At 38.7% G+C, this 72089-nt stretch overlaps 1 protein-coding gene across 1 annotated transcript; it reads left to right on the plus strand.

Annotated features, from left to right (window-relative positions):
* Positions 1–24805: 24805 nt before the first annotated feature.
* SEMA4D (semaphorin 4D) lies at positions 24806–59770 on the plus strand. The gene is made up of 14 exons (XM_077817428.1): positions 24806–25156; positions 32373–32518; positions 35059–35121; positions 36823–36921; positions 38208–38301; positions 39395–39508; positions 40622–40773; positions 42738–42913; positions 43011–43167; positions 44281–44503; positions 47515–47630; positions 55161–55333; positions 55685–55728; positions 57165–59770. Exons 1-14 carry the CDS (start codon positions 25063–25065, stop codon positions 58085–58087), a joined length of 2574 nt encoding a protein of 857 aa, XP_077673554.1. The 5' UTR covers positions 24806–25062; the 3' UTR covers positions 58088–59770.
* Positions 59771–72089: the final 12319 nt, after the last annotated feature.

Raw genomic sequence — 72089 nt, forward strand, 5'->3', positions numbered from 1 at the left:
TCTATGAAAAAACAGATCTTTGGTGTCTCAAATTGGGCGTCCAAAATTAGTGGATACTTTTGACCTGTAGTAACTCTGTGTCTCCACTCCCTATCTGTAAAATGCGGATAGTACCTCCACCTCACCTCACAAGGGTTTTTTGAAGATAAATTAATATTTGTGAAATATTCAGATACTCTAGAGATGAGCACCATAGAAAAGTCCACAGGGAAATGAGTAATTCTGTCTTTGTAGCAGGGTTGTAATTGTGTCCAGTAAATAAACAAGGCATGGGGTCACACACTGAACAAGAAAGATAAAACAAAATATTGAATAGTTGCTCATTAGATGAGCATCATCCATTCCGTGCAATGCATGAGACTAGGGTCCTGTGGGGAAAAGAGTATGTGATCATATTTTAAAGACTGTATCAGTGCATATGTACAAGTGGGCCAAATTAAGCTTGTACAGGCCAGTCTTTAATTCTGGCATTTTCCTGACTTAGATGTGCTTTACTTTGTTCTTTTAACATTTTGTGTGTTTGTGAATATCTATTGAGAGAGAGCGCGAGTTGAGGCTGAAAAGAAAGGAGAAATTAAAAATATAGAGGAGATAGCACAATGTAGGGTGGGGAGAGAGAAAGTAGAGAGGAAACAAACTGACAATAATGTAGGAGAGGACAAACTATGATCTATTTTCCAGGAAGGGAAAGAATGTATGAGAACAGCAAAAGGAGATTGTTACACTGAAAAAAAAAAATTAAATAGAAGTTTGACTGGCAATATGTTACAATTAAATACATGTACAGAAGAATCAGTATACAATTACTTTATTCCTATAACTGGTAGGAGGCATGGCATTCAGGGACTTTGTCTCACAGGTATTTTTCTTTCACAGGTATTAAGCTGATAGGCTTAGCGTTTGGGTTAGTAGATGTTTGAGTAAATTTTCCAAGCCTGCTCAGTATACCTACACAGAAATTCAGAATAAATGCACTGAATTGTATGTCTCCTTTGTCCTAGTATTCAAACAGTGGGTGTGTTTTCATTGGTTTGTTGTTTTCTTTTCCCTTTTTTTAAATTCTAGAACATGCTATGCTGATAAAATAATGATTTATGGTGTTTTAAAGAGCTATGTGTGTGTGCTTGATACTGCTTAGTGATTGAAGAAGAGCGTCCCTTATTTTAATTTAGTTTCAGAGTGAATGAAGATCTTTTGGCAGAGGATAGCAAGCTCTCCTAGGAGGAGGTGGCCAGAACATAGTGAGGCCTGGCTGGGAATGAATACACCTCTTACCCATTCCTTCACCAATTTGTTGCCATGATAAAGAAGGAAAATAGAAGTAACTAAAGATCGATACTATTCTTCCCATAGCGATGGTAGTTTGGAGTATAAAGTGTTTGCCACCCGACTCAATAAGCCACTGTTGCTGTATTTTAATATTGCAATGCTCTTTTTGGTGCTGAAAACTACCACTTCTCCAATCTCAACTCAGGTTTCAGAGTAGCAGCTGTGTTAGTCTGTATCTGCAAAAAGAAAAGGAATACTTGTGGCACCTTAGAGACTAACCAATTTATTTGAGCATAAGCTTTCGTGAGCTACAGCTCACTTCATCGGATGCATGTAGTGGAAAATACAATGGGGAGATTTTTTCTCAACTCAGTTTCTTCTGCTAGAGATACACCTACTTGTCTTATGGCTACAACCTTAACTGGGAGGTTTTGTAAAAGATATGCCACTTCTGTTAATCTAGCACAATAAAATAACCATCATGAGTAATACTTAGATCATTCAAAACTGCCTATTTGCAAGGCAGTGAAAATAAAGTATTTGCAAACTCCCCAAATAGCTCAGTAATGATTTTGTATTCAATTTAAATGGAATAATTTAAGAGAAGAAATAACCCATTGCTCTGCTTTTACTTTAGGGTCTTGGGCATCAGTGAGGAGAAATTTTAAAGACAGCTTCTCTCTGCATTGCGGATTAACAATATAACTTCTCTGTTCAGGAATAATAACCAAGTTCTGTAAACTCCCAGGATTTAAGTTGTTCTGATAATACATTGAAATATTCATGCAGTCTTCCCCAATGGATCACTTTAATGGTTCATGATCTGGTTATTTAGCTCTGTTTAGAAGGTCAGTGTGGCACTAATTGAAGGACAATGAGATTTTTATTGTGTAAGGCTGTATTCAGAGTAAGATGGCCTGCCCCTTGTTTTTTGGAATGCATGTCTGACTTTGTACATGTGTACACACATCTGGGTGGTCTGAACAGTCATATGACCATTCTGTGTTATTTTGGAACCCGTGTCTCTTCGCCTGATGATAGCATACAGGAGGATTGAATAGGCTGTAGTTGAATAGGCTGGCATGAGTGGGCAGCAGTGGCTGCTGCTGTTGCTGCTTGTCAGTAGCTCTGCAATTTATCATCAAAACAGGAGTCAAAACTTGGAAATGAGATGCTGAACAGCAGTGGGAGATGGCTGGTTACCTGGCATTAGTCAGCCTTTGGATCTGAGTGAGTGAAAGGAGTGAGTGGCGCACCTGTGTCACTCATTTATCTAAACTGCGTGGAGACGTTTTATTTGCAGCAGTGTGATTTAGTTATTTCTGTTTTGAACTATAGCCTTTTGGGAAGTGGATAACCTGTCATTTTAGCTGCGCTCTTTAGATGTGTATGTTGTACAGATCAACTGAGGAGAAAATAAATGAGACCCCCACTCAAGGTGTTCAGGCATAATTTCATCTCATGCTACTAAGGTATATTTTTGAACCATATTATGCTGCACATAGTTTGATTTGTGTCTATAAGTAGTTAAGGGTCTGATACAACAATGAATATTACTAAAATATGAATGTTGCAATTTTGAAGATGGGGTGTGTATAAGACCATCATCCCTAAAATTTTACTGTTTTCTAGCCTTTTTGTAAAATGTTTAAAGTCCAGTGCTGATGTTCTAAAGAGGACTTTTTCTATGAATTGAAAATATATTGATCATACCCTAAGCGCAGTATGTAACTCTTCATTTTTATTTTTGAAACTGTGCAAAAAACATAAAATATCTAGAAAGAAAGTTTAACAAATCAGTACATACACACAAACGCTCCTTTCAGTAAACAAACACATAAGCAGATCTATTAGTTTTTCCATCTCTTGTTGGTTCTATGTAGTAAATTGGTGTAAATTTATTTAGCTGGTTAATATTACAACATAGAATGCACACATCACCTGCATTGTTCCTAAAAATGACCAAAAAAACTGTAGTGGAAAACAGAAATAATTTAATTTAATTTAATTTAAATGTGTAAGGGACTAAGATAAAATCATGAGATTTACAGCAGGAAAAAAAAGACTGGTGGAGCCAGAATTTTTCAAGCGTATATTCACTGTAGAAATATTAATGTAATGTGTTCATTAAAATTTGATCTGGTTGAATAAGATGGAAGCACAACTTAAACTCTAACCATCAAAAGTAAGCAGTTTAGTCTCACTGTTACTAAAGTTTAATTATGGCTGCTATATGTCATGTCCTAATTTTTCATATTGTGCTATGCTATATCCACTTACTATGACTGCTAAGCGCCAGTATATAGATTTCCACATAAACTTTTTTCCCTAGGCCCAACTGCTAATCTTTTGTTTTGGACTTTTAATGAGAAGATGATAGACATGCTGGCCTTCTCTGCCTTCTCTACAAGCCAAATAAAAATGTGCTAGGTGTTAGACAGAATCAGGAATTAAAAGGCAAGCAGCCGAGATCACAAGGTGACCAGTAATGTTTATTACTTGTACTGGATCCAACACGTTAAAGTAGAGTTCCTGTCTGAGCTGTGTCCAGAAGTCCAGGAAGCTAGGAAGGGAGATTTAAAAGGGGACACAGCACTTCAAAGCTATCTTCAATTATATGTTGTGTGTTATGTTATGCATTTTCAGTGGTATATTAATATTTTTGTGTGGCTTTAGGCTTCTCCTGTGTCATTCTGTGTTAAAAAATTATTTTAGTAGTAGAGCATTTTCTGGTTGTTGACACAACTTTTGTGTGTTGATTATGTTGTCTTTATTTGAGGATGTTAATTGTGGATGGGTTGAAAGGAGGGTTTAGCAATTTTTATAAGATTGCAATAGGTGTTAACACTGTGATATAACTACAAATTAAAGCCTTCTCTCACTCTCTCTGACACCCAAATTCTTGAAATTAGCAATGATTTTAACCTTATTAAAAAATTTCATATTCTGGAATTGTTAGTAGAACACTCTATTTAGGCAATGCATTTACTAAAGTTCTAGAAATTGTTTAAGATGTGTGGAAAACTTGTTCTCAATGGAATTATCCAGTGTATCTCAATTGAAGCAACAAGAATTGAAGTGTCCTCCTAGGCAAAATGTAGAGTAGTTTATTTAGATTTTGGTGGAAACTTCAAATTTCTTTTTTCTCCTCCAGTATTGGCCATCTTATGTAAGACTTTTTTTATATTCTTTTATTTTTAACTATTTTAATTATTTTTTTTCATTATGAGAATAACATAGAAACCAGATAGAACAGCTTATACCTGATTAGGCTGAAGCACTGTAAATCACCTTGTTAGCTCCTCTAATCTGTTTTGTACATTGATAATATTTAGTTTAAAAAATAAATACTGAAATGTTGTGGATAGTTGAATTCCTCTCTATAAGCTTGCTAAGAATATTTAAGCAAAGAATTTTTATTTATGTATTTATTGCTTCCAACAAGTTGATGTCAAGTGACATGATCAGATATACATCTATCTGACAGTAGAGTTGCTAGAAGTCTTGAGAGTAGGGTCTGTTTAAGTGCACTTGCATAATAGTTGTCAATTTAATGTGTATGGTTTTTAGGATGGACTTGCAAGTCTTTCAAAGCATATTATATAGTAAAAAATTATAGTCAGTTTTGATGTTTTTAAAGTGTCCTTGCTCAGAAGAGCTGGTGGTAAAACACATAGTTCTGGCATGGAAAAGTGTTGAGTACATGGACAATCAACTTTCCTGTTGAACAGATATTTATTTGATTTTGGGTCTGATCCTGGAGAATCTGAGAGCCTTCTACACCTTCCAGGATTGGGCTCATTAGGAGCAGCTTGCTTCATGCGTTACGATACTTAGGACCCACTGTCCTTGCTACTAGGCTATTCAGTCTCTTACATGCATACTGTAATATAAATGTTTTTCTGACTTAAAGGTGAACCAAAGATGATAAACAGCTTTTCCCAGTGGAAAGAACAAGAAAGCTCAAATGAACCTTACATTTTAAAAAGTTTTATACTTTTATCCAGTACATTACGACCATTAACATACAGTCAAATGGTTGAAGAGTCACCTAGCAACAAGTGGTAGAAAAATGGTAGCCTGGTTTTGGCTGGTATTTGTTTTTGTGTGGATGAACATAAGAACGGCCATACTGGGTCAGACCAAAGGTCCATCTAGTCCAGTATCCTGACTTCCGATAGTGGCCAATGCCAGGTGCCCCAGAGGGAATGAACAAAACAGGTAATTATCAAGTGATCCATCCCCTGTCACCCATTCCCAGCTTCTGGCATACAGAGATTAGGGACACCATCCCTGCTCATCTTGTCTAATAGCCATTGATGGCCTATCCACCATGAATTTATCTAGTTCTTTTTTGAACCGTATTGTAGTCTTGGCCTTCACAACATCCTTTGACAAAGAATTCCACAGGTTGTCTGTGCACTGTGTGAAGAAATATTTCCTGTTGGTTGGCTGCCTATTAACTTCATTTGGTGACACCTTGTTCTTGTGTTATGCAAAGGAGTAAATAACACTTCCTTATTTACTTTCTCCACACCAGTCATTATTTTATAGACCTCAATCATATGCTCCCTTAGTTGTCTCTTTTCCAAGATGAAAAGTTTTTAAGGTCAGGCTTGACAAAGCCCTGGCTGGGATGATTTAATTGGGGATTGGTCCTGCTTTGAGCAGGGGGTTGGACTAGACCTCCTGAGGTCCCTTCCAACCCTGATGTTCTATGGTTCTATGAAAAGTCCCAGTCTCTAACGATGGAGATTCCGTCTATCCCTTTCTTAATGATTCCCAACATTCTGTTAGCAAGATTGGTATTGAAGCACAATTGTTCATCTAGAAGAATGATCAATGTCCTGCCAAAAGGAAGCGGAGAGAATGTGAGAAGTCGACATGTCCACAGCTGCAAAACAAAGATTGACTCTGTCATAACCATACAGCTAAGGGTAGCCTAGAATTTCTCCTTACCTGTAAGGGGTTAAGAAGCTCAGATAACCTGGTTGGCACCTGACCAAAAGAACCAACGGGGAAAGAAGATGCTTTCAAATCTTGGGGGGGCGGGGAAGGCTTTGTTTTGTGTGTTCTCTTGGGAAGCAGAGAAGCATCAGGTCAGAAAACTCCTTCTCCTATAAACCATCCTAAAAGTCTCTCATATTACAAATTGTAAGTAAAAGCCAGGCAAGGCGTGTTAAATTATCTTTTGTTCTGCTTGTACATTTTTCCTTTGCTGGAGGGAGGTTTACTCCTGTTTTTTGTAACTTTGAAACAAAGCCGAGAGGAAGTTCTGCTGTGTTTTTGAATCTTTTGTTACCCTGTAAAGTTATTTTCCATCCTGATTTTACAGAGGTAATTTTTACCTTTTTCTCAAATAAAATTCTTCTTTTAAGAACCTGACTGATTTCTATATTGTCCTAAGACCCAGGGGTTTGGGTCTGTGATCACTTTGTAACCAATTGGTTAGGATATTATTCTCAAGCTTCCCCAGGAAAGGGGGTGGAAGGGCTTGGGGAGATATTTTGGGGGAATAGGAACTCCAAGTGGTCCTTTCCCTGATTCTTTATTAAATCACTTGGTGGTGGCAGCATACTGTCCAAGGGCAAAGAATTTGTGCCTTGGGGAAGTTTTAACCTAAGCTGGTAGAAATAACCTTAGGGGTTCTTTCATGCGGGTCCCCACATCTGTACCCTAGAGTTCAGAGTAGGGAGGGAACCCTGACAGATTCTACAAGCTCCACATTTAATATATGTACACTATTTTGATTTGGCATTCTGCACACTAGTCATCATTAAAGCTAATGGTTCCAGTGACCTGGGGAAATATGTTGGGAGGAGAAGCAGGGGAAGGTAATTGAGCTAATAAGATTTATTGTTTTCTGCCTCTCTGTTTGAGAGCTAATTACATTTTTGAGAATTTGAAGACATGGTAACTTGTGAAACTGTTTCAAAAAACAAACTACAGCACTATAAAATTTAGCCTTGGTGAAAGAAATATACCCTTAATATAAAATAAAATATAACTTTAATAAATATGAGTCTGTAAGGCAAGAATTTAAATTGATTTGAATTAATGTGAGGTGACAAATTTTGATGTATGTATCTCATTGCTAGTTTTACTACCCGTCTGGGGATTGCAAATTGTTCTTCACTGTACTAAGATAAATGTGTGGCACGTGAGTATTGCTTTTTTGGAATAAGCATGAAGTGTATTGCTGTAATATTCCAGTGTCTTGAGGAACTTGAAGGAAAAAAGGTTTCCTAAAATGTAACCTCAATTGGGTATCATTGTTTATTTTCTTTGTCTTCCATCCCCTAGTTTTATTTTAGGGTTTTTTTTTGCTGTGTGTCCTAACCTTGCTGTACACAACATGAGTTCCTTTCCCCCTTCATATCTCTTGATGCTGAAATGTGGATACAATTTCTGTAACTTTTGACTTCAAAACTCTAGGAAGGAATTGAAAAGGAAATGTGGCCTGTGGCTTAAGCACAAGAGTTAGACTCAAATTAGTTGTGTTCTGTTCCGGGCTTTGCTACAGGCTTTTTATGTTATCTTGGACAAGTCTCAGATCAGGCACCTAAAAACTGAGGCACTCAAAATTAGGGGACAGTTTCTTGAAAATTTTGACCTAAACCTCATTATTCTTCCATTTCCCCAAACGTAGAAACAGGGCAATGCTTGCTTATGTCACAGGGTTGTGAGACTTAATTCTTTTGACATGCTCACGAGGTCTGTGAAAGTTTCAAGCAAGCCCTGGGTCATACATGGTTTTGGGTTGAAACCATAGGAATCTTGTCAATATATGCATTGCTGATAACAGCAGAACGTTGTTTAACTGGAAGTGTGAACAGTACCAAACAGTGTTGAGTGCTATTTCAGAAACACGATAAGCTCCATGAGGAATGTCCATGGTCCCTTCTCTGGCAAAAATGGTGGGACCACTAAATTGGCCCTGAAGCTGTAGTGGGGATCAGAAGTGAGGGACTTTGGTAGGGCCTCTTCTCCAGAACAAAAATGGATGCATTCGATTTTTTGCAGAATATATTAATATTGTATGTTGTAGGGGTGGCCAAACTTACTGACTCTCTGAAGTTTGAGAAATCTTCAGAATTTTGAGAGCTGGGCAAGCCTGCCAGGGCTCAGGGCTTCTGCCCTGTGGCTGAGTGGTAGGGCTCAGGGCTTCTGCCCCGTGGTGTTATACCAATAAAGTAAAAACCAGCAGGATCTTATTAAAGGGGAAAAGGCAAAATAACACATTTATTGTGAATACAGACAGAATCATAGTAAGCAGTTAGTTATCGCTATAACATTCCTTTCAATCTCCTATTTATTCACACATTCATTCATACACACACACACACACACACACACACACAGGTTCTGCAAGGTTGTTATCATAGTTACCAGCCTTAGAGTTGCTCATGCCAAGCCACTGGCCAGGTGGCCTGGACATGAGGAGGGAGCAGGGCCTTGTCAGATGCTCATCTGATACTCCTGGAAGTTGGTTTGCAGAATCGGACCCCAAAGTTCTCACTTTCTAGAGTCTATTTTTATAGGAATTTCTTCCTATGCCAGTCTATGGGAATTGCTTCATCATGCTGTTGCTGAATCAATCAGCAGATAGCACATTCCTGACGGCTCCGTGCTGCTAGATGTTATCTTGTTCTTTGGTTCTCCCATTCTTGAGGCTGTTGGGTGGATTCCAGTCTGCCTTCTGGGGGCCCTCTGGTTATTTCCACTTGCCGCCTTCTTCAGCCGATGGACACTGGATTCTTAGGCTGGCACCTCCGTGATCATTCAGTTATTATCCACACCAAGCATCCATCCACATACATCCTTTATCTCTATTTTAATCACAATTGTTAATACAACAAGAGGGCGGGGAATCTCTGGATGCTGTTTCTGTTGTTACAGAGTATTGCTTTGAGTCTCTCTCTGTGTGAACTGTTTTGAGAACAGACTCTGTCTTAGAATGTACTAACGCAATTAGCAGCTTGCAAGTTTCACACACAGAGGGAGAGAAACAGTACCAAAACCCAAGAGACCTCTTAATTAGTACTACCCTGGAATTTAAACTCTGGGGAATCAAACTCATTTGTGATTTTAATACAGAACTTCTTTAATATGATCCAACAGTGGGAGGTGCCTGCCAGGGCTAGGGGCTTCAGCCCCGCAGCAGGGTGGTGAGGCTAGGGGCTGAAGCCCTGAGACCCCACCCCTTCCCGCAGGGCAGAAGCCCCGAGCCCCACCCACCCTGCTGCAGGGCTGAAGCCCCACCACCTTGCTGTGAGGCTGAAGCCCCAAGCCCCAGCAGTTGCTTCCTGCAGGGCTGAAGCCTTGAGACCCCCCCACACCCATTCCCGCAGGGCAGAAGCCCCAAGCTTCCCCCCCACAGTCTGGTCGGCAGAGAGTGGGGGGTTCCGTGAGCCACACTTTAAGTGTAAAGGAGTCGCAGTTTGGCCACCCTTGGTATATTGGCTGCATCTTTAAGTTTTAAAAATTACAAGGTTTATAAATCCTGAAAATTTTAGATATCTACCCACTACATTGTGTGGAGTTTTTTGATTTGCCATTAAAAAAATTAATCTTGAACAACATAAAAATGGGCATACTGGGTCAGATCAGTGGGTCCATCTAGCCCAGTATCCTGTCTTCCGAGGGTGGCCAGTGCCTGGGTGCTTCAGATGGAATGAACAGAATAGGCAGTCATTGAGTGATCTGTCGCTTTTCGTCCACTCCCAGCCTCTGGCAGTCAGAAACTAGAGCCACCCAGAGCATGGGGCTGTGTTCCTGACCATCTTGGCTAATAACCTTTGATGGACCTATCTTACCTTAGCTAGTTCTTTTTTGAACCCTGTTATAGTTTTGATCTTCAGAACTTCCCTTGGCAATGAGTTCCACAGGTTGACTAAAATAGGTTTATTTTTTGTAAATGGATTTGAATTTTCTGACAGGTCTGTCTAGACCACAATTTATTTTTGCTTATGGGTTGGTTATGCACCTAGTCACACTTCTGCTTTCTTAACCTGAAAGCGAAACTTGACAAATTGCAGTATTTCCACTTGAGCTAAGTTGTGGCCGGTATACAGTTCTGATGTCTTCTCAGCTTTTTATATCCCACTGTTCGATTTTATATCTGTGAGGAAGTACATGAACACAAGTGTGCCTTCAATTAATGTTTCCATATATTGTCATGGTTCTTCTGACATTTTGTAATGCTGAAAAGTTCTTATTTCTCTTCCTTTGCTTGGCATGCATGGACTAGAAAATTACAACTAAAGTGGTCAACATTTCCTGCAGACTTGCTGAGACAAAACCTCACCAGTGCAGCTGACTTTCACATCTACCCTTCCCCTTTCATAATGTGATGATTAACTTTTTAGAATTTGGCTGGTGCAGCGATCATCAACTATAATAATGACTCTTCTCTGGCATAAACTCTTCATTTGGCATAAGAAAAAAGCCTGTGTTAGGCTTTGCTGGAGTTAGTCTCATTGGCATTACTAGGATCCTGTTCAGCAACCAAAACTTCTATTAATCCCATATGCTCACATAATTTGACTGAAATTTGAAGTACCTACATTGAAAGATCTGCACCTGTGTTTTTTTAACAAAGTGAGAGGTGGTAGTAAATGGTACAAACACACTACAGATTTCTGATACACAGTTATTAGTGAGAAGGTCACAAAGTGACCTTCACATTGTTAATATCAACACACAGTCTTGCACAAAGGTACAGATAATTCTTCTGTAATTCTAGTGATTTATGTTACTTACCATTAATGGAACAAATACATTAAGACATGACAGAAAACATTGTGTTTTTAAGTCTTGTAAGTATACACGCATTTCAGCATTTGTTGTCTGCAATTGTGTTCACTTAGTTTAGTATTGAATTATATATGAATGAGTGTATGCGTGCGCACACACACACAGAGTATATGAGAGAGAAATTTTAAAAGAAAATACACGATAGTGGAAAATATGCTTAGTGATCAGTATAAGATGGTATACTTACAGTATAAGATCAGTGTACTTACAAGCCTAAATGAACCTAGCTCAAGTTTATGAATTAGGGATGACCATTCATGACTCACTAGAGCTTGAGGCAATCCTTTGTTTTTTGTTTCTTGGGATGTGAGAGGTTTGTTTCTTACAGAACTTACATAAATTCCATCCTTGGACTGTAATCACATTTTTAAAATAGTGCTTCAAGGTTCAGCTTTTTTGAACTGAGGGCAAGGTTTGTCCGTTACATATAGCCAAATAAAGTAAGTTATATTGCTTACCTCTTTGAAGAACCTGAACTAAATCCTTTGCTAGTGTAAGATGGCAAGGATCCCTTGAAGTCAGTGGAGCTACACCAACTTATACCAGCAGAGAATTTGACTTCATGGGTTTAAGTTGTCTGTTTTAAAATATTAAGTGGATCCTTGAACTTGGGTCTGAGACATGTCCTTTCTTTGAGGAACTAAAACTCTTCACTCCTTTACTTCATGTTGAAATTATTTTTTGACCTCTCCTCCTTCCCTCACTCTCCACAAATGCCATGAGGGCACTCCAGACTTTAGGGAGTTTTTGACACTACTGCAGGCATGTTCTAAAAGTCATCAGAAACTTCAAGGTCTCTTCACCTTTTCAAACAGAGAGGGCTCATCAGGGTCTTTTCCTTGGTGGGATTATTCTTGTTTTTCATAGAATCATAGAATCTCAGAGTTGGAAAGGACCTCAGGAGGTCATCGAGTCCAACCCCCTGTTCAAACCAGAACCAATCCCCAATTGTTTTTTGTTGTTGCCTACTCACCACCCCTACTTAAATTGGTTTCATATCGCTTTTCCTGGAGGGGGAAGGCAGTTTATTCAAAGTGGATTTTTGTTTTCTTTTCATTATTGCTATTGTGGTATGTGCATTTTTTTTTAATACAAAAAAGAATGTCCTTTACCAGTAGAGTTGTCTTCGGGGCAAACTGGTCTTAGATGCTGGGATACTGAAAGCACTCTGATCTACACAGTAAATGGTTTGTGTGTTTGCGTACTGTGAAGGATGTGAACAATTTAGGGTCCACTAACTCAGGAACCACTGGCATAATACCGTACAGCATTTAAAAACCTGGAATCTTAGCTGTCGAATGAAGTAGAGCAGTTTTTCTGCCCTTGGTATTTGATAAAATATTGGACCTTTAAAATTACATGGAAATTCTTTATCTTTCCCCTCCCCTCATCTTAAGAAAAAGAATTCCACATACTTTTCAGCTCTGCTATTACTAGCACCAACAAATTATTTTGAAGCCCTTCCTCTGGAAGAAGGAGAGGATGAGATTACACTTCAGAGGACCTCCCAAAATAATAAACAGCATGTGTATGGTGAGGGAAACAGTATTTCTCTGTGTATTGATTGAAATATTATTTTTTTAAAATGTGCGGATGATATGTTGTTCGAGCATTCATACATGTAGGTGGTTGAGTGCACAGATACTCCAGTATCTTTTGTCCTAATGAAGTGCATTGCTTAGTGACCACAAAAATGCTTTCTGACATTGCTTCTGGAAGAGCATCTGCTGACTGCTCTAAAGTGTCCATGCCCTAGTTCATCATAGTTTTTCGGGAAACAGTTTGTATAAGGCCAGAAAATGACAGTTTTATTTTAAAAGTGGAATCTGAAGCGAAGTTGGATTTGGTCTTTCATTTGCTCAGTGTTGGATGGATCCCCAACACCCGTTTCCCCCCCCCCCTCCCCCCCGACAGTTGTAATCTTGGAATCCTTGTTCTTTGCTGGACTTCGTGATGAGAGACTTAGTAGTATGCTTTAACTGAAATTGTAGTGAACAGTTAGAATTAATATTTACTCTTGTATGTTAAAATTTAATTAGTATCCTAGTCACTCATTTAGGCAGAAAATAAGATGAAATCCCCTGTCAGAGGAGTTTTTAATAAATATATATCACCAAACACACCACTCCGTTAATAAAGAGTTCAGGTTGCTCAAATACATTTTCTATCAACACAGTCACTAAAAATTAAGGAAATCATGAGTTAAGCCTACAATTAATATCCAGACCAACTTCAGCATTCATGCTTTATCACTCAGTTATTGCAATTAGAACATTTATAGACTTTTCAGCTCCACAGTAACCTCTCTTTCAATTCCAACAGGTCACCATTCATAATGCATGTGTTCCTTTCCTCACAAACTCTCAAATGTCCAAGATAAACTCCAACTTCATATTACAGTTTATATATATAAAAATAATGTGTGGTGGTAAAATACGTAATGTTGGAGTTAAGGTTTTTTGTGTGAGTGCAGGAATAGGATTTGTCCTTTTTCGGGCTCTCACTGACCAGCCTTTACTCGAGGTTTGTGGGAGGCAGGGGAATGATGGGGACTGGAAAGTGAAAGAGCTCAGTTTTGGCCATGCTAAATTTAAATTGAGAGCAAGACACCAGGAGGAAGTGTCACAGAGCCAGGATGAGATGCAAAATAGGGCTGAGGGAATAGAAAGGTATGATTGTGAGTCACCAGGATAAGATAATTGTTGAGGCCACATGAGAAGATGCAGTCTCCCAAACACAAAGTGTGGTTTGTTAGTTAGGAGCAGGAACTTTCTGCTGCAATTAGTTGTGATAGTGTGTTCTTTTGTATTATGTATTAAGCTTATCTTGGCCAACTGATAGGTCTAAATGAGGAATCATCATTGAGCAGGTATGTTTCCAATAGGATCTCACAGGGACCACTTCTTGCCTCACTGCTATTTAATATTTTGATCAATGGCCTGCAAAAAAACATAAAATCATGACTGATATGCAGATGACACAAACATTGGGCTAATGGCAAATGAGGAAGATGGCAGGTCACTGATTCATAGCAATCTGGATTGCTTGGTAAACTGGGTGCAAGCAAACCATATGTGTTTCAATAAAGTTAAATGTAAATGTATACCTGTAGGAATAAAGTACATGTAGATAGTACTTACGGGATGGGGACTTTATCCTCTGAAGCAGTGACTCTGAAAAAGATTCAGGGGTCATAGTGGATAATTAGGTGAACATGACCTCCCAGTGTGATGCTGTGGCCAAAGGGCTAATGCAATCCTGGGGTGCATAAACTGGGGTGTCTAGAGTAGGAGTAAAGAGGTTATGTTACCTTGATATTTGGCTCTGGTGCAGCCACTGCTTAAATAATGTGTCCAGTTCTGGTGCCCACAATTCAAGAAAGATGTTGATAAATTGGAGAGCATTTGGAGAAGACCCATGAGAATGATTAAAGGATTAGAAAACATGCCTTATAGCAATAAACTCAAAGAGCTCAATCGATTTTGCTTAATAAAGAGAAGATTAAGGGGTGACTTGATCACAGTCTATAAGTGCCTATAAGGGGAACAAATATTTAGCATTAGGCTCTTCAGTCTATAAGAGCAAGGTATAACAGTGGTTGGAAGTTGAAGCTAGACAAATTCAGACTGGAAATAAGGCATAGATTTTTAACAGCGACAGTAATTAACCATTGGAACAATTGACCCAGAATCATGGTGGATTCTCCATCATGGAAAATTTTTAAAACAAGATTGGATGTTTTTCTAAGAAATATGCTCCAGGAATTATTTTGGTACTGTTCTATGGCCTGTGTTATACCTGAGATCAGACTTAGGTGATCACAGTGGTCCTTTCTGGCCTTGGAATCTATGACAGTGTGGGAACAATAAAAGAGAGCACCAACATGCAGTTTAAGAGTTGAATTTTTGACTTAAAAAAAAAAAGAGTATTTGAGGAATGGTTTGGAGAACTATAAATAAATTGCTGAATTGTAGTAGAATAAAGTAGCTCCCAATACCTTTTCAGAAACAAATCATTTACTTATCTTTATTTTTTTTAATAAGAACACCGGTGAAGCACAGGATTTCTGTAAGCTGACGGCTGTCCACAGAAAGTCGTAGATGTGAAAACCTTAAGTTGTTGTTTGTAAGTCCATGAGTGATGCTACTGATTTCCTCTCCAAAGTGCTACCTTTTAGTTTTTTGCAGGCCAGGATATAGTTATATGAGCTAAAATATAGCCAGCATAGCAGATATGGTACTAGATACTGCCATGAAAACAGAAGCTGCAGGAGCAGTGAATGGGCAGATTACTTTTGCATTGATCTTTATTTATAGTCCTAGCTCATTTGCTGCTCTACCATTCTTGTTTTCTTTCTGCCTCTTGGTCATTCCTGTTATGCACCAAATTAGGAGATGTCATAGAATTCCAGCATAAGGGTAGAACGATGGAAACTGATGTAGCAGCAAATATTATTTTGATATGTTAGATATCCACATTACTAAAACAAAATGCTAATTATGTGTATATTTCAGTTCAGAAGCTCTAACCCACCTTTTTATATACTGACTTGTTCTATTTTAGAACTCTTGAACCACACAGGCTATTCATGAGAATTCATTCTGAAAACAATCTGTTGATAGCATATGCAGTTGTGGTAGTTCATTACTATTTGGCTGTTTAACCTGCGGTTTGCTTCTGTATGTGTTAAAATAAATTTACTGATAAGACTGAACTATATTGAGGCGGTTTGGCTGGTTTTTGTATGAGTGAAGTGTTTGCATTAGCAGCAAGAGTATATATGTGTGTTTCAGCAGCCGACCTCTGGAATGGAAACTATATTTTGGTGAGAAAAGTGGATGTTTTTGTTTTAATGCTACCGTTCCAGACCTTAAAATAATAAATAAATAAATAATAAAAGATGGGGAGAGCTGCTGCTTGTCTGGAGGCTTTCTTCTAAATTTCTTTCCTTTTGATTGGTTTCAGAGTAGCAGCCGTTTCAAAAGGCTAGTTACAGGAAGGAGTACACATGAGTGATAGGTTCTACTGGTAAATTATATTAAAGAGGAGGGTAGTGCAGTTATTTTTAGTCAGTTATCCTAAATTCTCAGAAGTACCTTTAGTAGGTTAATGTTTCATACAGTTTGTTTTATAGTAGAGGTGTGAGCACTTTCCCTTTTATAATGCTGAAGGATTTATGTTCAATTTATGTAAAAGAATTACAGTAAAATTAAAGTTTCCTTGAAGATGAATATAATGAATTTAACTTGTTTCCATACTTTCATTCATCTGTAATCCAGTGGATGTTTTCTTTAACCTTTCATAATTTAGTCACAATTGTCAAAATAATTAGTTGGGAGGTTTTTATTGAAAATTTACAAAGAATGATTGTTCAGACTGTAACTTTTTGGGTTTTTTAAAAAAAAGTCACCATACTTAAATAACTTACCGAAATAAATAATTTTTCAGTATAGGCTTTGAAATCTTAGCTGATATAGAAGAATATAATTTAATATTTCAACAGGTTGAAAATATAATACAGTCTCTGTGGAACTCCCTGCATCTTGTGGTTTTAAGGCTTTTGTGAAAATTTTAGGACAGATGGTAGATCCTGAGGGGGACACCTGGATTTGTTTGAATCTTTGGAATTGATGGGAATGTCAATTTGATATTCAAGTCCCAGTGCGCTAATGTGTGTAACTGTGTCATAGCTATTGGCAAACTATGAATAGCAGTTTATTTGTATGGTATTACTACAAATGTCTCCTGGACAGGCAGGCAGCCAATAGAAATGTGATTAGACAAGAAAAGTCCATGAAAGCTCCTGTGGAATTAATCCTCACCACAGCTCCATTGCATTCAGAATACTGTTCTAAATTGATAGACTTCAATTTAAAATATTATTTCATTATTAGTGAGATTTTTTTCACCCTTACCTCAATAATGTGCCTCTATGAAATCATATAATTAAACAATTATCATGAAAAGAACAATCTGCTATATTCAGTTGTCTTCAAAAGCTACCATACTTACTTACTCCATTCTGGCTGACTGGGAGAAGATTTCCTGGCAGCTAATGTTGGGCTGGAGGAGATGCTCACTTCGAGGCCCTTAACCTCGCTGGCCAACAACTGCCTATGTATGCCCAATGTGAATGTCAGTGGTGCAAACGTAGAAGATATAAAAATGTAAAGGGAAAAACTAATCATCTTCCCATGGGCTAGAGTGATCCTTTAGGGTCAGCCCAGAGTATATGGGAATTGTGGCTCCCCTCCGTCTATGGTGATGGTAGTAGGGGCAGAAGTAAATAACTGCAGCCCTGAAAAAGGTGCCTACCACTTCTGTTTGCCTCTGTTGGGGAGAGCGGTCGCGGCTTTGCTCCCCTCTCCTCTCACTTGCTGTGGAGGGACCTAGATCACTTGCTGTGGAGGGACCTAGAGCTGCTGTCTTTCTTACACCCTGCATGGCCATGTTAGAGATAACAACCGTGTAGCACTAAATGTTGATGGTTAAATTTTGAACTACACATTGGCATGTACGTTACAACACTCTGTTTATAGTAATGGTCTTTCCATTAAGTAATCAGTCACAAAATGGACCACATCTTTGGTGCAGTATAGAAAGGAGAAGTTGTTTCATGGTTATTAAAAAATGTAATGGAAATTGTTTATTTGTTGAAGGGATTCTTTAAATCCAGTGTTTGCAACACAAACATTTCAGTATTTTTCTAGTTTAGGAGACCTTGTAAGTGAAATTGATCTGAAACAAATATGAGCCTGACTGTTCTGTTTCCATCCTTCAAGATTATTCAAGTGGAAAAGGAAACACACAGAGCAGTATGCATAGTAAAAAAAAATAAATTTGTGTTTAAACAAAACAAAAAACCACTATGTACATCAGTGTCAGATGTTGTGAAGGCTGATGTAATCAAATGTGAAAGAAACGTGAATCAGATGCAGTTAACAGAACTATTGTATACTCTTTCACAGTTCAGTTTCTATGATGCATTCTGAAAATTGATTGAAATTTTCAAGCAAATCGAGTTGAGCAAGCTGTGTTTGTAATTAAATATATGTAATTGGAAAAGTTACTTCTTGATTAAAAAGCATAAATTAGAAGCTGGATTAATATTAGACACATCATTTTTCCTGGAAGGTGTCTTCAACAAATAAATTAAGTCTTGTTTAAAATTTGGTGGAACATTTCCAGATTCATTATAACCTGAATTATCATAGCTGTAGCTGGCAAACATTCCCCATAGCAGCTAAGTAGAATTGGATTTGAAGCACATGTTATTGGCCTCAAATCCTGTATCATATCAACAATATTTGATACAGATACCTGAGAAAAAATATTCCCTATCCCTGAAGAACACATTAAATAAACTCTGGACACAGGAGATTTGTCAGAGGGTTGATTTAATAAGCAGAATTGAATTTAATAACTGCCAGAATTGAATGCTACTTCAAAATTATTATTTATTTATAGTGTGGCACAGTTATGCATGGTGTTTTACAGACAACGGATAGATACCTACCCCAGAATGCGCTTAAAGCCTAATGCTCAGTGTACTCTATTACACTGCAAAAATAACCATGTTCATAGATTGTGTTGTAACATGTTTCTGTCTCATGTTTCATGTCTGATTATCACCTGTAAGAACGGGGCAGCATGCTTGTGAAATACTCGAAGCCATGTTAGGGAATTGGGTTTTAGACTAGGAATCTTTCAGGATTAAAATGCAGTTCTCTAAGATTGTGACGTGGCTTTATGTTGGTTCACATAGGAAGCCCATCATGCTTTAAATGGTGTAGACAGGTTCTTCATTAGCCATAATAAAGAGAGAGAACTTCAGATGAATGGATAGGAGAGAGGTGGATTTACATAGAACAAAGTTGTGGAGATTATTTGTGGCATAGCAAGTGGATCTCAGAAGTCCCTATTTTTTTCTATAGTTTACAAAGATTGTTCGGTTTAGTTTTTGTTCTTTGTTTGTTCTTCAACTTAATATGGAATAGAGTCAGTAGCATTTACTAAAGAATCTAACAAATCATTATCTAATCATCCTAGGCTCCCTGTTTGTTATATTTTACATTTGGGAATAAATAGGATTTTTAACTAGCCTTTTAAAAGATATGCTTCATTTGATTATGGGGTGGAGAATGTCTTTACATCTCACTATTTGTGACTTGCCAGTTTCAACAATCCGTAGAATAATTTCATTCTGAAGGATGTTATATTAACCAATAATCCCAGTATTATGTAGAGAAGCCAGTCACTTATGAACATTTTAAATAAGCATTCCTTTCTTGTATGTTTCTCCCTTGCAGACAATGAGAGTTACCTAGCACTATCAGCTGCCACCAGCTGTATGTTAGGGTGGCACATACTAATTTCTCTAGACATAAAAACTATTGGTGCTCCCCCTGAACTACAGCACAATAATTAAGTCAAACATATTTTTAAATAAGAAAAGGAACAAATGTTCCATATCCATCTGCCTGACTTCCAAATATCTGTACCGGGAGTTTGGAGAACTCTAAACTCCCATCACAAAATTTGGGACCCTCTGATTAGCTTTGTAGAGTGTTGGATTTTGTTGTTTTTGTTAAACTGTAGCTTGGTTGTTGCATACAAATTCTACCACTTCTGATAATGCCACCCTTTGGTTTCCAGCTTCTTTTCCCATTTCACTGCCAAATAGAGATTTTTTGCCTTCCTTCCCTCTTTTATTTCTATTTATCCAAAAATGTAATATAATCTTTGAATAAAAATAAAAAAGATGTGCTTCCATGAGGCCCAGGATTACAAGCTTCCCTTTGTATTTTCTTAATCAAAAATCATGAGGCCCATTGTTTTAACAGATGCTACCTAGTAGCATTTCACTCATTTAGTGTGACCATACTAGTATTTTTCCTTAACAGTTTCCACTGTTGCATTACTCAGTGCTGCAATTCCATCAAGAGGCACTATTGTGGGCTGTCTGGCTGGCTGTGTTTAAATCGTCATGTTGTGTACAGAAGGTCTAGATGAGTGTTTAACACATTGGTACCTTGTTTGCACCAGCGCTCCCACTGTTGCTCCCACTACTGGTGAGAAATACTAAGATAAATGCTAGAGTAAACGAACCTTGGGCTAGTTTTGCAACAAGACTGCTCCCAGGCCCTCCTTGCCTTATATATGACAGTAAATCATAATGTTTTGGGATTGCACAGATAGCATAGAAGGTTCTGGACTTTATAATATTGAATCTTTTAAAGTAATCTGAGAATAGTCTGTATCATGCATCTCTTAGAATTGTTGTAGGGTGTGGGTGTATTTTATAGGCAGTGCAGGTATAGTTTAAGCTTGTTAGAAAATTTAACTAATAAGATCCTGTTTATGACTGCTTTTAATTTTACTGGGGGCCTCCATCCTGACCACCATGAGCGATACGAAAGCAGTTTTTCTTTCAGGCCCATTTCATCGTTGGTCTCTCTGTTAAGTCTGCCAACAATAGTGCCTGTTGCGGTGCTCGTTTTCTGGTAGGGACATGGCTCCGGCAGAAAATGGCCTGAGAGACTAAATCATTCCATACAGTCCACCAAGCATACTAACATTCAGTCACTACTAACCTGTGGCAAGTTCAAGCTGGTGACATAGAGGTGAATGTGTCTTTGTCTCTATAACAGTATTTTAAGCCATCTAGCTCCCCATTTTTGTATTTTAGACTTTACTGTTTTACTCTCCATTGTTTATGTAATAAAATTTTCAAACCATGGAAGCTCTGTCTACCAATTCCATATGCCCTCTTGAGTAGGTGTTTTACTTTACTATTTTTCCTTTGCTGCATCAGAAATTGACATCTCTTATTTCTCTGTCTGTGCACTAGCATTATTGATGAACACAGGGACGTTCACAGCTCTGGAATTCCAGCTGTGCCCTGGCAAACTGCCATGTGCTCTGTTAATTGTTTCTTTCTTGTATAAAGGTGGTATTTCAGTCAACTGTTGATATAGAGCATTATGGAGAGATCATACAGGCAGTGTGCCCTTTGTATCGTGATTAATTGCAGCCAAATGATGACTGAAAACATTCTTGGCAGCAGAGTATATGTTTTAACATCATGTATTATTATTTTAAATGTATCTGCCACTGAAAACTTATAGATGTGTTACAGAACATAGAAACATTCGTTGCCCTGAAGAACATAGCCTAAATATTTAAAGTTGATAGTACACTTAAGGTTTCAAGGTTGCTTTATGTATTCTTTCTAATATTTACTTGTTTTTGGACAAATTATGGCTCATTTTTGGGATTAAATCTGTTCACAATTACCTAACTTTCAGAAGTGCTGAGCACTCATCAATCTCACTGAAGTCAATGAGAGTTGCAGTAGCTCAGCAGTTTTGAAAATCAGGCCACTGGTTTTGTATTCTGCACTGTTTTCTTTCTCTCACTTGAATTACATGAAAGCAGTCTCATACTGAAACCTTGCACACTCGGGATAAGTTCCCTGCAAGTATGAATGAACTAGCCCCTACAAACAATTTTCAACACTGCAAAAATGGTAAATCCTAGGCATTTTCTGTGTATATTGTATATAAATATATACTGTAATTTTTGCTGTGGTGGATTTGGCCAGATCCTGTCACGCTCCAGCTTTTACTGAAACTAATGGGGGATGAGCATACACACCACCTTGTAGGATTGTGTCTCTCAGTACAGCATATTTTGTACCAAACTACCTATATATATTTTTAATTGTGTCACAAGTTGGCCCTAAACAGACTATGTCCTGTAAGTCAAATTTAATTTTTTTTATAGATTGGTTCATTTGCAGATCAACAGAGGGAGTATAAAATGTCATATTTCTGCCGGGCATCCAGAAGGCTTTTCAGTTAACATTGAAAAATGAGCACTTAATGAGCCAACCAGACAATTTTTATTCTTCCTCAGTTTGAGAAGATAATGTAGTTTGTTTGTTCCAGACTTTCCTTGTCATTTTTCATAGTCTAAGAAAGGTGAGATAGCCCAAGACAGTAGCCATGGCAACTAGTAAGCATTAATACTTTTCCATCATGGGGCCATAGGATTAAAATAATTCTATTTTGGGACTCATAAGCTTACAGGACACTAACAGTATCACTCTGGAGACCTCTCTCTCATATTATAGGAGGGTTAATAGGTCATTGCATTTTCAGCTGCCTTAAATAAATGGTAGAGAGAAATGATTGCCTCTATGCTCCTGTGATATTGGTGATATGTAATTATAAAGAAAGAGCAAGAGAGGAGGAGAGAGGAAAACCGATTAATGTGGACTGGGGACCTACCAAGTCTCTTCAGTAAGCTAAGTGATAGAATAGAAGAAGAAATTACCATTCAACTGGAAGGGAGCCAAAAGAAACTAAAATGTTTTGCCATTTTACAAAAATAATTGTTCTGTTTTTTACACTTCTACTAAATTACATGAATAAAAATACTAAACTGGTTCCCACTCAGTATAGCAATGCCCTAAAACACTTCTACTGCAGCACATCGTATCCACCTCCTGTGACTAGATCACCGCGTAGGAATCGGCACGAGTGGAATGGATATTACATAGGCAAGCTCTGGAAGAAGAAGAAATGATTACTTACCTTACCATTACTGTAATTCTTCAAGATGTGTGCTCCATACGTATATATTCGCTGACCTGCCCCCCATCCCTCCTGTTACAGAGTCTGATAACATCCAGACTTTGTGGGGTAAAGGAACTGAGAGATGGTTGAGGTAGCCCTGCCCTTTATGTGCTCAGCTGGAGGCACAAGGACACTCAGGGCTCAGGCACAGCTACAACAGCTACTGCTGACCAAAAGAATCAGTCTCCAGTACATAGCGTGTACACACACCAAACGTGGAATATACATATGGGAAATCATCCTGAAAACCTGCAGTTCCTGTAGGGTAAGTAATTAAACATGTACGATTCCAAGGATGGGAGGCAGAGGGGGAGTATATAGTTTATTAGAAACACAGCTAGTGCTGTATTTTAACAAAGTTATCTCTCTGATATCCTGTGAAGTCTGAACTGCAGACTTACTCATTTGTTTGCCAGACTGAATGACATCACAACCACTGTACCATAAACATAGGGAATGAATATACAGGTTTAAAATGGAAAGGAGTTTTTCAAATCTTTGTTCTGGTTGCAGTGTAATTTGCTGTGTCAGGGAAATGAGAATATTTGTAGCTAGGATTTTCTCAGGATTTTTTTGCTGGTGGTAAATGCTAACTACATTTCGCTTTGTTCCTCTTCTGGAATCTAACTAACGTTTGAAGGGGGATTTAAAAACAAAACCAGAAAAACCTTTACAAATCGCCTTTAAAATGTGTGGTTTATTAAGTACTATTGTGCTAGAAAGATGGTCTCTTAAGGGCATGCTGGCCTGTTTGTTCAATTCCAAATATTAATAATACCCTAAAAATGTTGCTGACAAGCCTCCATTGACCACAAGGACTTCACAGACCCAAGAGCTGATCACGGTGGGGCAGGGGGCAAAGATAAACCCTGACCTGGGGTCCAGCCTTACTGGACTGCTATAAATAAATCAGACGTTTACAGGAAACTCAGAGACTGAATGTTAGTGGAAGACCCCCAGACCGGAGATCCTGGAAAGGCTGGAATACGGTTCCAAAGCAGGAAAAGAACTGTGGGAGAAGAGCCTCTGAAACCACTCAAGTGTGATCTTAGAGAAAGGCCCAGCCTATTACACTTACTCACATTGACTTCTGTGAAACCGCTTGTGGCATAAAGTATTATGATACCCTTACATGAGTGAGGATATGAGAATTTAGCCCTGTATTTGTGTCTTGGATCCACACATCTCTGATGACTGATTTGGAGCTTTTGAGTAGGAAGTAGACTGACCATAAAAAAATTAAGGTTGTTGAAAGAGCAAAAACATTTCATTTTGGGTAAATAATGGATTTTTTTGGTTTGTTGAGAACTCTGAAAAAATGGGGAAAACAAATTTGCCTCATACTGAAAACAAATTTTTTCAAAATTTTTGGTGAATTAAAAAGTTTAAATTCTTTGTGTGTTGGGTCAAACAAAAATATTTCATTTCAAATTAAAGTATTTTCAATTATTTTAATTTTAAAAAAATAAAATTGAAGGAAATTTTTTAAAAAAGTTTTCAAACTGAAAAATCAGTGTTTTGAAAACATTGAAACAAAATGGTTTGACTTTTTTGGAATGTTTTCTTTCAACGCAGTTTGGTGAAACATTTTTGTCAGCTCTAGTCTCAACATGATTCCAGAAGAGATCATGTTGAAATATAAATTTGCTAAACTCACCATTGTATTTATTTTTTTATATTTCAGAAAAGCAGGGTTTTTTTTTTTTTAAAAAAAAAACAACCACGTTTAAAGGCAGGAAAAGATGTAAAGCAGAGTAGACTTTCAGCTCTACATAAATGGCAGTACTATGTGCCTCAAAATATGAATTATAATATGGGTAGTAGATGGAAATTACTGTTGTCAATAGTTGCCTGTGGTTATCATATAAAGTATAATTTTATAATCATGTAATTTGTGAAAATTACTCTTTTTATAAACTCTGCATAATGCTATTGAAGTACTTGCCAAAAATACCATGTGGCTGTAAGTCATTGATCTTGTTGAAAACTTAACCCACTTCCTTCTCTTTTCTTTTTCCACCCCCTTTCCCCTATGCAGTTTCATTTACTACTAAGATGAATCGGAAGAATGTTCTCAAGAGGCAGAATAATTGCTGAGAAACACTGTGGAAAGTGTGAACAATCTCTGTATTCTGCGTCCTGGAAAATGTGTATTACCTTCGAGAAGTAATCTATTGGATGCATAGGCTTGGGAACATCTTTCCAACCCATTTATTGCAACGTTAAGTTTGGCAATGTCTACCCTGTAACATACTATTTGGAACTGGAGATTTCCTCGCAAAAGGAACATTAATTGTTGCAGTTATCCTCCAACTTCCGTAGAGCAAGGACTCTTATCATGGCTCTCTCTAGTTTGTATGCAGCTTTGGGTTTATTGTTTGGAGCAGCAGCAGCATTTGGTCCAGTACCAAGGATCACTTGGGAACATAGAGGTAAGAACAATGACTTAAGTAGTGAAATGGGGTGTGGGTGTTCTATGTAATTTCTTTAAACACTTTGTAACAGAAAACTATTAATGTGATATGGGCCCTGCCAGTCTCTTTGTTAACTCCTCAACCCCCCAATTTAACAGAGACTTTGCTTAGCTGTTGCTATTATGAAACTTGAATGAATGATCAAGGCTAACATTTTCAAAAGTAACTAGTGATTTTGGGGCCTGATTTTCAGAAAGAGCTAATGTGTGAACACCAGGCCCCTTGAATTTGTTCCATTTTCAGCACCCTAAATAGAAACCTAGAGTCACTAGTCACTTTTGAAAAGCATGGACTGGACCCTTCACTACGAGGAAAAAGAACAATATAAAAATGTTCGTTTAATTGACTGTTTCTATGCTGTGAAAAATATGCCAAAGCTTCTTGGTTTGCTTCTTGATATGAAAAAAATTGAAAAATTCCTAGGATGTGTCTTCATACGGTACATAAGGCGACACCTGCATATATTTCTTTTATCAAGCATCATTACAGCAATAGAAAGTTCTGGAAAGTCAGAGTCAGGGGAAAATGTGTATATTTGTCTTAGAGCATTTAATAAGTAACCTATTCATTCAGATTTTGTTTGCTGAAAAAAATCTATGATATATTACTAGTATGGAATTTTTTGTTCAATCTATTGTCATTTCTCGCTCATGTGATTTACTGAGTTACGGAAAAGTGCCTGCCTCCTTTCAAGAAAGAGTAAATCCTTATCTGTCACGTGTCATAGCTAAGGCTATGATTTTTTTCAAGAAGATTGCAGAAGTCACAGGACCCATGACTTCCAGCGACCTCCATGAATTCAGCCCTGTCGTCCGGGAGCTGCAGGGTCCTCCCGCCACCCGTGGTGGCAGGAGGATCCCGCAGCTCCCCGTGGCTGCAGGTGCCGGGGGCCCCCAGAGTTCCAAGCCGCTGAGGGTGCCGGGGATCCTTCAAAGCTTCTGGCCGCTGCAGGTGGCGGGGGTACCCCAGAGCTCTGAGCCAGGGGACCACGGCAATGTTCCCTCTAATTTTTTCCATTCATGTGTGGAATACATTTTGATATGTGACCCGAGGTATGTGCCTATGTGTGCCACCAGTAGAAACAAAAAACCTAGATATAATATATATTTTTAAAAAGTTACCATAGGGATAATTACTCCAGCCAGGACAGATTAGGCATTTTAGAACTCAGGACTCAATTAAATTTAAGTGTAAGAGAAATAAAAATTATGGACTGCATAGACCAGTACACTTTGAAAGAATAAAATTTCAGAGAGTATGTGCATTACAGGAAGTACCAAGAACTAACTACAACAATAATACAAGTATGTATTGGGAGGTGAGTGTGAAAGAGACAGAGACTGTGTGTGTGTGAGAGAGAGACACACACACAGTGTGTGTGCTGGCTGCTGGGGAAAGCTGTGCGCTGTTTCTTTAAGACACTCACTGAAAGCTCCCCTGCTCTGTCCGGAGTCCTGTTGTCTCCCCTCCCCGGCTCTGTGGAAATGGGGTACTTCGGGGGTGGGGGGAGAGCAAGTGTGTGGTGTGTTGTGAGTGAGACAGAGAGACTGTGTGAGCTGGTTGCTGGGGAAATCTCAGAAACAGTGCACTCAGACACTCACCATTCAGACGGCAGCAGCTCCGAGTCCTCCTGAGCCAGGCTGTCCCCTCTGCCCTGTCCTGCTCTGTGGAGATGGGGTACAGGGGAGGGGGACACCCTGACATCAGCACCCCCCCCCTTTCCCTCCCTGCACAGCCAGCAGGGTCCCAGGAGCAACTGCAGGACAGAGCAACATGGGGGAGGGGCACCTGAACAAATGCTGCCGGCTGTGCATGGCACTTAAATCTCTCCTGCAAGCTGCCCAAGCGCACAGCTTACAGGGAACACAGGACCCTGGAGCGATGAGCCCCTACCTGCCCCGGCAGCTGTCCAATCTCTGCAGACAGTATGAGGACCCCACAGCTAGGCTCCCCATTTTGTCAGGGGTATTTTTAATAAAAGTCAGGGTCAAGTTACAGGCTTCCATGATTTTTTCTTTACTGCCCGTGACCTGTCAGTGACTTTTACTAAAAATATCTGAGACAAAATCTTAGCCTTAATCATAGCCACTAAGCTGTTTGTATTGCTACATAGGAAAAACTGAGTTTAGGGGGATCTTAGCACTTTTTTGGCGAGTGGAGTCACTGAAGGTCTCTGTACATTTCCCCAGCTACGCTGAATCCTTTTGCAGGATTGACAGAGAAAAGAGACTAGCATGTCTCATGATGGACAAACTTTAGGAGAAATTGTCCACAACTGAGAGGTAGTCAGAAGCCCAAGGCTACTTAGCATAAAATAAAATCTGGACAAAAGTTTAAAACAGAATTATTTACATTCCTGCTAATTCGCAATCATGTCCAATAACTCTCTTTAGATCTAAATCGCATCCTGTCAGAGAGATGTGCGGCAAAATTTTTCAGAGAAGACCTATCAGTACTGTTTGGGTGGGTGGATGGAATTGTGAAATCAGTTTCTTGCTAAGCAGTTCATGCCTTTTTAAAACTCTGGAACACAGCTGTTGTACTTGCACAATAACTATTGTCGTAATTTTTTTTTTTTTTTTACTTACACTTACATTACATAGTAGAGCTTTAAGTGGAGTGTGAATACAAGACAAAGTCCCATTGATTGCAATAGAATTTGAAATAATACCATAGCAGACATGATGTTTTGTGAGTAGAAGTACCTTGTCAGTGCAGTCATTTTACCATTCAGAACCTTTTAGCAACTGTTGGAGTGTGTCAATGTATAGTATTGTGTACTTTGCGTAGCCATTTCATTTACAGTTGCAATTGGTCCCAATCAGTCCCAAAGCCACTGAGATCAGTTCATTGTTAATTGAAGCCATGTTCTTCCCTTTGTATCTCTTTTGTTACTGTTGATGAAAAAGAAATGTAGAAAGTTAAATTACTATTAAGGGGAGAACTTTGTAGGGATGTGGGGTAAGGGGGACTTTGCATGTGCCTAGATGTGCAACCCCTTTTGTTGCTTGAAGCTAAAATTCTTCAGTCCATTCTGAAGGCTTGATAGAAATGTAAGTTCTTATAACTCAATGGGTTTGTGTGCTTAGGTATAAATCCACATTTCAGTATAAACTACCAAATAAAGAGCAAATAAATATTTGATCCTTTCTCCATCTGCCATGTGATGACATGGAATTGGAACACAATCCAGCTTCTTCACTGAGCCATTTTTTTCCCCCATGGCCACTATCACACCTAGTACTCATAACCATTCTGATTTCTATTAGCATAAATGGAACAAATATGGGGTGAAAAAGTAAATCTATGGAATTCTACATGCTCTGTATAGCCCAGGACTTGAATAATTTTTGGAACACGGATTATAAGGCAATAAAATATGTTGAGCTACTGTATGTAATGTCTGTGACGTTTCTTTCCAGATACCATAAAGGTTGTTTTTACTGGGCAAGGAGGAAATCCTAAGTGAAGGATACCAGTGAGTCCTTGACTCCTCCTGACTCCGCAACTGAAATGAGAGGCTTGCAGTGTGTAGCGAAGCAAGCTTATGGCCAGTGTGAAGAAATAGCCTTAAGCACAGATGTCAAGTACAAATGAGTTTATTGCAGGAAAATATAAATGGACATTAGGACCACAATAAAATACTGGCATAAGGCCCTGAAAATATTTCCCATGCTAATGGGCATAAAGAGCCAGGAAATATGTGAATATAAGATTTATTACCTTGGAGAAAAAATGTTGTATGTAAGGTTTGGGCATCTTGGAGCTCCCAAATAGCGGTGACTATAGTTAACAGCAGTAGTTTCTCTTGGTTTGATTTAGCGCTGATGTATACCCCTGCCCCTGAACACAACTGCTCCTTTGTTCTCTGTCCAGCACCACAATGTCTTATTCTCCATTAGGTACATACAGCTTTTAATGTTACATGTCAGTCTTAGGCATGTTATATGGAGATATGTTCTTACATTCATATTTCACTCAGAAGGGAGAATTTTAGCATATTGTGAGGGGGGCCCTGGGACATTCTTTGGAAAAATATTTGAAATATCAGATGCAGTTTCCTGCATTATGAAAGACTCTTTAAAGACAATAGAGAAAACAAATTTTATACAAAAATATGTACAGGTTCATACCTAGTATTAATCTGGAATTTTCTGCTACATTGCTAAATTAGGGTGTGTTTAAATATAAACATGCACCAAAATCATAGGGCTCCAGCCAAACTATGCATATTTCCAATTGAACTCCCAATTTAAATTCACACAACAGCTATACATTAACATGTTGCCTGCAGTCTCTTCTAATTGGGTGCAGGATTTTCTATTAGTTCTCTTGGAAAAGATTTATGTAGTAGTGTAACATGTCGGGCCCTCATCACTGCGACACCTCCTGTGGGTTGCTTTGGGAATTAGCGATGTCCTAGCCATGGAGTGCCCTTTGCGGGTGGTGTCCCACCCGTTGCCTGCTCAGCTGTGCTGTCTGGAACCCGCGTTACTCCCTGGCTTGCTGCATCCTCTTCTGGACACAGCCTTCTGGCCGTGCCCCTGCTCTATTCTCCTCCCTCCTCCCCCCCCCCCCCCCCGCACCCCCTTCTGGGCATATCAGCAGTCCTCAGTCTGCACCTGCCTTCGTGGCCACCTGCCTCCCCAAAGTCTAGTCCCTTACCTCAGGGACAAGGCACAGTACATCGGTCATGCTCCTCCATGGTACGGTGTGGTGTAAGGGGAGAGGGGAGGACCCAGGCCTGCCCTCTACTCTGGGTCCCGACCCAGGGACCCTCTAGCAGCAGCCTCCCACTGCCCTCCTTCAATCTCCTATTCTCCCTGTGTACCCTGGGCCACTTCCCCTTGGCCCTTTCACTTTCTTGGCCCTTTTCATTAGGAGCCGCCACCTGGCAGGTAACAGTCCTTCTCCCTTGCTTGTCAGGAAGAGACTGCTGCCTCCTCTGCTTTGCAGCCTTTATATAGGGCCCAGCCTGGCCGACTTTCTGCCCTTCTCTGCACAGGCTCCCTTCAGCCTGCTTTAACCCCTCCTCTGCCAAAGTGGGGCAACTGCCCCACTACTAGTAGGGAATATGGCGACTTTCTCTGTTTCAAATACACATGCAATGAGAGTGAAAAAGAGGAAGATTGGGGGATAGCAGAAAGGAGAAAGGAGCTGATAATGAAGATAGGGTATAGTATGAAGCAGTGGTGGGCAACCTGCGGCCACTGGGAGCTACGAGGGGCCGTGCCTGCGGACGGTCAATGTCAGCAAAATGTCTCACGGCCCACAATCAGATTATCCTGATGGGCCACAGGTCACTCACTACTGGTATAAAGGGTAGAGCAGAAAAAGGAACAAAAGGGTAGACAGAATGAGGGAAAGAATTGATAGAGGGAAAGGAAATGAGAGTGAGAAATTTAATTGATAGGCATTAAACATGAGCTTGGCTGGTCATTAGTTCTCCTCGCAGAGAAAATTTCTTCTTTGTGCTAAGGCCCACAGAGGAAATGGTTTTCCCATCTCATGAATATTTTTGAGTATTTGAATATTTGTTTTCCATCTTGCATTGGGACAAAAAGTAAAAATCTTGAAAATATTCACAAATGAAAAACTGTTGCCCCCCCCCACCCTCAATTTAGGTGATCAAAAATGTTTCAATAATTTTGAAAAGTTTCATTTTGATTTTGACTTTTTGGTCTAATAAGCTTATATTTTGAAACCAAAAGTCATTTTGAACCAGAAAATGAGAATATCTTCATTGAGAAAATGTCAAAACAAAATGATTTAACAATATGAAAACTGTTTACGCTTTTTCGAGTTGGGAAATTCATCTAATCCGATCCAGTTTCGCAGTTTTGGTTTTGATGCAAAAGCAACTTGTCGTAAAATTCCTAATTAGCTCTAGTCCACAAATCCATTACAATGGTACTTCAGCTGTTTGCACCTTTGGTGTGGGCCAAACCTGTCCAGTAGGGGAACGCCCTGTCTGGATAAATTCATGGAGGTTAAGTCCATTAATGGCTATGAGCCAGGATGGGTAAGGAATGGTGTCCCTAGCCTCTGTTTGTCAGAGGGTGGAGATGGATGGCAGGAGAGAGATCACTAGTTCATTACCTGTTCGGTTCACATGGTCTGGGGCACCTGGCATTGGCCACTGTCGGTAGACAGGATACTCAGCTGGATGGACCTTTGGTATGACCCAATATGGCCATTCTTATGTTGTGTCTCTGAAGTTTCCCCCAGTTTTTCCTGCTTCCCAAGCAGCTGGCAGCTCAACCAGGCCTCTTTGCAGCAGAGCTTTCTGAGAAAATTCCAGCTTTCTGACAAGTTTGCTCAATAATTTGTCTAATTCCTGCCAGCCCTCATTTCCCTTCCGAGGCATTTGTGACTGATTAGGAAAGCTCCAGCCCTCAGGAGGGCAGCTAGAAAGCCCAAAGTAAAGGGAGTGGCCTGTGTCTTCTATTTCCCCTCACTCCCTCATCAAGCGTTTTGTTGCAAAGTTTGGCCATTTTGAATTGCTCTTTTGTACTCATCTCACTTTAGGATCAGAGAATGACAGCCTAAGCCATTTCACTTGCAGCACATGGAGCTGAGAGTAAAGCAGTTTCCTGGGAGAGCATGATACTATTCTCTGTGCTGATGGTGGCACTTGTGAATGCAAGTTTGGTGTATGGGGGTAAATGTAGTTTGCTACCTACCCCTATCAAGGTGCATCTTGGTTGGGCAGTCTAACACTTTGTTCAGTCTTGCACAGGGTTAGTTAAGAATGAAGCAGAGGGTTAAAGTTTAAGGCAGACCTCTAGAGTTTTAATGTCATTTTTTGTATACTGTTGTATGCATGTGTACACAATATGAAATAAAGATGCAACAAATGTGCAGTAGTTTGAAATCCCAGTTGTAAATTAAACTGAGATCAGCAGCACAAATCCCAGATATTAATTTAAACTGAAATCCAGGAAAAAGCAATTGTATGTCAGTGCTGCAGCCCCAAACTCCTGACTAACTGAATCCACGATTTAACTACTCTTTTTGATGACCCCAATATTTTTATTATAATAGGGTTCTATGTTCAGTTTTGCTGCTTTTAAGATGTTGTCAAAGTACTGCAGTATTGGTTAGATAGATTAGAAAAAAAAAGTCCTCAAATGGTTTCATTCTTTACACATCACTGTTTGTTTTACTTTAACAGAAGTACAACTGGTCCATTTTCAGGAGCCAGAAGTGTTTAACTATTCAACTTTATTACTAAGTGATGACAAAGAGGTTTTATATGTAGGAGCTAGAGAAGTGATCTTTGCATTAAATTCAGTGAATATTGCTGAAAAACATCATGAGGTAGGTATGCATTTTTAATTTCCTATCCACCTTTAAAAAAAAATTGCATCCCAGAATTTTTTGGGGTAGATTCGTTTTTCTAATGTTATAGATAGTAGGATATTTCATGTAGCTATAGTGTGTAGACTATAGTATAGTATTTGTGTTTGTGTTGCACATATATATTATTCAGGAAGAAAAAATTACAGGTAACATTGTAATGTCATTGAAAAACAGGAAAGGTGAGAAGGAAATAGTGAATTTTAAAACATTCTAGTAAAGATTCACTGAGGTATTTTATGTCTGGAACTGCTTTAAATACACTGGATTTTTTTGAAATTAAAAATGTATTTTTTATTGTTTAATGGATTAATTTTCAGTTTGCCAAATAGGTGATTTCACCTTGTGATTCCCGTGAGCATTAGTGGGAATTTGACAGTTTGCTCCATCCATGCACATTACTCTGAAAATTCACCCTGAAAGCACTAGTTACTGTGCTTTTTCTAATTCTAAACTCCTAAGTATTTTTTTCATGTTACCTAGCAATGTTACCTAGAAATGTTAAACAGATTCTTGTATAAATGCCATTTTGGTGACATTTTTGTAGAAAACTTGTGCTTTGCCTCCTAAATTCTGAAATTTTGAGCTCTAATTTTGAAAATTAAAAAGAAAAACAACAAGCCATCTTCAGCAACCATGAATGAGGTGTACAACGGCCTCCCTGTTACAGTATCTTGGCTACTGTCAAGTAAAATAAATTTGAAGGTGGAGTTAGAGGCTTCTGTAGCCTTGCTGCCACCTTGATAAAACATTCAGTTATGAAGCTATGACTGGGTGTGTAAGGTGCAGAGCTCCTTGCATGATTGCATTTCTAATGTGGAGCAGAATCAGGGGGAAAATAAATGTTTTGCTGCCCCTCCATGTGTTTAAAACTTTGTGAGGGTTTAGTTTAGGTTGGCCATCTTGATTTTGAATAGCCAGAGGATGAGATCCTCATCCCTGCTATGGTTCCTTTATGATGCATTAAGGGCTGGAATGGCTTACGGGGGTCTGAAAAGCCTCATATCTGGTGCAGACACTGTGGGAGACAGTTGCAAGGTTGCCTTTCAAGGACCCTTTTTTAAGTCCTGGTGTAGGGGGCATGCTGGAGGCAGAAAGGGCTCGTCAGGAGCAGGACTACAACAAACAGCACTGCAGAGATTCTAGGCAGCACTTTAGGCCATAGGACAGGCTGCCATAACTTTAACCGACCCCTAGCATTGTCTGAATTACCCTGAAGTGTGGCCTCTCCACACCCCATAACTATCCAAAGGGATAGTGCAAAGGTTCCTTAAAGCCAGCAGTCTCCTCCTGGGCTATAAGTTTTGCAATGTGTCTCTAAGGTTACATCTACACTGCACACCTCTCGCAGTAGTGTTTATGGTATGCGTAGTTGAAAGTCGCAGTGAAAAGCACACTACGTCCATGCTGCGGTGTGTAGCTACACATGTCAATGAAAGGCTGTGGCACGGGGGAAGCAGAGAGGAAAGACTCAGCAGCTGGGAGCTGCCAGAGCATTTCCCCACTGACTTCACTCTGTTGGAGCCTTTCCGTGCTGCAGGAGAGGCAGTGGGACACTCTACTGCTAAAACTGTACTGGGCAGGCACTGCTTGAACAAATAGAGAGCCATGGAGGGTATATATCTGAGTACATACCTATGGGGTTCAGGCACATCTTTTACTCGCCTAAGCAATGCTTCACCATCTACATTGCTGTTTATATCCATGCTAGAGTTGTGTGTATATGTACTTTAGGGTCTTCGGAAAGAAGCGTGATGTACCTTAAGAGAGAGAGCACAGTTTCTCACCTAGAACGGTCTTGAGAAAATTCCTTCTGATTCTTAAGTTTAATTCACAGTAAATTATAAGTAAGGAAATGAGTAAGGAAATACTCATGACCCGTGATTATATTGATTTTCAGCTGCATGTAAAACTGATCCCTCTTCACAGTTGATCATTTTCATTTAAACTATCTGAAACATATTAAGAAGCAAAACTACTCTAGAACCACATTGATATTCAGTGAAAAACACCAGGAGATAGATATACTGGACACAGTCCAGTATCCATGACGACACGTACAGCCACTGAAGCCCTTTTAGCTGCATAACGGTCCAGGAATTATTGACATTTTCCCAAAAAAATTGTATTCTTCCCTCAGCTTTTTTAATGTAGAAGTCTCTAAAACTACCATAATCTTATTTCCCTAGTAAACACAACACAGGGAACTTCATTAATAATTCAAGAAGAAACGTCATAGTATATCTTTGTACAGAATTCTAAGAGGTGCTGGCCGTGGCTGAAACCTCCATTACTGCACACGCATTCAGAAATGCCACCTCCCCAGAGGATAAAGACAAACACTGAGGGGTCCCTGACAGCTACTTGCAGAATGACTTATTTGCAGCGGACTGTCTTTTAAACATGATCTGCTCTCTGTATTATGCATTGCGCTTAATAATAGTTTTCAGGTGAATGTGAAGTGCACTGAACTTGTTTTTGTTTTGCTTCTTTTTCCCCAGTTGTATTGGAAGGTCACTGAAGACAAAAAAACTAAATGTGCAGACAAGGGCAAATCCAAACAGGTGAATTTGTTTGTCCTTTAGCTTTCAGCAAAGTATTATGAATTTAGTTTTCTGGAAAGCATTTTCAACAGTGTTTTGAATGTAACTATTTAGAAGTGATAATTTATAAAAAAAATTCCAGCAAATGGTTAATTGCAGTGGGTTTTGTAAACTGCAGCAGTTAATTTTGCACTTTAACTACTTACTCTGGTACAGTTTTTTCAACGTTTTCAGGCTGTCACTTCCTTATGTCCTGCTTCAATTTGTTACTTTTACTTTTATAGTAATTGTATCAATGATAATATGGATAAGTCTATACTCTGTGTGTGTGCGTGTGTTGTGAGTGGTGATAGAGAACACTTACACTTGAATAGAAAAGGTGTGCAGGGAGCTGGAGAGTGCGATAGTGTATTGTGAGAGAGTCACTTGTGCTCACATGAAAGGAGTGGAGCTGCTACTGCTACCCTGTCTACTACATTTGACCTCACAGATTTTGAAGGTTTTGGCTGCCCTAAAATTATTCTGGAAATGTTATTTTATTTGCTTTAGAACTGTAATAAAACTCTCAGTACCTTGTGATCTCCCTGATTGCCTTTTGTGACTACTCTGAGAGTCCCGATCAACTGTTAGAGAAACACTGCCGTAATTCACATAGGTTACTTTGGTTCTTGAGTATTTTATGCTAGCTATATGTAATTTACCTAATGGTATTTCATATGGTTTCTGTTGTCTCATCCTTTATTCTTTTCACTGAATTTCTGTTGCTCTCTCTGGGACTTTCTGTGTGTATTCATTGTTATGTTGTGCATGCTTATTTATTCTAGCTCCCAGTATGTTTTGAACAATGGTGGTATCTTTCTGTATTCCATCAGGAACTTGCCAAATGAGGCTCACAATACAGATAGGGATTATTGATCAAGTCAATAAACACAGATGGGTGTTCAGAGTTAACAAGCATTCTCACTGGTTTTCAGCATTTTGAATCTGTACTCTTCCCTTGACATTCGAAGCTATGTCCAAACTGCCAGTTTCATTCCAAAGCTAAAGGAATTAATTGCTGTAATTGGATGTTTATTTTTTGAGTAAAGTGAGGGCTGCCAGCACCAGCATCCCAAAAGGCTGCAGGAAGCTATAAAAACCACTAAGTTTACAGCGTGCCATCCGAGGTAGTGGGAAACCCCCGTGGACATGGCAAATTCACACACTAGGAGCTGTTAACTGTCATAATGATTGCTGCCCACATCAGAGTTGTAGTATATACAAAAATCTAGGAAATGATAATCTGAAGCTAAGTGACATTTATGTGTGGCAGATTGAAGACTTTACTTCTGGATTATGACAGGCCATTTTATCTGAACTAGACTTGAGACAAAATTTTAAGATCCAAGTGAATCCGAATTTTAGCAATTGTATACGAACATATTAATTCTGAAGCAAAATTGGTCACTTAGGAGATAATGGGCATATTAGAAACAATTGTACACCAAAAATATAACACTGGATGCTGCTCTTAGGGAGTCAGCTAGAGTGGATTCTGGTCTCAATAATGATCATATCACCTAGCCCTGTATGTTTTTCAACATATGAAATGCTGCTTGTGATAGAACATGAGGAGTAGAAATGGAAGAATTGACAACATAGCTTGTTGTCAGCTGTGTTCCTATTATAATGTTGAAGTTGTGGCTGATCAGAATGGATTTATTTTTTCCTTCCATACTACAGACGGAGTGCCTTAACTATGTGCGTGTCTTACAACCGCTGAATGATAATGTTCTCTATGTGTGTGGCACAAATGCATTTCAGCCAATCTGTGATCATCTGGTAAGTGTGACTATGCATTCTCTCTTAATAATAACAACTTTAAAACCAGCTAACCCGGCTCATTTAAATAATAAGGTGAACTCGAGAAAAGTGTACCTGATGAGTTAATCTTTGTTTCCTAAGGCAGTTGGAATTCCAGTGCCAGTCATAGTTTTCCAGCGGGTGTGATACTGTCTCATGATAACCACAGAGTCGGGAGGTTAATTTCACTCTTCCTGTACAAAGCCTTTAACAAAATATTGATTTAGCTTGGTTATTAACAGAAACATATTTACTTTAAGGCTTTGCTTTCATTACGTTCTATTGATGCAAATTTGCAGTAGCCGAAATACATAGTTTTAAATGGTATTGACACTCTGTGTGGATGATACCCATTTCTGTCTCTCCTTGACCTCTCTCAGATTCCCGTCTCTGCCTATCTTGTCTCTATCAGCTCATGGGTATTCCAGAGCTTCATATCACTGAATACTTCAGAGTGAAGTCCTTCTTCTAGGTTAAAACAAAATATCCTTTCTGTTCCATGTCTCTAACTCCACTATTGCTCCCCTTAACTTGTGTTCCCAAGGCTAGAAATCTAGGAATTATCTTAGACTGTGGCTTGTCTTTGAGTCTGTATATCAGCACTTCCAGAACATTGCCAGAATTCGTACATCCCTTGACTCTGCCTCTTTTGAAGTCCTTATTCATGCAGTCCCCCCATTTTTTTTGCTCCTTTCCCATTTTAGTGGTCTTGCTAAACCCCTATTCTCTTAATATCTGGAAGTCCATAAAGTTGCAGACAGATTACTCCCACACTTCCAAAAATAGGGTCATATCACACCCATCATCTGACAACTTCACAGTCTTCCTGTCCATCTCTGGTTTTCAAAACTCTGCATAGTCATTTCTCAGACTAATTCTCCCACCTTGTAACCACCTCCTCTGACTTCTCTCTCCACTTCTCTGTTCTTCACCTCGTAACTGTCTTCTCTCCCTGCACCTTTTCAGTTGGGCGTCCTCATCTGTCTGGAACTCTTTTCTCCCCTCCCACTACCCTTTCCTCCGCCTCCCTTTGTGCTCCCAAGCTGTTGGGTTATTTCCTCTCTTTATTACTTAAAGGTTTTTGTTTGTTTTTTAATTCAGTATATGGTCTCTTAAAGTGTCTTTTGATGTTTAGTATTAATAATACAGAAAACTTTATTATTATATTTTTATACAGCTATTTTTGACTGCATACATGTATTGTTTGAATTAGAAAGTAAAGAATGTAACTCTTTTGGTTTAACTTAAAAATTAATTCTGTATAGAATTTAACGTCATTTGAACTCCGAGGTAAAAATGAAGATGGTAAAGGTAGATGTCCATTTGACCCTGCCCAAAGCTACACATCAGTTATGGTTGGTAAGTTCAAACTTTAATGACATCATCAATACAAAATCATTGATTCTTTCTTCTCCATCATGCCCTAATCTTTTCACTAGGACATAATACCAGGGTTTGTGATGTTGGTTTTTTTAGACACACATCAAAATATTTGTATTCTATAATTGAAGTAATTTTTTTTAACATAAAACTTGCAGCAATTCATAGTTTTTAGACTTTTTTTCATTTTGGGTTTTTGGGAATAATGTTTAGGATTTTCAGTTCAAGCAGATGATAGCTATTGATATAGTCATTCATTCACCAGATTGTATTTCCAAAGCACCCATCACTTTAGTATCTGATGAAACTGTCAGTGAAAGAAAATTGCACTGCAGAAGAATCTGTGTATAAATATAAGTAATTTAAAAACGTGTGTCAGTAAATTAAAAAGTGAAAAAGTAAGTGGGCTGAATACTTTCTTCTTCTCCAAACAGAATAGATTAATGGGAAATCAGTGATCATGAACGTATCATCAGAGGGTTAAACCACACTAAGTCTTCATATGGGAAAACCAGTGAAGTTTGTGGTTGTATGTTTATATAGCAAGACCATGGAAGAAAAGTTTAAATTAGTATGAAACGGGAAACAGAAGGAACACACTTACTGGATTATGATCCTTAAATTCTTCTTATTAATTCAGTTTGATTCACTTTTGGAGGAATATCCTATACTTTTTCTGAATAATTTCTAAAGAATTATTCAATTACAAAAATTCAGTGGTATATTTTAGGTTCATTTATATTTTTATGTATACAATGTAAATCAGCTGTAAGCAGATGCGTTCACAATTACTGCAGGAACAATCCTGGTAACTTTCTGCCATCAAAGTTGTATTAGAACAGTAACAAATTAGATATAAAAACATCAGCTTTAAAGAAGATCAGAGGGGAAAAATAAGCACTAAAAATGTCAAATTTAATATATAGGAAATTCTTGCCATCTTCCCTCAAGAGAGGTTTAAATTACCATATATTCTCTTGAAAACTTGTCTTGAAATATTTCTATACCTTTTTGTTACTTAATAAGTAGTATGGCTTGAAGTATTTATTGTGTTTTATTTTCTATGTTAAAGATGGAGAGCTTTATTCAGGAACTTCCTATAACTTCTTGGGAAGTGAGCCTATTATTTCTAGAAACTCTCATCAGAGCCCGTTGAGAACAGAATATGCAATACCTTGGCTTAATGGTAAGTAAATGTGAAGGCAACTAAGCCAATTTCCTTTACTGAAGGTTTTTCCTACCACATTTCCCTATTTACTACCACTAAAACCTCTTCCTAATACATAAAAAAAGGCCAAAATGGATATTTTTTTCCCTTATAAAAGTTCAGATCTCTGAGCATAGTTACCTTGAAGTCCATGGATATATTCAAAGAAAAAAGGCAATTTTGTGATGGCTCTGAGGTGCTGTTTCTTGCTATGTTTTGTTTTTAGAAGAAAAAGGTGTTTTGTTTACTTTTTTAATAGTTTGAGTGTGTGAGAGAGAAAATACTTAGTTTGAGACTTCGAGTCTCAGTGGCCTTGACTCTGAAAATCATCAGGACATTCAGGTTTTGACATGATCCAGAAGCAGTACAGTCTATCCTGTCTCCATTCACCTTTCACCTTGCTTTGGCATGACTAGCCAGACTATTAGATGATAAGGAAAAAAGTGTCCTTACCCTCCTGTCAGCATGTTTTCAAGTTCAGTTTAAGGACCTGTACTCCAAGCCAGCTGAATTTGCGAGTGTGTTGGGTGGATTTTCAATTGGGCTGTGCAGATAGGGTTCAACTCATGAAAGGATTTTCAGAAAATGGAAAATGACCAACCCCTGCACCTTTGCTTTGAGGTTCATATTTAGTTAACTCAAACCTCAAAGGAGCATGAACCGTAGTACATCACTTTCCCCTTCTTACCTTGCATTTCTTCCAGCAGGTCCTAGGGCTTGTTGGTACAGGAGGTGGAGGCTGGCCAGGGAGGGTGACTAGACAGATGATCAGATAAGCAAGCAGCTTCAGATCATGCTGTTGAGTGTGGGCATGTGAAATCTTGGGATCGCAAACCTGTAACTCCATTCCAATCAGTTTGAGTCGGAATGCAAATATTTCACACAGCTGTGCTCTCCAGCAGCCCTATCCAAATAGGAACAATATTGATGGGCTCATGGAGGAGCCGCTTCCAGGCCTTCTAAATGGAGTGCAGTTGCCCACAACATGGGGTTTGGGAGAAAGGATGGTCCTAGAGAACTCTAGAGGAAAATGACGAAATAATGAAAAAGTAGCTATTAATGTAGAATGCTTCTCTTTATTTGTATCCGTAGAACCCAGTTTTGTTTTTGCTGATGTGATAAGAGCAGATCAAAACAGCACTGAAGAAGAAGATGACAAAGTGTACTTCTTTTTCACTGAGATGTCTGTGGAATATGAATTTGTTGGAAAGTTGATGATTCCAAGAATAAGTAGAGTGTGCAAGGTGGGACACAATCTAATAATTTGCTTTAACCAATATCGAGACAACATCCACAAGATATGAAAGATATTTCATATTGTGTTTTACACACACATTAAAAGTAGTCAGATCTATTCTTAGCAAATCAAACATTCATATCAGTCTTCTGTACCTAAATATAGTTACTCAGACAGTCTAGTTGGTGCCTGTGAAAACAAATATTTTTTTAAGCTCTCTACAACTGAAGTGGGTAAGATTTCAGCATGTGTCCCAGCTGAAAAAGTAATGATGATGGTTACCCTTACCTTCCCTTTTATACAACACAGAAACAATTCTTTGATTTTTTTGCATTGAAGGCTACACTGACTTCAGTAGAAGCAGAACTGAGCCCATAGGGTGATTGTCGTGGACTTGTATGAGTTATTTTTAAATGGTTACAGACCAGCCAAATAAGGCTTTTTTTTTATGTAGAGATGGTTAGTTTCTTCACTGTGGTGTGACAGGTAGTACTTTCATGGAGAGGTGTCCTAGCCTGGAAAGAAACAATCACCAGCAACCTGATTCTGTCACATTTAATGTGTTTAAACCTGGATATGGCAGGCTGAGTTGATTCTCTACTCATTAGAGCTGGTGTGAAAATTTTCTGATGGAACAGAAGATGCTGATTATACAAATACAAAATGTTTTGCTGGAATGTATTGATTTAATCAAAATTGCAATGAGAAATTATCTAAACATTTTATTTCTATAAGGTCAGAACATTTTATTGTTTTAACTTTTGTTACGTTGATTTAATTTAATTTAATTTTAAAACACCAATAACAAATGTTTCCCTGGAGGCTTCTATCTTCCAGCAGCTTGAGGCAAATTTAGATTGGTCTTGTTAGTATGGTCCTTTTCCTGCTGACAGTTTGTCAATGTTTTAAAGTGAGAGAACCATAAAATTTGGAATAGCTTTTTAACTGTTATCTATTTGGAACCACTTGCAGATTACCCATCTATACGCATACACTATCTTAAAAAGAGGAAAAAAATACTTGATTGCTTTTTTGGAATTAGCATATTTTATACAATATTCTGCATAGCAGCCTTAAAGAAAGGGCAGGAAATTCTGTCAAGGATTTGGGTCTGAGATGCCTGCTTTTAAAGATTAGTAGCACAGCTGAAGTTTGAGATCCCGAATATTGTGAAATTTCTTATAGTCACTGCACAACTAATTTCATTATATTTCTGGGTATACAGTCTCAGTAGTTGAATGATCTCTCTTATTTTTAAGGCCTTGAACCTGCAAATCTTTACTCATGGTACTTACCCTAATTTAAGGATTGGGCCCTAATACTCATTGTCTCCTAGGAACTATTCACATGAAGTAAAATTAAATACGTGCATATGTGTTTGCCAGACTAGATCTTAAGTTACTAACATTTTGAGATGATCACAGAATAGACATCGTATTATTTCTTTTGTAAGTGCAGTTATAATGCAGCTTTATTTACTTTAAATTGTTGTCCCATGTACAGTTTTTTTTTTAAAGCTCTGTGCTCAGCTCAATTTACTGCCTATTATTGTAATACAGTTCTTTGAAGCTGTCGTAAGTTTCATCTTCCCTCCAGAAAATCTGTACTCATTAGCAGGTTTCTAAGGTGCCACAAGTACTCCTTTTCTTTTTGTACTCATTAGCATATATCTAAGTAACTCCATTGACTTCAGAGCTGCACAACTTAATTGGGAGTAGAATTTGGCCCTATAACACTATCTGTGTGTGCTGAGAGAAACCATTCTACATTGTTTCTATTGTATCCAAAAAAACCTCTTCAGCATTGTTTAATTTGTTTGTTGTTGTATCTTTTAGTTGCTTTTTTGCTTTTATTCATGACTATTCAGTTTAAATTTTAGATAGTACATAAGTGTTGTATGTGTTGAACCTTTATTTAAGAAAGAAAATATACCTTACATTTTCCTTCTCTTTCCCTCAACCCCTCTGAAAGAGGGACCAAGGAGGATTAAGGACTTTGCAGAAAAAATGGACCTCCTTTCTCAAGGCCAGATTGATCTGTACCACACCTGACAAGAATTTAATTTTCAACATTATCAATGATGTTTTTATTCTAAAGTCTCCAAGTTTGAAGGAACCAGTGATTTATGGAGTTTTTACCCCACAACTGTGAGTATCATTTAATCTTTTTCCAGAAATTGAATTTAATCTCAATTGGTTACCACCACACAGTAAGATGGTAACATTTTCCACTGTTTAATTTTAGGAATAATGTGGGGCTGTCAGCCGTGTGTGCATACAACTTGTCTACTGTGGAAGAAGTTTTCTCCAAAGGAAAGTATATGCAGAGTGCCACAGTAGAACAGTCTCATACAAAGTGGGTCCGATACAATGGAGAGATTCCTAAACCTCGACCTGGAGCTGTAAGTTTGGATAAACTTGGATGACAGCAGTTCCTTTTCTCTTGCACATAAGAAAGAACCTATAAAAAATTCAGGGAAAATATTAGAGAAGGATATTAGTTAATATATGTGCCCTGATATGGATACTATTTCCTTAGAAAACTTTTTTTTCTTTTAATCACTGCCATATTGCCAACTGATTGATCTTGAAGTTTTGTATCTAGCAATGAAGTAGTTTCTATTTATAGTTCACAGAGTTGGTTTATATCACAATTTTCATATTCATTTTTTCAGTTTTTGGTAACAAATTGTCTTATAATTAAATAGATGGCACAGCACATTATGGTAGTGTAAAAGTGTATTCTAGATCAATAGGAACAAAAGTAGTGCATAATCCTGCAATCCTTTCTTTCAAGTCATCTCACTGACTTCAGTGGGACTGCTCACTAGGAAGCACTACTCACAGTAATTAGTGTTTATAGGATTGGGTCCTTACAGTTCTTTTTCTGCTTTTACATGTTTTCTGCTTTCATATTAGTTAATTTTAGGGGCATGGTAAACTGATTGTAGCTTAGAAGTGTGGGACCCGGGGGAGGTGTTTAAATATATATTTTGGTTGGGTCCAATGCCTAATATATTTGTTCACTTATCCTGCTACAAATTGAGACCTGGTATTTGTGCAAACCAGGAAGCTGTAAAATATGAGTACGCACCTGAAAAAACTGTTGAGAGGTATGTTTGGTTTGAGTTTTATTATTTAAAGGTGCACTTCCACTTTTAGCCATCAGGCTTCTTTCAAAGATATATTAAACATTCTTTTTGAAAGGTGTACACTAAATACATGACCCATTTTACAGATGGCCCAATCATACTATGTCAATAGGATCTTTTAAAAAACAGCGATCCCTTTGAAACAGCAAGTATGTATGTAAGTATTTATTTGTGCCTGGGAACTCAAGGTGAGGATTTGGGCCCCATTGTACTCAGCGCTGCACAGAGAAATAACAAAGAACAGAGCCTATGTTCCTACAGTGTTTTATAACTTTAAAAATAAGATTGGTAAAAAGCAGGTGTTGCTGCTATCAACAGTGTACAATATGGTAAAAACAAATGATACAATTTTTCTTTTGACAGTGTATAAACAAGGAGGCAAGAGCAGTGAACTACCTGAGTTCTCTAAATTTACCGGACAAAACACTACAGTTTGTTAAAGATCACCCTCTAATGGATGACTCAGTGGCCCCGATAGGGGACAGACCCAGATTAATTAAACGAGATGTGAGGTATACACAGATCGTGGTAGACAGAGTCCCAGCACTCAATGGCAGCGTGTATGATGTTATGTTTATTAGTACAGGTGAGTTTGCATTACACTATTTTAAGTCTCTGTTAGTACAGTAGGGTGAAATATATTGTCAACAAACAGAATGAACAATACTTTCATACCAACTGGTGTCCATGCTTTTTAAAAAGTAAGGGCCATGATGGCCAGTCTTGGTCCATTTAAAAAAATATCCCCACAAAATTAACTGTAGATGTGTTAGGGTCCTCCAAACTGACCGTCTTCTTTTCTGAAGTTTCATTCCTTGCTGAAGAGTTCCCTGTATCAGCAGCAGGAGGGGAAAGGCCAATAACAGTATCCTTTGACAGTGTTGTTTGCCTAAAGGTAATAGCCAGCTGTTGTTTCAGTTAGCAGCAGCAGCCTACAATGCACCTGTATGCCCCTGTCCCTACAAGCAGTGTGAGAAGGATTGAATTGAAAGAGGCTCAGGGAAGCAAACAGGCCCTAAGTCTTCCTGGTGGCAGATGGAAAGGAGGAGAGCAGATAGCTCTGTAGGAAGGGGATCAACCTCTGGAGGGAGACAAATAGGTCAGGGGTAGGGGAAGGTCACATGTATTCCTCGTCCTCCTCTACCCAGGCATCTCCAATAACTGCTGTATGAAACGTCAGTTTTGTCTTTGGGAGCCAAGTGCTGTACCATCTGCTTATGTAAGAGACACATGTAGGGAAGAGCGTCTGCCTGTAAAAAGGTGAGGATTGGCCAGGGACCAATAAATATTTTAATCTAACATCAAAATAACTAAAGAAAAGACCAGGATTAGCCATTCCTTCACCTTGACCATCTCTTAATTGGGAAAAAAAAAAAAAAAAAAAAGTGTGAGTTTAAAGAGTGAGAGACTCTCACTTTCAACAAACAAACAAAAACCCCAGACATGCTTTTGGCAGTCCAGTATATGTCACAAAAATGGGCATTCCTTGTTTTAAAAAAGATCATTGGCAAATCGGTGAAACTGAAATGGTAGTTGCATAATTTACAAAAATCTGAATGTTTCCCAGAAAGCTACAAAGTGAGTTCACTTTTCTGTGTAGTTTTGTGTTTGACTTGTCTGAGAGACTCTTCTTCCTCCTCTCTACTGTTAATCTCCCTGAAGAACTCTTCCGTAATACTGAAAAAGGGTGACTTTAAAGTGCCATACCACATAGATACAGCTATACTAGTAGGTCTCCACAACTTAGAATCTGTTGTGCCTGATAACGACACCTGGGATATTTTCATGCTATATTTAATTTAGACCAACAAAAAGCTCTTCTGACCTTTGATGCAAAGGTTTCACAATTACAAAATATTTTTATTTCTTACGGTTGGGTTTAAGTACATATTAGTTTCTTTAATCAAGGTGTCCCTGCGTTTGAAATTCAGGAGAATACAAAATTATGTTTTTCTTGGCATTATATGAAAATTGACATGATAAAAGTGTGTCTCCTTTAATGCTTAACTTCCCCTGTTTGATCTGTGTATATGTCCATTTCAGAGGGGTCCTTCCCTTCTTCCTATCCGCCTGACCTAACCAAACATTCATGAATAGTCTTCAAATAACTTGCCTTCTCTAGTACAAAATAAAATAAGCAATTCCTTTTAGTGAAGCAGATCCAATTAGGAAATGAATATACCACACAAGGAGATTGGCCTAGTTCACATGTGCAATACAGATTAGTGATTTAAGGTTAAAAATCAGTAGGGAATGGAAATTTTAAAATACACAAACAGATACTGCAAAGATTTAAAAACTGGGGCAGGTGGATCATACTTGACAAGACAGTAGACTTTCTGGTACAAAACAGGATTTTAAAATGAGAAAAGCCTTTGTGCTGTTAGCACAACACATCATCACTTAGTTGCCAAATTGGCCTGAACACATTTTGGCATGGACTCAGGTCAGTCAGTGTTATCAAGTCTCTCCCTTTATTTCCCATCCAGATTTTCTGCACTTCCTTCTACAGTTATGCTAAATGGACATTTTTCCTCTCTCACATTTACAATAACATGGTCCTGAACAAACTTAGTTACCAAGTCCAGCAGTTGTGTTTGGCTCAGTTGCTCAAATTGTACTTTGTACTAGGTACTAACAAATTTTGCAGTATTTTGTTTCAAACTGAAAATACACTGAAGTTCCAAGAATTAAACGAGAAAACATAATTAATGGAACATTTTAATGGCTGCACAAGAGTAAAAAAAAAATCACATTTATAGCCATAATATCTCTATTTAAATTTAATATAGTCTCAATTAAATGCGTCCAACAGAATTGTACCATAGATTTTATAGACTGGATATGATGGTTAACTGCTAAAGAGAAAATTTTCTTAGGCATGGTTCTTTTAATCTAGTCTAATGGTTGAATCATAGGAATATGCTAGAAGAAACATAATCTAATATTAAAGCATGTGACTTGGATATGAAAAGGTCTGAGTTCTGGATCTAGCTCCTAGTATTCTAGACATGGACTGGGTTACTAAGTGTGACCTTGAGCAAGCCACTTAGCCCTTAATCCTATGTCTGGTTGAAAATTTTCCATTTTAAACTTTTTTTTTTTTTTATGGAAGATTGAGTTTTTGACTAAACAGAAATTTTTGTGAGAAGTGTCTGCTTGTCTAAAAACTTCTGATTTTTTTCCATAAAAACCCCTACAATTTTTCAGGTTTTGGTTTTTTGACAAGAAGTCAAGAATTTCGACAGGCAGGAAAAAAGGACATTTTCCAGTGTTTTATTTCATCCTTCTTCTGTTAAAATGAACAGAAGTTCTACCAGTTACTTAAGTTGGAGTATACTCTGGCCATTAACCTCTTCGTGCATCATTTTCCCTCTTGGTAAAATAGAGGCTGAAATACTGATGTTACTTGGCTGTCTTGGGACCTAATTTGTTAATGTTTACAGTGCACGTCAACATTGTGTGATGGAACACAAAGTATTATCGTTCATGAAGTCTTCTAGTGAAGATCATTGATGCGAGCTACAGCAAACATACACATTTTACACACAGTTCTTCTTTGAGGTCCTTACTAGGTGTATTGCTTGGATATTTCAGATAAAGGAGCCCTGCATAAAGCTATTAGCTATGAAAATGGAATGCATATTATTGAAGAAATACAGCTTTTCCAAAATTTTGAGCCAGTTCAGACACTGTTGCTTTCATCAAAAAAGGTAAGCGTGAAAAACAGGACTGTGTTGAGGACATTTTGTGGAAGATCCAAAAAAAAAAAAAAAAAAAAAAAAGGGTAATCCCAGTAGTGTGAAGAAAGAGAAAAGGGCTTGTTGGAAAATGTGACTATCCCTGAAATAGTACTCAGAATATAGGATAACATCTTGTGTTGTGATACTGTCTGACATCACCAGATAAGGAGAGTCAGGCTGGGTCATTTGGTACGTGGATGGGAAGCTTCCAAGGGTGAATGCATAGGTGGGGAAGAAAGAGATACTGGTGTTTCAGTAGGTGGCATTCTTCTCCCCAAGTCTATACTAGAACCAGTTCCCCAGCATGATATTAGGAACTACTCTGCTGCTGCTGGAGGTACCAGTTTTCTGATTAAATATAAAGTAGAAGTCATTACCCCTTATGGAAAAGTTCTGTAGAATTTAAGGGAATGGTATCCTTTCTGTGGAATTTTTAAACCAACAAATGGAGTTCTATAGCAAGGATTTCATCTGCAAATGTTATTGATATGATTCATTTCAATATAAATTCTACCAGATTTTTCTGTAGTGTACTTTTCATAAGGATAGGTGTGTCTAATTCCAGTGTCCTGGTCACATTCCAGCATGGATCATTGCATTCTGCCTACTGAAATTCCCCTGCTGTTCCAATTGGAAAAGAGATTCTTCACTGCATGTCCTAAACTCTAGTCTAGTTTGCGTTGTACTGTCAAGCAATTGCTGGGTGGTTTTCTGACAAGATGTGGATGATCATTCTGTATGTAGTTTGTACACTAGTTAGGGACATGACCCTGCAAACCCTTACTTATGCATGTAATCTTTACCCGCAGTAGTAGTGCCATAAATGTCAATGGAATTACTTGCATTTGTAAACATTTTGGGCTCATTGGAAATGAAAGACTTTTTATAAATGTAAGATCGTTATCCTAACCTTTACAAGTTTGTGGTGATCAATAAATGCCGTGAAGCTTGCGACTGGGGAGGCTACCACTGTATCTGAAAGGCAATCTATGCCTTGTTGTGCTGAGTCTGATATTTAAATACATTTTGCATGTCAGCAGTATTGCCTCTTTTTCATAGAGCCCTACACAGTGTGTTTTTCCAGCACCTGTCACTGGAAAGCTTTCTTATTTTTCATGAAGATGAAGAGAAACTTTGTAAATGCAGAGAGCCCACTTTTTGTTTTAGTGGATGGGTTTGCAGTGTGATAACGCATTCCCAGTCCATAGATTCCTAGGTAATTTCCAGTGTCCTCCATGTATTTGTGCTGCACCACAGAAAAATCTTATGCAAGTAGAATTTCAAAAGCAATAAAAGGTTTCTACTCTCAAAAGAAATGTAATGAAAATTCTTCTTTTCTTCACTCAAATTATTTGAGAGATAAGAGCTAGTTTAATGATATGGGGCATATAATTAAGAAACTATCATTTAAAAAAAAGTTTTAATCACTTATTTAAATTCCTTCCTTTTCCCTTTTGCCTTTATGACTTTTTGTTGGGATGTTAACTATTTTAACAGCATTATTTAAATAATTATCTGAAAGCAGCCACTCACTGTACAGTGGCAGTCAAAAAAGCTAAAAATGTTAGAAACTGTTAGGAAAGGGATAGATAATAAAACAGAATCTATGACAATGCTACTATATAAATCCATGGTATGCTCACACCTTGAAAACTGTGTGCAGTTCTGGTTACTCCATCTCAAAAAAAATTGGAAAAGGTGCAGAGAAGGGCACCAAAAATGATTAGGGGTATGAAACAGCTTCCATATGAGGAGAGATTAAAAAGACTGGGACTGTTCAATTTAGAAAAGAAATGACTAAGGGTGGGGAATTGATAGAGGTCTATAAAATCATGAATGGTATGGAGGAAGTGTTGTTTACCCTTTCACATAGTACAAGAACTAGGGGTTACCCGATGAAATTAATAGGCGGCAGGTTTAAAACAAAAGGAAGTACTTCTTCACACAATGCATAGTCAACCTGTGGAACTTGTTGCTGTGGGATGCTGTGAAGGCCAAAAGATAACTAGGTTGAAAAAATAAATTAGATAAGTTCATGGAGGATAGGTCTATCAGTGGCTAATAGCCAAGATGATCAGTAATGCAGCCTCATGCTCCAGGTGTCCCTGAACCTCCAACTGCCAGAAGCTGGGACTGGCCAGCAGGGGATGGATGACTCTAAATTGCTCCGTTCTGTTCATTTCCCTTGAAGCATCTGGCACTGGCCGCTGTCAGATGGTCCATTAGTCTGATGCAGTGTGGCCGTTCTTATGTTCTAATTCAATATATGCGACGATATTGTATTAAACTATTTTATTAAAATAAAACTTTTAAATTTATATAAAATAATATTTTAATATTATATTTTAATATTCAAAAGTGGGTTGTTCTGTGTTTAATTTTACCAGACACAATGGAAAATGCGCACGTACACACACACACTAATTGCCAGTCTGTCAGTATTAACCAACAGATACTGTATTTATTTCAATCACTAAATAAAGGGAAATAAAATAATAACTCAAACATCAATGTGCAATAACTGTTAGCAACCCTGGATATTTTTTTTAATGGTAACCATTGCGCACACAGGGAGAATATCTATATTAAATGTTTCCTTTGTAGTCATGTCTCCTGTTCCATTTTCCCCCACAACTTTCTCACCAATTTCTTTTTGGTTCTTTGAGTATGTGTTAGTGTGGATCCCACGGTAGATGTGCATGCCCATGGGCTTCATGCCCATGAGATTGGAGTCTCTTGAACAGCAGTGTCTGTTAGGGTCATGTAGGGGCACTGTGTCTACTCAGACTCCTATGCAGGAGCATAAGGTGCAGGGTGACTGCAACCTTCTCCCAGGTCCCTGATATCGCCTGGAGCAGCGTGATGAAACCTGACAACTGTCTAATCCTCTCTAGCTAAATTGCCCAAACTCTTCAGAACTGCTGTGAATGACCTAGACTCATCTGGACTGAATTTGTATGGTCATACCCCCATAAACACCCCTCTCTTGTACAGGGTACTGCAATATGGTGGATTATAAACCTGTGAGCCTGCCCTTCCCACAATAGACTAATTCCATTAAAAGACAAGCACAGCAGATGCTTCTTCTATCTAGGAGAGTCCCATGTGCTAAGCAGATACTTAGTATGCCTCTCGTTCTCTGTGAAGGCATGTAAATCATGGGACACACGGTTGAAGTTTTGTCTACTAGAACAATCAATGACTGTGTCTTCAGAGCTGAAGAGAAAGGCAGCTTCTACCAGCACCTCATCTAGTAGACATGTGGTGCTTAAGACCAGCTCAGAAAAAGATAACATCAAGGAAAGACTGGCACCCGCTTTGGCATCAGCATCACCAGCACCAAAGCAGAGTGCACTGACACCAACACCACTGGTATTGAAGCCCAGCTCCAAGGGGGCCTCTCCAAACGCAAAGCCAGAGAATCCAGGTGGAGCTTATTGTCTTTGCACAAAGATGGACCTCTTAAAGCCTCGGGAGAGAGACCCACAAAATCCCCCGCAGCACTGAAGGCTGTTGATAAGGAGTAGCCTGTGACGGAGAAAAAAACTTCTCCGACACCAATCCCAGTACCAGTGACACAACCTTCCATACCGACCCCTACGATTGAAATAAAGCGAACTGACATGACCCTGCAAGAAAGCAGGACCATCTTTGGTACCACTGCAGACCGTGTAATGAGAGTGCCTATACCTTAGCATTGTCTCTAGAAGAGATTTACTCATTCTCCCTGTCACCGGGGCATGTCGTCTTGTCCCCTTTAAGCAGAGAATCCTCTCTTCTGAGATCCAAGGGCAGTATCTCCAAAAGGCCAGTCAGCTGTTCCTACAGGGCTCAACCACTGCCCCCATCAGGAATGGCTGTGGACTGGCCAATATCAAACAAGCTAGCAGTAGCCTTACAGCATGCTGCCATAGTCCTAGTGGGCTTACTCGTGTCCCCCCTCGTGCTTCTAGGAGCCAATCTCCACTGCACTCTAAGAAGAGGATGCTCTCCCCAACGGTATCCCTGGCCAGACCTGGAGAGAGAGGACTACCAAGAACTGGACTCAGGACGTTGTTGCTGCTCTGGCCCCACTCAACGACCAAAAAATCTCTCTTCATCACCCAACAAGGCAGTGTCTCTGCACTGGTGCCAGTGCTGGATGGTTTAAAGTTGTTTCAAGAATTTATGAGAATTTTAGAGTTCCTAGAGAGGAGACATCTGTCATAAGAGAAATTTCATATATTCAACATATTGACAATTTCCGGGCTATCCAGGATTGCCCTATCTCCCAGAGAATGGACAGGTTGCAGTCTCTCCAGTCAATGGCAAATAATCAAATCCAACAATAAATAAATCCAATAAAATCAAATCCAACAGTGATGTTGGATATGTCTGGGGCTACAAGGTCACATGTTGGCAAGTATGTGAGTGATGCCAATTGCCAGACTTCACCTGCAACCCTTAGAGCTAAGGCTGAGAGCAGTGTACTCCCTGTCCAAGTACTGTATGATCAAGAGAATCACAGTCTCACGCTACGTCCTGCGAAAGCTCACTTGGTGGCTGGGCCCAGGAAATATACAAAGGGGGGTGCCCCTCTTTGCCCTCTTCTTGATTATGACATTCATCATGGACACCTTGGGGATAGATTGGGGAACTCATCAGAACCATCTGCAGATGCAAGGGACATGGTCTCAGATCTATTTGAATGTACGTATGAACGTCCTGGAGCCTAGGGCCATTGTAAGGAGGTCTAGCAATAAGGGCTTGGAGTTTGCTAACCTTTCAAGCTGAGAGGATAATCACCAGAAAAAGGCAATCTTGAGGGTAAGGTGATCTGTCAAACAGAGGCTTCACTGATTTCAGGAGGATTATGTTGTGATCCCACATAGGAGACAGGTGGGTAAGTATCAGGAGGCCTCTGAGGAATCTTGATGCCATCAGATGTGAAACCAAATATGACTGAATCAGAATGTGACATGCCAGTATGGCAGGAAGGTGGACTTTGTGAGAACTAAATGCCAATCTAGAATGCTTCAAATGCTGCACGTACTTGAGGATCTTTGATGTGGTCTAAATTATGTTGGACTGCTCATACGGAGAACCATTCCATTTGGAGGAGTAAGTCTTCCTAGCAGATGGCTTCCTGGGCAGCATGAGAATTTCTCAAACCTGTCAAGAATGGTCCCTGTGGGTAGTACTCAGCCAGCCAACGTCCAAGCCATCAGGCTGGTAGGAAGCTATCACAATCAATATAGCCTGTCTGGAGTAGTCTTAGATATTACTCTCAAGCTCAGGAGAATTGGTGGAAAGGCATACAGGAGGCCTGGAGACCACTGGAGCAGGCAGGTGTCTGATAAGGTGGTCAGCCTCATGCCCCCTCTAGAGCAGAAATTAAAACATTTGGTGGTGTCCTCTGTAATGAACAGATCTATTGTAGAAGTCCCCCAATGGTGAAATATCAGTTCTGTGATGGAATTCTGCAGTGACCACTCATGCTCATGTCTGTATACGTCTGCTTAAGAAGTCTGCCAGACTGTTACTGACTCCTGAAAGGTGCAGAGCCAGTGGGGTTTACTTCATGGTGATGACACCAAGTCTGCAGTCTGATGGCCTGCTGGCAGAGAGGGGATGAACAAGTGCCTGTGAGCTTATTTACTACTTATTTGTAAGTGCATTACAGATGTGTTGTCCATCAGGATCTGCACTGTGGCGCTCTGCAGAACAGGAAGGAATGCCTCTTCATAGGAACCGTTCTGAGAACACAACCTAACTTCATCCTTAAGTGGTCTCATAATTTCACCTAAAGTAGTCAACTTGCCAGTCTTTCCTGAAACCTCATTTAGCCCCAGGAGAGAAGAAGCTACATATGTTGGACATTTCAGGAGCCTTGTTATATTACCTTAACAGAGCTTAACCAGCCTTTTAGGCTGGTCTCCCTGCCTCCTTATGGGCATATCCAGCCCATCAAAAGGCCAAGCCATCTCATTTGAAACGATCTCTAAGTGGATCACAGTGCATTTCTACCTGCTGTCAGATATTTGCTGAGTCTCTCCCTCCAAATATCAAGGCATGCTCCACCAGTGCTCAGGTAGCATCTTTGACCTGCTTTAGGAATGTGTTTGTATCCGAGAACTGCAGGGCAGCAATGTGGAAGAACCCACTGACCTTTGTTAAACATTATGTTTGTGACACAGCAACCAGGTCTGATGCCAAGTTCAGGAGAGTGGTACTTCAGTTATTTGTCTAATGCAACTGAAACTCCTCACTCCCACAGTCCAGGAAGGATACTGCTTGCCAGTCACCTGCAGTGGGATTCGCACTGTGACACACTCAGAAGAGAGAAGTTACCTTACCCTGTAGTAACTGTGAGTCAGTGTGGATCCCACAACCCACCATCCATTCCTGTTTTTTGGAGTCCTCAGCAGCATGGGCTTTGCATGCGCAGCTCTGAGTGAACTTTTTCATCTAAAACTTTTTTCAGAAAGGCAGATTCAGCAATACTGCTAATTCATGTCAGTTTTACCAGATTGTTTTGGATTTAAAAGAACAACAAAACTTCATATAAATTCTGAAAAAATGTGAACATTTTGTTTTGACCTTTTTGAAACAAAACTTCTTGATTTTTTTTTTTTTTGGTTCAAATGATGTTTAGTTTTACAATTTTCTTTTATTTTAAAATGTTTTTGATTTTTTTAACGGTTGAAATTTAAATAAAAGATTTCAGTTTTGTCAAAAGAAAATGTGGTGGTTGACTTGAAACACATTTTTTTATTTTGGAATTGCCAGTGAACCGAAAAATCTGTTGTTTTCCCAGCTCTAAATCGATGGATGACTCTTAGGTTTAAATTTGAATATTTACTCCTATTACAAGCGCTCATAACACTCACAATTTCCCCTCATTTTTCCAGTCATTGAACACTGTCAAGATCATAGAATCATAGAAATGTAGGGCTGCCAGTAGGGTGACCAGACAGCAAATGTGAAAAAATCGGGAGAGGGGGTGGGGGGTAATAGGAACCTATATAAGAAAAAGACCCAAAACTCGGGACAGTCCCTATAAAATTGGGTCATCTGGTCACCCTAGCTGCTAGGGACCTTGAGGGATCATCTAATCCACACCCCCACGCTGAGACAGCTTCCGTGCCTTTTTAAAATACTATTCAAAACAAAGTACTCCTTCCCTCATCTCCCACCAGTCCTCTACTAGTATATATCTGTATTTTATAATATGCCCCCTCAAGTCCTAATTTTCTTCTTCTGTTTCCCCCCCCCCCCTTTTTTTTCCCCTTAGCTAACTGGGCTGGGTCACTGGATCAGTATTTTCCAGGCTTGCTGGTCCAATGCTTGCCCCATATCCACTCTGTCCTCCTGTAGATGGTCTATCCATCATTTTCTTGGCTGTCCTCTTGTTCTCTGCCTGCAAGTCCTAAGAATGTGGTTAATTAATGAATGTAATATGTTTGTTACATGATTTCCAGAGGATGATTGTGGACGATCTCTCTCTGTTACAATCCGCAGGGCAAAAGGTATCTCTATGCAGGTTCCAATTCTGGTGTGGTTCAGTCTCCTGTTGCATTCTGTGACAAGTACAGCACTTGTGTTGATTGTGTTCTAGCTAGAGATCCCTACTGTGCTTGGAAATCACATGAAGCCTCCTGTACTAATATTCTTAAAGAAGATGAAATTGAAAGGTAATAGCACCTGTTGACTGTCCTGCGATTAGCAGTAAGAAACTCTACATTTGTAGTGTGAATATTCCCTGACAAAATTATGTAATATTGATACACTTGTTACCTTATTTATCATTTATAATTTTTTTAATTTTAAAAAGTCCAGTTGACATTAATGAACAAGAAGCACGCTGTAACAATTTATTTATATTCATGGTCCATGCACGCGGTATATCTTTAAACTCTGATTTTCCTATTAGTTGACTATTGTCTGCATAATTTAAGCATCATCATTATCCTGATCCTTTTAATTATGGGGTGGTGGTGAGGAATATATGATTACAACTTCTAATGCTTGATTAATTTGTATAGGGATTGGATTCAGAACATAGGTGGTGATGCCTCTTCCTGCCCTGGTAAGTTTTGTTTTTTTTATAAAAGTGATTTAAAAAATAAATATGTGGTGCATTTAAATTGTCATGTTTATTCATTTGTTTTATATTTTTATTTATCAAGGTGCATTTCCATTTCATGTGTTTAAACTTCAGTTGTATATATTGTATTTGAGAATCTGTACAATAGCTGTATTATCTTAGAATGTCTGTATTGATAGACATACATTGCATAGTGTTACAGTCAGTGCAATAATACAGTGAATGTGTACCATTGCAGCTGCTGCTTATGAATGAGAATGATGTTTGCCATAAGGAATTACATTGGAGTCCTTAATTACATTCTTGATACTTATTAGCTGACTTGGGAATTTTAATGGCAGAGTTAAGAAATAACTGATTATTATGGTTAGAGCAAAGGAAATGATCTTCAGATAAACTGATTTATGGTTGGGAGAAAGGTTCTGAATACCACTGAGCAGATATCTAGAGTAGCTGAAACGATGCTCCAGGGTATTGAAAGCTCAAATAATCACAGCTTTTCTTTTTTGTAATGTGTGTGTTGCTGCTGTCACCACATCAAGGAATCCTTGGGGAGAATTAGGATTCCAGGAGACTTGCATTGCAGTAGCTGAGGCTTTCAAAGGGTTTACTTTACCCTGTTTATTATTAAATCAAGCACTGTATGGATCTCTTTCAGAATGCTGTTTGCTGATTGATTAGCTTTATCATGCTGTATAGGTTTTGTGTATATGTTGTTTTTTTTAATTGTGTTTTGTTTTGTTTTGGTGTGGGGGGGTTAGTGTGTTACAACTGATAAGTGATATTTCTGAGTAATATCAATATAATATTTTAGATGCTTACAATATTTACATACTCAAAAATGTACTACTTACACATAAGAATTACCATATGGGATTAGACCTGTGGTCCATCTAGGCCAATATCCTGGCAGTCTCTAAAAGTGGCTAGCATCAGGTCCTTCAGAGGAAGGTGCAAGACACTCCTTAATAGGAAGATGTGGGATAATCTACCCCGTAAAGGCCTAATCCTAATTCTTAAATTAAGAAGTTAGTGTAAATCCTAAAGTCTGAGGTTTTATATTCCTCAGTATCTTCACTATCTCAGGCATAGCTGTTGTTTGGTGGTTTGTTCAGACTTTGAATGTCTTCATGGCCTAGGGGCTTGTCTACCCATCACCACAGTCTGGACTAAGAGGGTTTGATCTGGAGAGCACTCTGAAGTGTTGCGCTCTAACTATCCTGTGTAAACCCTGCTGGTGTGAACTAAAAAGTACCTAGTTGGTGGTGATGTAATCCTGTTTCAACCTGAGGAATAGAGGTAGACTTCATGGAGTAAACTTTATATTTCCATTACAACTATCAGAATCATGAAACTATAGGGATTAATGCAATCAAAAATCATTGCTGATACTTTGCAAATTTATTTTGATGTTCCAGATAAAGTAAGAGAGAATTCTCTGCAGCATACATTCAAGCATGGGAGCACAGCAGAACTCAAATGTTCTCAAAAATCCAACCTGGCCCAGGTAGTTTGGAAATTCAAAGATGATGTATTGAAAGTTGAGAGCCCCAAGTATCGTCTTCTGGAGAAAGCATTGCTCATCTTCAATTTATCAGAAGAAGATAGTGGTATTTATCAGTGTTTGTCAGAAGAAAAAGTGAAGAATAAGAAATTTTCTCAAGTGGTGGCTAAACATGTCTTGAAACTGAAAAAAATCCAGCCTAGTACTGTGGGTCCAATCCAACCAGCAACACAGACAGAAGGTAATACCGATGTACCAAAAATGTCAACTGTACCAACAGAAGGGTCTACTGCTCAAACTTCAACCACCCAGATTATATCAATAACAACAGGAAGGATAATTACAAAGCCAATCAGCCCCATCCTAACAAGCGCAGCCTCCAACCCTGAAATCTTCAATTCTGTTCCTGATGGAGTCCCCGAAAAGACAATGTTCTTAAAGTCAAATGATAATTTCCTTTTAATGTTTCTCTTTCTGTTCTTTTTTGTTCTCTTCCTAAGCCTGTTGTCCTACAACTGTTACAAAGGCTATTTACCAGGCCAGTGTTTAAAATTCCGCTCTGCTATGTTACTTGGTAAGAAAAAACCCAAATCAGATTTTTCTGATTGTGAGCAAAGTGTAAAAGAAACTCTAGTGGAGCAAGGTATTATCCAGAATGAAACTGGAGAGCATCCAAAGCCAGCTCATGACACTGGATATGAGACTGAACCAGATTGTGGAAATGGCCAGGTTCAACATGATGATGTCTCCTCGCAGGCTCACAAAGAAGTCAAGGACAAACCTTTTGATGTTAAGTGTGAACTAAAATATGCTGACTCAGATGCAGAGGGTGACTGAAGGAGAAATTCCTCCACATTAAGCATAAAAGTAACTGTGGTTCTTATGGTTAATTATTTGAGCACGGATACTTTGGATGTGACAACTTAGCCATAGAGGGTTATGTGCGCTTAAAAGATTCAGCACGCCAGTTTCAAACCTCGCTAGAGTAGAAAACAATGTACTGGTGTATCCGATAATCGTATTTCATGGTTTTTAAAAAATGGCCAGTTGCAGATCACCATGTTTGTTCCAGGATTTTTCAGAGTACTTTTAACAGTTGCAAATGCAATTACTGTTTTATTTAATCCCTTTCCTTCCATACAATAAAAATGACTCTCTAATGCAATCAACTAAATAAAATACTTCCAGTCTGCACATATTTTAGCTGCCATTTTAAAAAAAAAACTAATTTCATTTTAATTCCAAATTGGAAATGAAGTTTAGTTTATCAGATTGGTAAATTATAGCATTTTGTCCAGATTGGGACATTTCTTTGCTTCTAGTGATTCTTATTCTTAGTATAAAGTTTTGAATCTGTTGGCAAGTTGGGTAGCTTTAATGGGTTTCAGAATTAATTTTTAAAAATTGCTGTTTGTGTACCTTTTAGATTTAAATGTGCATTGGGAAAGAGCTGGTTTGATTTGCTTAAGATTCTCAGGGATAATCTTTGCTTTAAGTGCTATCTTTTTGCTTTCTAGAAATTTAGGTACAACAGTCATTTGAATAGATAATGTTATTTTTTTGCAGGAACATAGGTAAGATTTAAAAAAAAACCAACAAGATGGACACCATTGCATTCTGTTGCTATATAAAACTAGATTTTTATTTTTAAGTGAAATGGCACAGGAAGCAGCTGTCATTTAGCCATGCCTCTCTGAGAGGTTTTTGCTCTGTGGAACCAATTCAGAATTTATTAGAAGAATTTGATGTAAGAATTGAATGGGGGAAACTTGCTGCAGTTGATAGCTAGACAAGACAACACTGCAGGTGTTTTTATACTCAAAAGTAACTGAACTTTAAAAACGAAGTCTTTGCAATTTTACACTATTTCTGGATAACTTCCACCAATCTCGTATGCAACTGGAGACTGAAACTGGAGTTGCTCAAAAGAATTGGTTAGCTGAATTGTCACATGAATCATGCCTGCAAGTGGAAAAAGTACAAGCATTCTAAACCTGGTTCACAGCGGCTCTATTTATCTGTAAAAGTTTTTTGTGTGGTACAGTTCTGAAGAATTGTTTCTTCCATCGTGTCTTTCTGTAAATGTTAGAAATAGAATTGTCAGAGTAAATAGCAGTATGCCCAGGCTTCTTTTTGTTGTTTTTGTTGACCTCTCATTCAAACATAGATCATCTTAGTGTAAACAGTTTATATTTTATAAGATTCAGTTTGGTTTTATTTTTCTATTTTTAATCATGTACATATGAAAAGCAACAGAATAAATATTAAAATAAGTTGTATTATATCCTTGACTTTCATCCAGTGTACATAGTGAAACCACTTTAAATATTGTAAAGCCTTAAGTTGTGCTTTTCTTTAATGAGACTTCTGTAATGAATTTCACAGAGGTTTTCTCTTCAGCTTCAAATTCCTAGGGGGTAGATAGTGAATAGAGCTCATTTCCAGGAATCTAGTGATTTTTATTTGTCATCCTTCTAAAACTCATGTGTCCTTTTTGCATTATTTCTTCAGTGTGTTATGTATTTCTTAAAACTTTTTTCCTTAGTGCCCTCTTTTTTCTTTTCTGTCCTCTTCTGTCACACAGCCTCATCTTCTATACCTTTCCCTCCTACTGGTACCTCCTTTTTGTCCTGTGTGGGAAGTGATTCACCTCCTTCACCCACCAATACCATGCCTGATGTTTGGGCTAGCACAGAGCTTGTAATGGTCATGTTGTTACCGCCTTTCCTAAGTGACCAGGCACAGCATGTTAGTGTCCAGGGGACCTTTCACCTCTTCTGTCAAGCCACTGGTAAGTAAGAAGACCCTCTGTAAACCAACACTTTCTCCATTGCATATTTTGTATCCATCCCCATGTCCTGATTAATAAATGGCATGTGGAAGTCTAAGGATCTGTCCTGAAATCAGTGGCTGCAGAGGGTGTTTAGTATCTTTCAGAGTTAGGCCTGAATTCTGTACTGTAAATGCTTCAGCCTTAGCCCAGCAAAATACTTAAGCATGCCCTTATCATTAAGCATGTAATAGTCCCTTGCCTTTAATTAAATTATTCATGTGCTTAAGTAGTTTGCTGAATAGTGGCTTTCCATATGTAAATTGACTCACATGAATAAACATTTTCAATCTCATGGTTTATATGATCTTTTTTTCATTATATAATTTTACTGGCTTGCATTTATTTGAGTTGAACATTACCTAGACCTACCAATTACTTTTCATATTTTTTTGGTCTGGTAAAATTCTTATTATTTTGCTATCTTTCATGTCACAGTATATGTCAGCTGAAAGCTGTAACTCTGAGGCCAAAGCTATTATTTTTTCAGAAATTCATAGTTTGTCTTTAACAGGTATGTGGTACAGAATTTGTCCTGTTTGGAGTTAAAAGAATTTTACTTTGGGGGTTTTGGAGCGTGAAACGAAACGAAACATGTAGAAAATATGTTCTTAAATGCTTTTATCTTCTGATTTGAAGAATAGACTTGGAAGTGTTTGGTAGACTGTTAGCCCTAGAAGTAAGGCATTTTTTTCATTTTGCTGTGCCTCTGCATATGTTTCTTAATGGACAACTTTCAGATTGAACTTGATCAAAATATTTTGTTTTATAAAATAAACCTTTACAAAATTGAAGGCCATTTTTCCATAAGTTAAGAAAAAATGTTAGTGGAAACTGTTTAACAAACATTTCTTTCAGTGTTTGCGATACAAATGTTGTAGCAAGTTTAAGATTATTATAAACTAAAGTGAAAATAATTATGTTATTGTCCAAGATGAGGAAATGCAAAGAGCAAACAGCATAAATAGTAAAAAGAAAATGTGTAAATATTCTTTGTTTCAATAATCTAAGTTGATGTTAGTAATGTAGGTAGGAAACTTGTTTATTTTTAAAAATTGTTTTTTAACCAATGTAGTGTCTCTTCAATTGGTATTTGGAAATGTGTGTTCTAACTTGTTTTCATGTGCTCTCTCTCTCTCAAATATAAATTATAATTAAAAAAAAATTGGCAGTAAATGTAAAACAAAAGGAATTGTTTCTTAAAGCCAGTCTATGGAATTCACAGAAGGTAGAGACAAATAGTTGAAAAGAACTGGATAATATCATAAATTTTTACTTTTGAAATTCTGCAGGCTAGAACAATGATACGGGAAAACGAAATGTGTTTTTATTCAGGGTGTCAACTTAGCCACCTGTGGGGTTCAAAAGAGAGCATCGAACTATTGGGCCTTTTGCAGAGGCTGGAGCTGTTTGCTTTCCTCTGAAACATTACGAATCTTCAGCTGGCAGAATGGGCACATCCCACTGCTGAAAAATTACAAAATCACCAAACTGAAGCAGTGGCCACAACTTTGCAGGACCTTCTGAAAACGGTGTATGCTGCTTTTACTGCTGAGCAGCACTAGTTATCTAACAAGCTTTCTATTAAGAGCAGTTTACATTCTTGCAGAGAATAGTGGTGATATCTTACTTAGAAATAACCATAAAGGAGTCATATTGCCTGCAGTACTACCTGCAGTGTAAAATATGGTGTTTTGCTACACAGAGAAGAATAACATGGCATGGGTGAACATAAGAGCAGCCATACTGGGTCCAACCAAAGGTCCATCTAGCCTAGTATCCTGTCTTCCAGGTGGAGAAATAAATGCTATAGTTTCGAAGAAGCAGGAGCCCATGTATAATGCAGCCACATAAACTACCACATAACTGCACTCCAGAATCTATGCTTTATTTTTAAAAAATTAAGTTAGGAAGAAAACAGTTGAATGTGAATTCAATGTAAATGATGTCTGTCCAAGTCTGCAAACACCTTGAAGCAATAGTTCTAAAAAGGTATGAACTTCTCCCACTCATCTCAAGGTCCTATTAACACTGAAGACTTACTATAATATACCTTAAATGGAAACATTGCTCACGAGGTCATGGCTGAACATTTTAGCAGCAGCATGGGTACAGGGGGGAGAGCTAGTTGTCAAATTGTGCTGAGGTGAGGAAAGAATTCCTATCTTCCTACCCCAAAATTAAAGTCACCTCTGCTGTCCAAAAGGATGCAATTCTTCCCATTACCAAAAGCCTAAACTGCCTGCTGGTTACAAAAGAACAAAATCTCCTATGTTATCCAGGGTCCTAGAAGACCAAACAGTTGGTCGCCCATCTGCCAAATCTCCAGCTTCCCCTGATCATCTCTATAATGCAACAACTCTCTGTGGATTTAGAAATTTGCAGCATGTGTAAACAATCTTTGGCGCATACTAAAATAAATTGAATTTAATAACAAAAAGATATACTATATCTTTATAAGTATAGTATAAGTATATACTAGTATAGTATATACTAAGATATACTATAAGCTATACTCCTGTTAGGGGGAATCGGCTGGAGGGGGCAGAGTGCCACATGATTCTGGGGTTTCTGGTGAAGAATTCAGGTCTAGGACACAAGGGTTTTGGCTATTACCAACAGAGAATTTTGTTTAAAAATAGTAAAGTAAGTTCATAGGTGGGACAATTATAGTTCCTTCTCCTTCACTGGTTGAGCCCCCCCTCCCCACACACACTCACTCACTCTACCACAAAATGATTAACTTTTCCATAATATTCAGTGGTGTGTCATGGCAGGCTGCTCCAGGCAAACACCAGCCCCAGAGATGTGCAACCTATTGAGGGGGGTTATTTGTCATTTAACTGGCACTTAGCCTGCATCAGGATCTGCCAATATACACAGCTACAGAGTTCTATTGTAGTCAGTAGGACTTCATTGAGATGCTAAGATCTGCACTTGCAATTGCAAGATTGTGGCCTAAGTTTGGAGAAATTATAAGTATTTATTTGTTAAAATGTAGTATGTCATGGATGGTGTAACAGTGATCTGCCAATTTTCCCCGTTTTAATCCTCTATCATTAGGAACAGTCACCAAGGGAGGGTGAATATAAAGATAAATATATTACTCTATCCCATCACTCCAGCATGAGCTGACTAAAATAGATGTTTAAAAAACAAGCAGGAACACTATGTACACTGATGAAGTTTGTTGTTTATTAATGGGAGTTTTCTGGTTATAGTTTGTCTGCCCGCTCGAGGTAGTTATAATTTACCTTAATGGAATTTAATCTTTACTTCACAGCTTCATTGAACATTTCTGGAGAAAGTCCAGAGAGCAATGGAGTGAAGTGTTCCACATTTAACATTATTTGTAATGGCAGGAAGAATCAGCTAATGTTCTCTCTGAACAGACTCTCATAATCATGCCATAAGAGAGTTCTCTCTTGATTTTGGACTTCATATCTGGGAAACCAACATTTATCAGGAGCCTCCCAGAGCTTGGTGGCTGGCATTAGTGGAAGTTTTAATGAGCTTAAGAAATGGGATTGGAAGGATACTCTTTTGTAAGTTTTCCTTCTGTAATAATTGGTTGTTTGTGAGGACTGACCCAGGACACTGCTGAATGTAAAATCATGAGGCTGTATTTTTTGAGCTAAGGGATCAGGCTCATTAGCTCACAGGCAGTAGCAGACTCATTAATCTCTGTATGGGGTTGAGCTACTAGAGGGTACAGATAGCTAGCTATACAGCTCCTTTTGTTAATGGTGATTACAGTTATATATTATGTTTGCTCTCATTTTACTAAAAGAATAAAAACAGGTCAGAGTCAATGAAGGTTTAAGTGGTCTAGCGGTAATGGGGAGAAACCTTGTGGTGTTGGCTTTCAGGTTCAGATAATATTGCTTTTCATTGTTTTGGGGACTCTAACTGCCTTCCCCAGATGTTTTTCTCTGAAGTTGAAGGTTTTCCATTACTATTTTTTCCCAACTCTCCAGCCTGAATGACAACCCCATGTGAATGACAATAAATGCTCCCTAAGTTCAGAAGCAGATTTTAAAGGAGCTATTTATACCTTAATCAGGTAATAAGCCCTTTAATTACTTTGCCCTGGTTGGGCACATCACCATTTGAGGGTTACTTTATCAAAATATGGTGCAAACAAATAGTCCCCCGTCCTCCCTTAAACCTCAACTGTAATATTACTGGGAAAAAAGACCCATAATTCTTTAAAATCACAAATGACTTTTGAAGGCTATTCTTTCTCACTTCTCAGGACAAATATTGCTTCCACTGAATTACCATTGCAAACATTTCTACGCTTCTTGTTTTAAACTTCTGCATTAGGGTATGTGTCCACAGGCCGCGGCAGCGAGTCTCCCAGCCAAGGTCGACAGTTGCGTAGACAGCACTTTGAAGTTGTGGCTCAGGCTGGAGCTCGGGTTCTAAAGCCCACCCTTATCCCTGGGCTTCAAAGGCTCAGCTCCAGCCCCACCTGCAACTTCAGAGAGCTGTCTAGGCAGCTATTTTTAGAGCACTAGTATGAGTCCCACTAGCCCAAGTCCATTGCTCTGGGCCGGGAGGCTTGTTACCTCAGTCTGTGTAGACATTACCCTACGAGCCTCACAGTTATTTTGAGAATACTTCAGATTGTGTTACCCATAACTCTGGAGAGAATGCATATCTATCATGTCCTCAACAGGCCATGCCTGAGCTAGTGTTCAGACAAATGCCTGAGGTTTGGTTTTATTGATAATCCAAAAGAATAAAACAATATACACCTCCACACAAGCTTTCTCCTTCTCTGAGAGTGGCTATTCCTGGAGTTTACCTCCCATCAGTACAAGGTTTTTAATTATTACTTCTGTGGACCAGTTGAAAGGTCAATAGTAGTGGTTCATAGATCAGAGTTTGAGAATACTGACCAGCCGTCAGATGGCTCATAAACAAGCTGTTCCTAAATCAAATTTATAACTTAGAGGTGAAAAGCCTCATGTCTTCTAGAGTCATCCAATCCCTTAGAAAAAAAGTATTTGAATACTTCCTAAAATGTTTTATCTGTACAGTAGAACCTCGGAGTCACAAACACCAGAGTTACAAACTGACTGGTCAACCACACAGCTCATTTGGAACTGGAAGTACGCAATCAAGCAGCAGCAGAGACAAATAAAAAAAGCTCATACAGTACAGCACAGTGTTTAAATGTAAACTATTAAAAATAAAGGGAAAGTTTAAAAAACAGATTTGATAAGGTAAGGAAACTGTTTCTGTGCTTGTTTCATTTAAATTAAGAAGGTTAAAAGCAGAATTTTGCTTCTGCATAGTAAAGTTTCAAAGCTGTATTGTCAATGTTCAGTTGTAAATGTTTAAAAAGAACAACTATAACGTTTTGTTCAGAGTTATGAATATTTCAGAGTTACGAACAACCTCCATTCCAGAGCAGTCCATAACTCTGAGGTTTTACTGTAACATTTTTATGGACAGTAAATTAATTTTGAGTATAAAATAATGTGGTGCTTTTTCTTTGCTACAGCCCATACCCTTGACTTTAATCTGCACAGTCATTATTAATCCATGCTTGGTTTATCTTTATCTTCATGCGGGGATGCTAAATTTGAACTTGCTAACCAGTTTTATATCCTCTTTCTTGTATTAGGTTGTCCCTAAACCTTTTGTTTCTAATCTGAAACTGACTGCCCAGGACTATTTAATATCAGCCTCTGTGGATATAGTAATCTGATAGAGCTTGATCTTTACTGAGATATCTTTATGCCTTACATATACATCTGTGTCCCCTTATTTCTTTTTCGTTTTTAGTATCAAAGGTAACCTGCAAGGCTGAAAAATACTGTCCCTATTACATATTAACAGACAAGGCCTGAAAGCTGGTCACTCAAGCTTACACAACCAACTAAATTCCTTTGAAGACAGACTTGCATCAAAAGCATGTAGTCCTGTTAAACTAGACTAAGAATGTCTTTGCTTTTGTTGGTTTATGTCTCAAATTCGTTGAGAGCCTACAGTTGTTATTGACTCATTATAATGTTGTTAACTGAGCACTTCCTGTTTCAGAGACCAGTGACCCTGCTTTGACCGATCACACCTATCTTGTATGCAAAACAATTCTAAATGCCAATATTATTTCACACCTCTTTTTCCCTCCCCCTTTCTGGAAAAATATCTAGTCAGTTAACAGCATCTTCATGGAAACCTTTGAAATTAATGTAATGTTTTTAAATTCTTGGTGATAATGGTAGATCTGAACAAACAGAAAACAGCTCCCTTGTTAGACTGACGGTTGCTATACATTGATACATTTGAAGACAAAACTGAATGCAGTATAACCTGGAACCCTAAAAGAAATAACTGCAATGGGGACAATTATCATTGTTGGTTCATTTTAAGTGAAAGTCGGTACCATCCTCCAGCCCCTAGATGGTTGTTTACAAATTTAGCCTGGAGCACGTTAGGCCTAAATGGTATAAACTCTGAATCAACGGGGTAAGAATTACAAGGGTTATATCATCTCTCTTTGGGACATAAATAGGGCCCTACCAAATTCATGGTCCATTTCGGTCAATTTCACAGTCACAGAATTTTAAAAACTGTAAATTTCATGATTTCAGCTATTTAAATGTGAAATTTCAGGGTGTTATAACTGTAGGGGCCCTAACCCAAAAAGGAGTTGTGGGGGAGGGGGTTGCGGTGCTGCTACCCTTACTTCTGCGCTGCTGCTGGCAGCGGCACTGTTTTCAGAGCTGGGCGGCTGGAGAGCGGCGGCTGCTGGCCGGGAGCCCAGCTCTGAAGGTAGAGCAGCTGCCAGCAGCAGCGCAGAAGTAGGGATGGCCTGGTATGGTATTGCCACCCTTCCTTCTGCGCTGCTGCCTGCTGTGCTGAGCCCTCAGTCAAACAGCTGCCGCTCTCTGGCTGCCCAGCTCTGAAGGCAGCAGTGCAGAAGTAAGGGAGGCAGGGTGTGGTATTCCCACCCTTACTTGTGTGCTGCTGTTGGCGGGGTGCTGCCTTCAAAGCTGGGCACCTGGCCAACAGCCGCCGCTCCCCGGCCACCCAGCTCTGAAGGCAGCACAGAAGTAAGAGTGGCAATACCGCGACCCCCTAAAATAACCTTTCAACCCCCCTGCAACTCCCTTTTGGGTCAGGAGCCCCAATTTGAGAAACACGTGTCTCTCCCATGAAAACTGTATAGTATAGGGTAAAAGCACACAAAAGACCAGATTTCACGGGTGGGGGACGAGGTATCATGGTCAGTGACGCATTTTTCATGGCTGTGAATTTGGTAAGGCCCTAATTATAAATCAGCAGCTGAGATCAGAGAGAAATGTATTCCCCCATAGTATAATATTGTGCAATTGGCTAGGATCAATGAGATTTTCCCCTTCTACTGAATCATTAGGTACAGCAGTAGATTACATTGTTCTAGTATACCATTCATATGTTCCAAACAACTACCTTAACCAGCATAGTGAAAATGGCAATGCTATAAAAAACATTTTCCCCTTAAAAATTCGAGAGGTTTTTTTCTCAAGTTAGAACTGGTATTGTAGTTATAATAGTTATTCTTAGCATGTATGTAATGTTTTCAAATGCACCTTACAAACAGTAGTGGTATTTTTTATTTTAGTTTTCGACAAAGTATCAGTGAATTTTGTTTATAAATTTTATGCACATTCACTGTTAAGAGACTGGATGATTTAAGTTGGTACATCAGTCTGGTGGGTTTTTGTAACTCATAATAACAAGGAAGTTAAGATCAAGACAATGTGAAATCTGATTCTTTGCAGTGGGATTTTATCACTGCATTATTGATCACACTTCAAAGATCTGAAGTACATTTTTAAAATTAATTTTAGAGTGGTATCTATGTGTTACATTAATAAGGAGATCTCTACTCTTTTGGCAATGTACCCTGTTGAGTTCTATTATAGAAAGTGAATAATCTCCTGAGACTCAAATATACAGCCGATGATGTGTACCTTCTAACTTGGGTAGAAAACTTACCATTGGATACCTGTATGAACCTACCACTTTGCTGCTTAGTGCATTACATAATGATTAGTGCAGTACTTAGGATCGGTAAGATGTAAGGTCTCTAGTGTAGCCGCTCTAAGCTGACAGGAGAGAGCTCTCCCGTTGGCTTAATTACTCCAGCTCCCATGAGAGACGGTAGCTTTGTTGGTGGGAGAAGCTCTCTTGCCAACTTAACACTGTCCACACCGGTGTTTAAGTTGGCATGCTATGTTGCTCAGGAAGGTGGCTAATTCACACCCATGAGTGACACAATTTATGTCAACTTAAACTGTAGTGTAGCCATAGCCTTTGTCTCAGTTACATAAGTTGATCTGGTTATTAAAATACCAGTGTTCCCGCTGCCAACCTAGTGCACTCACACATGTTATTTAAAATCAGTGATTCAGTCTCTCTCATAAGAGATTCCAAGTGGGGGAGGAAGTGATATTTTGAGCTGGCATACAATGCAAGACACAAGAACAAATTGTTTACAAAATCAGCTGTGGTAAACTTACACTGTGACAAAGAATAAGACATAAGCATCTAGATATACTGAATTTAGCTTGTAAAGTCTGCACTCTGAGTTACCTTGTGGTATGTTTTTGACCCAAATATGGTGTGTAGATTCTTGCAGTGGACTCCAAGACTCTCAGAAGAGAGAGGGGTTCTTTGTAGATTGGTTTTACTAGACTTCATATCTTAGCCTCTCTCTTCTTTTATAATACAGATAAAGTTCTTAAACCATTCTTTGATCTCCTCCCCCATGCCTAATGTGTATATCATAGGTTCTGTAGTGCCTTAGACCAGACTAGCAAGCAAGATTTACTGCTAAGCCCTTGGTACCAGTAAGAATTTGGATTTCACAGTCCTAGATTGTAAAATGCATTACTGATCAGTGATATGCGTGGACCCATGTTGCAGCAATGAGGCATTATATTAAGAACATTCAAGGACTATAAACAGAATATGTTTTGCCAGCTTCCATGTTCTCTCTTAGAAGGTGTGATTAGGTGTCCTTGCTTAGTGTTGGGTCACGAATATGAATGAGGACCTAATTTTCTGCCTCCAGCTAGGATCAGCTCTTTTAATGAAAAATCCTTACCTTTCAGACTGCTGGTATTTCCATTATCTGGAGCCTGAGTAAATCCCATTAACTTTTACTGTTCCTGCTGAAATCATTCACCTGCTGTATATAGGTTTTATGTACCTCTCCCCCCACCCCAGCAAGGATCAAACTTAATTTCTGCCCTTCTCTAGCCTTCTTCACACCATATCCCCTCTCCTCCAAAAGATGAAGGTAAAATGATGGGACATATTCCCTTGTTCACTTTAGAGCACCACAGTTAGAGGGTTTTTTGGTACATGTTTTTCTTCCCCATTGCCCCCAGACAGTGGCTATGTAGATGCTCTCCGTAAACAGTCTGGGAAGCTGAACTTTATTTTGCCTTACCTCTAAACTAAGAAATGAACATCTTATCCCTGCTACTAGATGCAAGAGGCTACCAACCTGTTAGAGTACTTTAAATTAGAAAACCCATAATCTGGAAACTAAGTAATCCCACTAATCCCTAGTGTTCAGCTTTCTAACATGTATTATCTTTTACAGGCAACTATGTAGGTTTCCTTTTGTGAGACCCTTCTTGGACCCACCTAGCTGATATCTAAATTCATACTATTGACACACTGGAAGCAATAGGTCGTAAGTGGACTGACTTTTCCAGCCTTGTAGACAGGTCAGCGGTCCTCTGGTTTGTTCTCTTTGCATTTTTTACCATCTTCAGGTTAGATGCTTGGTCTTACATTCATACATGTGTATTGCGCAGTGGTGACTGGATATTTTTCCCCACAAGAGACATTCTATTGTTTTTAGTTTGTACGTGCAGCATTTCATGTGCAATCTATTTAATCTTTTCCATAAGGCTGACATCAACACATTTTCAGTGTAGCTATTCTGTAAATTTAGCAGTAATTTAACAAACAATCCAGTTTTGTGCAAGCAGCAGGTTGTGTTCTTTAGATATGAATTGGCTGCTAATTGAAACAAACAGTATTTTATGATACATAATGAACCCTCTGTCCAGGAGTTGGAGAGATCTGTTTTCCCATGTTTCTCTTTGTGACTTTAGCTTCTATTGAAGCTAATCCACTTTCTCTTCTACAGGGGTAAGGAGCTGGTACCTTCATACAAACATCTTCCTTGTCATTATCTGGAAAGCGCAACAGCAGACCACACTTTAGGTCATATCTCTGGACTTGTTGCAATCTGTTCATGTCAAGAAACTTCCTTTCCCTCAGCAAGTGCCCTGTTTTCTTACTTCTTGTTCACAGGGGTTTGCTGAGTCACAGCTCTTATGTCTGCTTCAGTTGTATCAGTTCATTATCAGCTAGCCTGTGACTCACTCAGACCTGGTCTACGCTAGGGGAGGAATTGATCTAAGTTATGCAACTTCAGCTACGTGAATAACATAGCTGAAGTCAGTGTACTTAGATCTACTCACTGCGGTGTCTTCACTGTGGTAAGTCGACGGCTAACGTTCTCCCGTCAACTCCACCCACGCCTCTCGCCCTGGTGGAGTACTGGAGTCGATGGGAGAGCGCTCAGCAGTTGATTTCTCACATCTAGACTAGGCGTGATAAATTGACCCCTGCTAGATTGATCGCTGCCTATCGATCTAGCGGGTAATTTAGACAAGCCCTCAAGAGTTCTGCTTCTCATCTAGCCCTTACAGTTTCCAAATAGAGAATCACTCAGCCTAACACCCAGTTTTCATTCGCCTACTGTTCAAAGTATAGTATTGGTAGTTGCCTTTCTAATGTAACAGGAATTGCTCCACCTGAAGCATGCTCTCTCTTTTTCTGTTCACTGCTCTGAAAAGACTAATCTTGCCTTTCACTTTTCTGTCCTGTGGCTCCTGATCATTTTTTCTGCAACCAGATTATACAGTTTGTTAAAACCTAATCCTAGTTTTGGATGAGGGATTCCTAAATGGTTCTGATGTTTTAATTTTTTTTTTATTGCAGTACAGTATGTTCAGTTCAAACCAAACCTGTAGACCAGCTGTTACTCCATATGTGTCTCATTTTTGAGATTAAGAAATGTCACTATTCCTGTATGGCTTTTCTGAACCAGCTCCATGGCTGCCAGCCACATCTTCTATCTGTATATATTTTCTGTTCTTCCATACCTGTACACCATTCATTAATGACACCCTTTTCTATTGGCTCTCTTTATAGTGCCTTTCTCTCATCATTCCAACCATCAGTACAAAGAGTCCTTCTTGTTATCCTGCTTTAGCACACACCTGAGATGCCAGAGTAAATTTTCATTAGGCTAGTACAAAAGCCCTTCTATTCTGAGATGAAGGTTCTCTGATTCCCTTGCAGCCATTGCTGATTAATCACTAAAGTTCATTGGATATCAATTCACTGGTGACTTTTAGAGATTAGCTAGGTACAACTCTAAGCTGTTTATTCTTGCTAGCAGCTCACTCTTTGCTTTTACCTGATTATTAGTCACATTCCTTTACTATTTAATTTCCATCCTTGATAATCTTAGAGTGACCTTCAGGGAGACCTGATCTAAGCTTCTTCATTTTAGCTCCAGGAATAGCATGATTCTGGAAAAATACTACATTAAATTGTGTAGTGGCAGTGTGACAGCATTTCTTGTGTTCTACATAATGCATCTTTAAGTGGCTCATTAAGTGGTGGAAGCTCACTTTCTTCCCCTCTTTTGCAAGGCATGGAAGCCTTTTGGCCACAGGACCCAGGATTTTCCAATATTCTCCTTCAGGCAATCTTTCTTTCTTGTACTACTGCTTCTCCTGTCAAGGAAACAGCTCATTCCAATGAGCTGTTTAAATTAGTATCTCAGAGGTTTTTTGGAAGCAGTCTGCACTCTGTTTCAGGATTAGGTTTGTATACAGTGAACCGTTTAATAATCAGTAAATTGGTAGTAGAATTTTAGTATTCTAAGTGTATTCTTGCATATTGCCGGTAGAACAT

The sequence above is a fragment of the Eretmochelys imbricata genome, chromosome 5 (assembly GCF_965152235.1).
Source record: "Eretmochelys imbricata isolate rEreImb1 chromosome 5, rEreImb1.hap1, whole genome shotgun sequence".
Lineage (NCBI taxonomy): Eukaryota > Metazoa > Chordata > Testudines > Cheloniidae > Eretmochelys > Eretmochelys imbricata.

Excerpts from the sequence above, each read along its gene's own strand:
- SEMA4D (XM_077817428.1), top strand. The coding sequence starts at position 25,063 with ATGGCTCTCTCTAGTTTGTATGCAGCTTTGGGTTTATTGTTTGGAGCA. Across the intron at positions 25,157-32,372 it reads GATCACTTGGGAACATAGAG|AAGTACAACTGGTCCATTTT; the intron begins GTAAGAACAATG and ends TTACTTTAACAG. Across the intron at positions 55,334-55,684 it reads AAAGAAGATGAAATTGAAAG|GGATTGGATTCAGAACATAG; the intron begins GTAATAGCACCT and ends TAATTTGTATAG.